Consider the following 72,089-nt stretch of genomic DNA (forward strand, 5'->3'; position numbering starts at 1 on the left):
CGATATCCTCCTTATCTCGATATCTCCATATCTCGATGTATTTCTGTTGATTTTTCGTTCTCAATTTTCTCTCCGTATGTCGATATAACCAATATCGAAGGTTACTAGACCAAAGTTTTGGGATTCAAAACAAATTAGGAGCGCAAACTGACGTTTGTTTGTGTATTACTTTCTTGGCAACGGAGTGTTTTTCAATCTAGTATTCTTTAAAAATTTGTTCTTTGTCTCGATCAATCCCTATCTCGATGGTCCCTTCGATATCGAGATGTGGAGAGGCGACTGTAGTTGTCAAGCGTATGGTAACACAAATTTACTCTGTGTATGGATTTTTAACATTTTATTTTTTTTTCTGATTTTTTTGTAGTCAAAAAAAGGGACTGCTTCAGGAATTCATAAAAAAATACTGCTGGTACTATAAACCAATCATAATTAGCTTTTGTAACATCTAACGAGTTCGCTAGAACTATAAATTTTCAAATAATTCAGCTGTTTCGGTGATACAATTTTGTAATTATCTGTAGACCTTTTATGTCAATAAACTCAATTTCACATTCTTAAAAAGAAACTTCTATAAGAGCTTGTTGAGGATTTTATCCATGGATGTTGGCAGGAAATCTTCCTGAGTTTGTTCTGTGTTTCTTTTGGAGATTCCTTCAGTTTAGTCACCCCTATTGTTGTTTACGTCCGAATGCACTTTCGATCGAAAACCGTTTCGCATTCTCGTTTACGCCAGCAAAATCAAATGGGCAATGGATTCGAACGAATAGGATTCGATCGAAAGTTGGATCCGCCGTAAACAGAATGAGGGTGAGTATTTTTACGCAGATTTTTCTGAGAATGACGTTGGAATTTATTTCAGAATTTCATTTCAGATTTCCTTTTGGTTTTCCGTTAGTGAGTTCTTAGTGATTTTTCGTACAATTTTACTGAAACCCGTATAAAACAGAGGAAGAAACATTGGATGAATGTCAAAAATTATTTTTTTGGGAATTGTTGTGGTAATTCCTCGGAATAAGTTTTGAAAGAAACCGAGAAACGGTGCCTGTTAATCTTGACATAAACTCTTCTGCAAAGTAAAAATGAGGCGTTTTTAAGTTTTTTTTTTCGCGGAGTAAAAATTGAACTTAGAATTTACATCACAAATCCTCAAATGATTTCAAATCCTTAAGGTGAAGATGAATCGAAGCCAAAATTCAAATTTTCAAGAGCACGGATCTGGAGAACAGAACATCCGTTCAAGCTGAAAACTTAATCGATTCGTGACTAGCTGGTGGTGACCAATCGATAATGTTTTCAGCTCAAACGGATATTTGGTTCTTCAGATCCGTGCTCTTGAAAATTTGAACTTTGGCTTCGATTCATCTTCACCTTAAAAGGGAGCCGGATCCTATTCTTGGCACTTTTGATTCACTTCGACAGTGGAGTTTTTCGAAAGCTACTGAGCTCATATTTGGCCATAATATTCGTCGTATTGAAGTGCTTTTGTTTGCAAGGTTAAAGACAATTCGGCCGAGAAAAACCTTCCATGTCAAAGTGAATCACACAAGAGCCCAAGTAGCTTTGCACCTACGAAATTACCCTCTGTTGTGTTTTGGGTCGCATCTTCTTCGTTCGTTTCTGCTTGGTATTTTTTCACTCCCTAACAAAGAAGTTATTCTAGAGCATGTCCACATACTTTGGTGATGTTCAGGAGTATTATCAAGCTTGCTGCCTGGATGAAATGAAAAACCCAAGGTGATTTCGTCATAGCTTTTAGGAATACTTTTTAAAGACACGGACACGTTAATGCTTCCAGTGGACGATTATGTCCTTTGAAGGAAGCACCACACTAGACAACGGAATAGCATGCAACGCCCAGTGGCACAGTCGAAACACATTTTTGACGAAAAATTTTCCGGACTGAAGCGGGAATCGAACCCATACTCCTTGACTCGATGCGGCTTAATGCTTGGTAACACTAACCGCACGGCCACGAAGCCCACAAGAAAGATTCATATTTTTTGTAGGAATTTCTGCAAGAACCTTTCTAAAAAAAATGAGAATCGTTGAAGTGTTTTGATACGATCAAATTCTTGTGGAACCCGTTGAACACTCTTCAAGAATTTAATAGATGAACCTCTGAAGGAATTCTGCAGGGATCTTTTCTTTTTTGAGCAATGATCGAGAACAATTCTTTGATGAACTCTTAAAAGGCTTGGACAACTTTTTTGCACTCTTAGCTCATATATATTTACTCAATTGTCAATTCCCAAAAATTGAGAAATTTAAAATCCAACTGTTTCGTAAAGGCAAAATTATCGGATGCTAAATCTGAGTATTTTGGATTAATTCGATCATTGTGCTGAAACTCAGGTTTAGTAACCAAGTTCCAATAATATATTCGAAACTTTGTTGAATATCCTTGTGAGATTCCCAGAGAGAATCTCACAGAATCCTCATATAATTGTCATCAATATCCACTTAGTATTCTTATTGAATTATTCATGATTCTAATCATAATTCATCAAAATCATCGCAAGATTCTCCTCAAAATTCTTCAGAATTCTCTTGGGATTCTCATCAAAACTCTCATCAGAGATCATCTCTTGGGATGCTTGCTAGAAACCACGTAAAAATCAGAAATCTTCAGAATCCTTTCAAAGTTCTCAGTAGAGTCCTCTCTCGATTCTCATCAGAATGCTTTCAGGATTTCTTCAGCATCGATACCGAATTCTCATCGGAATCGTTCCAGGAATCTTATCAGAATCGTTCTAGGATTCTCATCAGAATCCTTCCAGGATACTCATCAGAATCGTTCCAGAATGAATCCTTTCATGATTCTCATCAAACCCTTCCCATTTTTTTCAGAATATTATCAGGATACTCATCAGAATCCTTCCCGGATAAATCAAGCGTGTGCTAGAATGAGGGCTTAAGTTGCATGATCGATCCTTTCTTTTGTGAATAAAGAAAACCATCCAGCCACCAAAAGACGCCGCACCGAGGACCGTGCTTTGGGGGGCGCATCCATCCTCCGTCAGTATCATATCCTCTTCGAAGGCAGCTAGCCTCAAACGACTCAGGAACACAGCAAAAAGACTAACAACAAAGCACTTTCCTACCTGCTCGGTGTGAGAGTAAAAGGGTAGAAGAGATTGAAAATAGATATAAATATATTAATTAAATATATATAGATTAGTTGGAAATAGATCTGTATCGGTAAAGAAGCTACAGATGAACTATGATTCCGGCACAGTGGTGGCCACGAGCACAGAGTGCCTTTCAAATAAACATAAGGAAAAACAAAACTTGCATCTTGTCACTTTTATTTACAGAAGGAGAGGATCGATGAAGAGAAATCGATCATGCGACTTACACTCTAATTCTAGCACACACTTGAAATATTACCAACAGAATTTGTATTAAATTCATCCAGTATTCTGATTAGATCCTAAATTTTCATCAGAAATCTTTTTTTTTATTTTTTCAGAATTTTTGCTGGATTTTTATTTACGATTCTTTCCAAACTTTCTGAGATTCTCATCGTAAACATTGCTGAAATCTCTTCTGAAATTTAAGGATTCTCATTATAATATTATCAGAATTCCCACCAGAATCCTGCCAGGATTTGCATCAGAATGCTTCCAGTATTGTCACCAGAAACTGCACAAGACTTTTATCCGAAATATTCCAGGGCTCAGGGTTCCAGAGATTTCATCAGAAATCTTCCAGGGAAGTTATCAGCAACCTTCTAGGGATTTCATTAGAAGCCTTCTAGGATTCTTATCAGGACCCATTCAAGATTCTCATCAGCTTTCACCAGGACGCCGATTAGAATCCTTTCAGGATTCTTATTGAAATTGTTAAGGTTTCCTACAAGCACCCTCCCAGTATAACAGGAATTCAAAAAACTAAGCTTTGATCTTCGGACATCAAAAAGTACAACTTTGTTACTAAACTTTTTTACCCAAGCTTTTGCTTATTCAACTTTATTATTTGCTTTTTTTAGTAATAAAATTTGTTGACTGAAAATTGAACAATAAATTGTAATTTAATTTTATCAGTGTTGATGACTATGACCGTGGTCATCATGTATAGAACAAGCGGACAATGCTGTATCGTGTCAGCACCGAGGAGGAAGCTCCTCTAGCACGATGTAATTAGCGCAACCCTGGTTAAGTGGCCTACCGTAGACCAACCAGGACAGACAAAAGTAGAGCAAACGGATTGATTTTACGGCAACAGACCCGCCTACTAATAATGGACAACGATTGGAAAGTCGGATCTTGGAATGTGAGAATTTTGAATGAATTCGCGCGTATAGGGCTATTGGTTCGTAAACTGCGGAATGTTGTCGTGAACGTGGCAGCTATCCAGGAAATAAGCTGGCCGAAAACCGGAGAACGTGAATTACGAGCGGTGGATCCCATCGCCAACACTGCATTCAAGTATCACATCTACTACAGCGGCGGCAACGGAGCCGAACATGGCGTTTGCTTCATAGTGATTGGGAAGCAGATGAAGCGAGTTATTGGATGGAAACCGGTCAGCGACCGAATCTGTGTGTGTTGAGAATGAAAGGCAAATTCTTCAACTACAGCCTGATCAGAATTTATGCGCCAACGAGCGATGAGCCCGATGAAATTAAGGTTCTATGAGAGTTCTATTAGATAAGGCCTACGGAGAGTGCCCAAAACAAGATGTCAAGACAGTCATCGGCGACACGAATGCGGACCGAATACTTCTTCCGACCCGTCATTGGAACGGAAAGCCTCCTTTCCGTTACCAATGATAGTGGTGGCCCGCGACTTGTAACCTTCTAGATGTTCCGGATGCCAGGATCTTCCGAGGCCCTAATATCGACTTTTTGTAGCTAAAATTTGAGCACGGTTATCCAGCGTCACGAGTTCCAGAACTAACAGAACAATGCACTTCAATATCCAACGTTTGTCGACTGATGGTGTAGCTGCACAGTACCGCTAGCAGCTAAACGAGCAGTTGGGTAGAATCTACGTTTCTGGAGATGTCGACAGCCTGTGGGACAATACCCACGAAGCTGTTACAACAACGGTTTCGATGAAGAGTGCCAGAGAGTGACAGACACGAAGAATGCCATCAAAAGTATGCTTGGGGCCGGTACCCGACAGAACAGAGAGCGATACATGGTAGCAAGAGTCGAAAAAAAGCGAATCGCAGAAAAAAATGCAGCACGAAGAAAGTGTGGTAGCTGAAGCTCAATTGATGAAACGAAACGGAGAATTGTGCTCGCTATGTGCAATGATCGGGAAAGGATCACAGCTTCTGTGAGGAATTTGCTGAGAAGTTGAGAAGGGTCTATAAGCTCTCGAAAGGTGTCAACCAAGAAAAGTGCCAGGAATGTATTGCCGATATACGTAAGACTTACTATGGACATCATTGTGCTCTCTCTGTGATCCCTCCAAACGTCAAAAATGTGCTCCTCAGCGTTTCACAGAAGATCACAACAAGTATCTATCAAAGATCTCATTAGGAATTCGATAAGGTTTATTCAACGATTCTGCTAGTAGTTTGGCACGAAGTTCTTAAATGATCTATGATGACAGAAATCAATTTTGCCTAAAATCTCTGAAAATAACACGACGAGTATACCAAAGGTCCGAACAGAATTATGTCATAGATTGAATGTAATACGATAATATTACACAACACAAAATTAAGTAATCTAGGTACCTCTTAAACTTCTGTAAAAAATAATAATGTACCTAATTAGTAAATAACTAATAATCTGTGGAAAAACATGCCAAGAATCTTTTCTCAGGAATCTGTCAAGAGGCTTGCCAGGAGTACGTCTCAGATCTTGCCATGAAGATTTTTGGCATCATACTACAAATCAACAAAGGTTCTTGCCTTGAGTCTAGAAAGGATATTACAGATAACTCTCCCTTACTCGATATTCCGTATCTCGATATCGAGTTAGAGAACCATAGTAAAAATTGGTTTTCATGGCTAACTCGATGGTCCCTTGGATCGCAGTTGCACTGCTTTTGTGTTCTGTAACTCGATACCTCCCTAACTCGATGGTCCCTTCAATATCGAGTAAGGGAGAGATGACTGTAGTATCAAATATCACTTTAGACGAATGGTATCGAAGTCTAGTCTACATCACCCTAATGGGCATGTTGCAGAACTGGCTGTATAGAGAGCTCCCGATCAAATGTGTGAGTTTGGCTGGGTCCCCTCTGCTGCGCGTGCCGAGTATGTGCGCACCCTATTGAGGTTAGACGTAAACAAAATCCCTAGCAATTCGGCGAATGTTGTTAGGGAAAATTGCTCGAGTGTGTTTATGATTGTTGGCGTGCACCAGGCAACCGAAATACCCGGGAATGGTATCGAAAACGCCACGTGACAAGGTAGATAGCGTGCATTCTATCCGCTGGGTGGATCGACCAATCGCGTGGCTGATCAGATGGCAAGGTATGCCGTTGCTCATATGAACGGTGATGAACTATTTGCCAGTATGGAACTTCGAACGGGGGGACCACGTGCAGTGATTCGCGAAGGAACACCGAAACATTTGACTACCAGGAGGGACCCCTCGATCGGATTCATCAATGAAAATTCCGTATCTCAATCGCGAAATGTCGATGGCGCGCTCGATTGTGTGGGTGTTTTTCAATATTTTTCCACCCATTTCTTTTTCAAACTGGGGAAATCACTTTCCGTGTTCGGTTTTTGCTGTCGTTGTCTTCGACGCAGCCATCATCGCTGTTTGTGGTGTGACTTTTACCGACGCCCACATGATGATAGATGGGTCTTTCGTGACTTATTGTGTGGAGGGGCGATTGCAATGCTATACAATGTTGAGTGCAGTATCATTTTACTGTAACTTTTCCAAAGTTTTTTTTTTTTCAATAAAAAAAAAAATCTAACTATAGTTCTTTATAAAACTATTACTTTTCTGTAAAGATCTTCTACAATTTTTGTATATCAGAGGGCTATAGACGTACACCTTCTATATGAGTAAAGCAACACATGATGTTCCAATTGGAACGTAATCACAACGTATGAAGAAGAAAAGAAGAACATGCTAATAGAACGACGAACCCCGTCATATTATCATAAGTGTATATCGCAGCTCAGGAATGCCATTATGCATGGTGTGCTACACCCTTTGTGAAGATAGATGTATGGTTAAATTGTCTGAGAGTTTGTCACGCTCATAAAGGTTATGCTCCAGTCAAGTACAGCGTGTTGGTGGTATGAGGTGTAGTTTTAGGACTTTCAATATAGGGTGTGTTCGACAAAACATAAAATTTCCCAAGTTCAATTCATTCCTAATGTTTGAAGAACATTAAGTTTTTAAGAGCACAAATCTATGAAGCCAAAAAGTGCTTTGCGCTGAAAAATTCTCGCATATTTTATGATCTTGCTCTAAAAGTCATTGGTAACCAAGTGTATAGCTCGCAGTTATCAAGCAAAAACATGGAATAAAGGCCATCAACATTGGAGATAGAGGAGCTTCTCTTCTTCATCGTTGCATTGTTGAATAACGTGTAAATCCATTCGTTTACTCAGTAACAACAAGATACACGGGGACGGACCTGGTGTAGGGGTTAGAACACACGCCTCTCACGCCGAGGACCTGGGATCGAATCCCATCCCCGAGATAGTCACTAAAAATTTCAGTAGTGACGACTTCCTTCGGAAGGGAAGTAAAGCCGTTGGTCCCGAGATGAACTAGCCCAAGGCTAAAAATCTCGTTAATAAAGATAGAAAAAAAAAAAAAAAAAAAACAAGATACTCATTTGGTTGCCAATGGCTTTTAGGGCGAGATCATAAATTAAACGAGAATTGATTAAATTTCATGTCTTCATAATAAATATAATAATTGTACAATAATAATGTATGTCACCTTCTAGAAGTGCACCCTGTAGGTGATTCCTGTTCAACCCACATGCGAGTTCAATAAATTAGCATGTTTATTCTAACGTACTCCTGTGACCTAACAACTACCTACAACAGCCGTCGTAACTCATAAATGATATGAGGACTGCATTGAACTTCACTCGCGGTGTTTCACAAAATGGGTGAACCCCTTCGAATTAGAATTTACCCAGTGGAGTCTTGGTAATCCATACTCTTGACTTGGATAGCACACGAACAACGTTCGTTATGATTGGGAGGCGAATAAAACTTTCAAACAGCTGGGTTGACAAACTTTGCAGACATGTTTCCGGCTTGGGATTGTTTGTTCAAGGGGGAAATTACCTAATAGGACAATTTTGCCTGCTTTCTTGCATGTGGACAACGAGTTTATGTTGATCCTGTTGAAGTGCAATTATATGAAACATGTTGACGAATGCGGTTTATGTTTATAATTGTGTTTACTGCTTTTAATCGCAATTGCTTCATACTATGTCCCGGTACTTCCGTTTCTTGATTTACTTACTGACGGTACTTGGTACCTTGTGACAGCAATTATCTTATGATGTGCTTTGTTATGGGATTGGGGTGATATGTTTTCCATTGGAGTGATGAATATGTTTCTTGTGCATGGAACTATTGTTTTAAGTGTGATAGGCAAAAGAAAGGCTTCATTTTTCATTTTAAAGAAAATTGAATTTCTCAATTGGACATTAGCTTGAAGCCCTTTTGAAAATTATCTAAAATTAAAAAAAAAAACCTCAAAACCTCCCCTCCTGTATTGAAAGAGGAAAACAAATGATTACTAACTAACTGCGAAAAAGTTTAAAAACTTGCTATGCAGTTTGAAAGCGCGCACAATTTTAATTTAGGACTCACTAGTCTGATTGAAAATCAAGTTACTCAGGATTTCGAGAGCATTTTCAATTAAGAGAACGTTTTAAATCTTTTAATCAATTCTTGGTGACTGATTTTAAGGAAGTGAGATCTATTACTAAAAAAAATAATATAAAAGTACCTGGCGTAGATGGATTTTTTTCTTACATTCTCATCAATAAACTTTCAGAGAGTAGCTTACCATTCTTGGTTGATATATTTAGCCAATGTTTTCAGTTGGCCTATTTTCCTGACAAATGGAAAAATGACAAGCTCCTGTCGAAACTTCTAGCTACCGTCCAATCAGCAAGCTCTCCTCCATCAGTAAACGTTTTGAAAAAGTTATTTTGAACAGAATGATGGTCCACGAAAATTATTTTTTTTTGCCAATTAACAGTTTGGATTCCGACTTGGATATCCGACTACTCATCAACTTTTAAGTATTAAATTCATTCCAACAAATCTGAAGGTTATTAAACTGGTTTTGCTCTTCTGCTCATCTTTGTCTTTCTTCTTTTCTTGCATAGAAAATTCATTCGACAGTGTTTGGCATGAAGGTATTGACGTATGAATTACCTCAGGGAAGCCATAAATCTTTGTTTGGGGATGACACTGGCCTCTCCGCGAAACGACGGAACCTGCTTGTCATCTATAGTAGACTGCAAAAAAGTTTTGATATTTTTTCTTCATACTGTGCTGTACCAATATGGACTAGCTTTTGTAATAGCAGGAAGAAAGCTCTGCAGAGGATTCAAACTAAAATTTTGAAAATGATTCTGATGCTCCCTCCCTGGTGTAGTAATGTACTAATGTACTAATGAGTTACATAGAATATCCAATATTGAAACATTGGAACAAATGTTGAATAAAATTATAAAGTATTTTAGAAAAAAAATCGTTGCATCTTTCTATTGCCAAGACTAATGAGTTATATATTTAAGTTAGTTTTTTAGTCTTATAAGTATGTGAAATCAACTCACCTGTAAAAATTCTGAATTGCTACGGAAAATGAAATGTAAAATGTTGTTAACAAAATGTTAATGAAACCTTTATTTAGTTTTACCAAATTAGGATGATAGTGTTTTCTAACACAGAACACTAGATATAAGAAATGAATGTAATGTTTAAAATTATCTAACCCTTTCATTACCAACCCCCCAAAACGTCAGTTGAAAATAAAAACACGATTTGGGCTGTAACTTTTTTGTTTTTCGATATTTTCAAACTAGTGGATATCCTTCTAGTCTGAGGGCTTGGTCAGAATGGTTTTGGAGTTATTCCGGAATCAAAAAGACCAGTTTCAAGAAAGTGGATTTGCATTATGAAATCAGCTGAGTTATTACAGTAATTAGATCTATAACGATGGGTATCGGCGCGGATCGCAATTTCCGGATTTCCAGGGAGTCGGTTTCGGAGACATTTTTTTTTGAAGTGAGTAAATACTATCATACGACATATCAAACTCCATGATATTTCAAATGATTGCATGTTATGACACACAGAAAGAAAAATCCATGTAAATTCCAGCGTAAAATCATGCACATGAAGGGGTCATCCGCAAACAATCAATTGCCGAATCGCTGCTTGATGCAATGTCGAGAAGAGATGTCGGTTTTTGAGCATTTGATGAATCCAATTGGTAATCATTGTAGGTAACCCATGGTTTCGTGCAGCTTCCAATATGGTATCGAAAGACTCGTTATCAAAGGCACTCTCAATATCCAAGAAAACACCCAAGCAGAATTGCTTCTGAGCGAATGCTTTCTCGATATCGTATTCAACTTTGTGTAAAAAAATCACTGTGGACTTTTCAGATTGGTAAGCATGTTGATTCACATGAAGAGACATGTTTGCCAAATAAACACCACGGATGTGTTGATCGATAATGCGTTCTAGACATTTCAGAAGAAAATAGGTAAGACTGATTAGTCTAAAACTTTTCGCTGCCTCATACGATGCACGTCTTTTTTTCGCGGTAAACTTCACAGTAATATCACGCCAGGATCTGGGAATATACCCGGCAGCAAAACAGCTTTCAAGTAGCTTTTTCGAAACATGTTTGATAAACTCAAATCCCTTTTTGAGCAGAACAGGATGAATCCCATCTGCTCCTGGAGATTTGAAAGGAGCAAAACTATTAAGTGCCCATTGAATCGATTCAGTAGTTACGATACTGCGAGCCAAAGCCAAAGACTCGTAACTACATGAAAAGACATTTGGTTCATCCATAGATGCTATGTCCACCCATCCGGAGAAATGTGTAGAATAATGTGGGGCAAAAGTTCGAGTGAGACAAGAGTTTCTTTTTAAGATTTCTAACTCAATTCAAAACAAAACTTATAAATCTCGCATAATTTGTGATCTCGCCCTAAAAGCCATTGGTAATCGAGTGTGTAGCTCCTTGTTGCTAAGCAAATGAATTGACCAGGATGAAAACTATCACTACTTGGAGATAGATAAGGATCTTTTCTTCATCGTAGCATTGTTGAATAACGTGTAAATCCATTCGTTTGCTCAGTAGCAACAAGCTACACACTTGGTCACCAATAGCTTTTAGGGCGAGATCACAAGTTATGCGAGAAATGTTATGGTGGTTCGGATGCTATTCAAGTAAGAGACTTTCACTCCAAATTCTATTAAAATCGGTTGGGATTTGGAATAGTTATGGCTATTTGTTGTTTTTCGCCTTGAATATTGTAATTTTTGGGAGTAGTGTTTGATCCTTTGCTCGCATCACTTGCTTCTGCGGGGGCGGGTGATGTGAGCAGGATTAATCGTGTAGCGCGTCTCTCGCGTGGCATGATAAAATAGTGTCGCGGATCGCGAAGCAGGTTAGTAGTGTTTGGTCCTTTGCTCGCGTCACTTGCTTCTGCGGGGGCGGGTGATGTGAGCAGGATCAATCGTGTTGCGCGTCGCTCGCGTGGCATGATTAATTAGTGGCGCGGATCGCGAAGTAGGTAGTAGTGTTTGATCTTTTGCTCGCGTCAAATTATTTATCATGGTCTAATCGCTTATCAAAGTGAATCCTGTGGCCCAACGATCCTCCCCATTAACAAACATCCCTCCCAGTAACCTTTGTGGAGATGCAGAGGCAAACACGGTCTCCAAATAGCAAAGGTTACACACTAACATTCCTTCCTCCAATCCCACCTGACTGCAAGGACGTGGCCAGCGCCGTTATTGACATTGTACAAATAGAGGCACTGAATTATGCACACTGAAGAAGATTATGGCCAATCCCAGCCAAACTTCTAGTTGATTCTTTGTGCATTTTCACTGATTTCGGTCAATCACGGAATAGCAACCATTGATATGTGTAGTCAGTCTAAGCTAAGCTAAGATAAGCTTGAATATTGTAATTTTTGGTCAAACTTTCGTAGCATTGAACCAAATAAAATAACATATTTTTTAATAAAATATTAGTAAGGTCGATTCTAGGCCTACCATAAGGATGCGTTGAGGTGTATTAGTTTTTGCATAAATGCTTGAACACAATTTTTGGCTCATAGTGGGGCAAAAGTTTGAATCAGCGGGGCAAAAGTTCGACTCATGTAAAAACTCACGGAGAAATTGGCAAATTGCCTAAACCCACATATTATCTTCAAATTTAGCGAAATTTGCCTGATCGTGCAAAAAATGTTACCAAAATTTTACATTTTCACTCAGTTTTGCGAAAAACTGCTATTTTTTGGGTATATTACAATTAATTCTGTTTTGGGAAATTTTTTGATGAAAATTTAGTGTGTATTTTTCGGCAAACATAAGTTTAAGGCTGATATAAAGTATGCCTGTTATGAAAGTATCAATATTTTGTGTTTCTGCTAGGGAACTTTTGCCCCAAACTAGATTCGCACTCTTGCCCCACCTCCCGAGGAGGAAAAAATTACTCGCAATAACTTATGCATAGCATATCTTGGTATCATACCATAATTGGGTATTGTTCAGTAGTCAATACCTCATTTTGGTATTATAATGGTATTAAAAAAAAAATGTTTAAAACAATTAAAAATAAATACTTCATTTTGGTATTCGATAGCTATTGAGGACTGTAATAGTAGTTCAATACCTCCAGAACTACTATTGAAAAATTTCACTTTTATATGAAAATCCATCATGTATTATTTAGGTATTACAATACCTAATCTAATTATAAGCTTGGTATTTCTAGAATATGCAGAAGGTATTATTTGAGATATTTTACCTCTTATGCAGGGTTCAATCATACCTCATTCAGGTTGTAAGTATTTGGAATTATCTGGTATGGAATACCTCAATTTGGTATTCAGTAGTTATTTTCTTCTGCTCAGGCTGTGGGGCCAAATTTCGTTTAAGACAATCAATTTTGAAAATATTATAACTAAAAGTGGGTAAATATTTGATCAGTAGTTTGTTCAGCAAAATTATAGCCAATATGTTGAAGGTTTACTGTATAGTATTTATTTTGTTTCAGTTGGTATTGTTTGTCTGGAAACTTAGATGACACCACTAAGGTCGAACTTTTGCCCCACCTATTGAATAAACATTCTAAAACATCTTCATTAGAAGAAGTGAAATCACCATTAGGTAAGCGAATTTCGTTCACTTGGAAATCCTTAGATTTTGCAAGGATTTTGTTCAGCCGACTAACTTCACTCAATCTGGACATTTGTATGAAGATTTTTCCAGCCGGATCGTTCAGCAGAACGAAGAGCCTTCTTGTAAGCCTTGCGAGCCGACTTGAACTTTTACATTGTTTCCTAAGTGTAGTCAGATCGAAATCGAAATTCCAACATGCGGTCCCACTTGTAGTCTTCACAAACCGCAAAGGACATGCTTCTTCAAAAGCTTCCATAATGTAGGATGTTGTAGTATCAACAACGGCATCATCAAAATCACTTGGATTTCCAATGGATGGAGAATATCCATGAAGTTTGGTCGCAAACAATTCAATATAGATTTCCCATTTTGTTGACCGGGGCTTCCTAAAACGCAAAGTCTGCGAAGTTACATTCGAATGTTCATAGAAGGTGTAGCGATGATTAGATAATGATTCTTCATCTGATACATGCCAATTCGTCAATTCGTGACTGATTCTATTTGAGCAGAGCGTTGTCTAACACTTCTGCTGTAGTATATACCACGAAGGTTGGGTAATTTCCTATAATTAGTAATCCAAGATCTGTACTACGAAAGAGTTCCATCAGACAGGAGCTTTTTAATTTAATATCTGTGCTGCCCTAGATAATGTGATGAGCTTTTGCGGAAGGCCTTTTGCTACACAGTGTACGACAACTCGTTTGAAATCATCCGTTGGGGATGGTTCGTTATGTAGGGTCGATGTACCAACAGCCGCAAAGCTAAGAACAAATATTCATATACAATCGAAAAATAACGCGTGCGTCATTATTTTTACATCATCTGAAAGCTTTTTATCTTGGTTTTGTAAGAAAAATATTAAAAAATTCCGAAAACTCATATGTCTGTATTTATTATCGCTTGTGCCGCTAAAGGAACACATGTGCCTATAGTAGCACTATTTCTAATTTCTGTTCCTATAGTAGCACTAGCATCACGGCGTTGACAAAATACAAATCAAAACCATATGTTTACAAAACTATTATATTTTTCCTTTAAAGTGTGGATCAAAAGCTTTTGTTTGATGTAAAAAAAGTTCTTAATTCATCGATAATTTCGTATATTAAAAAATATTTTCTCTCAGTAGTGCTACTATAGGAAAAATAGGTTTACTATAGGCGCAAGGGAGCTCAAATTTTGAGCAAAACTAATTATTTCGATCAATTTTGATCAAAATCAAGCTGTGTATCAACGGTACTTAGGTAAATAGCTTCTGACCTTCACGTCAAAAAATATTTTGAAACGATTTATTGCGAAACGGCCGTGAAAAGCCACTAGTGCGACTATAGGGGACTGTCTACTAAGGGAACACTGACCCTAGTAAATAAACCGAACAATAGACGTATTTCGTATTTAGGTCACCAACAGAAACATCGATTGTAAAGCACATACATCTCTGGTTATCAAGTCAAAAATGAATGTAGCAACGATTGCTTTATTTACGAGCACGCACGCACGAGGCATGACACGCGAGTTTGCCATTTCATTTTTGCTGAAAGCAGAAAAAACTGGGTTCACAAGGTTACCTGGTAGTTTCCCTTACGAAAGTAAGGTTCTTGAACTAGCGCCACTTGCAAAGATTGATCTTTTATGCTGGAGGTTGATCTGAGCTGAGCAGAAGAAAATAACTACTGAATACTAAATCGAGGTATTCCATACCAGATAATTTCCAATACTCACAACTTGAATGAGGTATGATTTAGCCCTGCATAAGCGGTAAAACACCTCAAATAATACCTTCTGCATATTCTAGAAATAACAAGATTATAATAAGATTAGGTATTGTAATGGATTTTCATATAAAAGTGAAATTTTTCAATAGTAGTTCAATACCTCCAGCAGTCCTCAATAGCTATCGAATACCAAAATGAAGTGTTTATAATTGTTTAAAACATTTTTTTCAAATACCATTATAATAACAAACTGAGGTATTGACAACTGAACAATACCTAATTATGGTATGAAACCAAGATATGGTATGCATAAGTTATTGCGAGTTATTATTTCCTCCTCGGGGAGCTATCCTAACCGTAGCCACTACCCAAACTAGGCAGGATTAAGCTTTTTGCAATCTCAACAAGGAAAAGTTCAGCAACGAAAAAAACCGATCGGTATCTATTGCAAGTCGCTAAAGGCGAAAGAGCCCATAACACACTGTGTAAAACGAATAATGCGAATCCATATAGGTGAAAATTTAAACTAAATGACAACATATTCATAATACCACCCTTATTTAGCCTCAGGCTTCAGACTGAACAAGGGTAGCCGATTATCTCGGAGAAACACAAGGTCATCTGCACCATTGCTCCAGATAGCACAGGAAGCAGTGTTGCTAGACTCACACGACTTGAGATTTTGATTCAAAATCACTGTTGTTTAAGTTAGAAAGGATTACTTTTATTTTACCAGACTAACAAGAAATTATTGCCGTGTGTGAGTTAACTGTGGAAATACGAGACAATGAGTCAAAAAGGTGAGCTACCCAAGTAACCATAAGCACTAATAATAAGCCCTTAATCAGCATCATAGATGCGTACATGCATTATAATAGCACCACAAATGCTTACACACCTTATTACAGCACTTCCACTGCATAGAAACCCTATTACAGCATCATTAACGCTTCTAAGCCTGATGCATACAGGCATTAAATAGGCACTATATTGGCTTTATATTCGAATACAGGGCATGTTTAAATGCCATCCAGTGTTTTGACAGATATACCACGTGCTTTGTGTTTGCATATAGTGGTAAGAGGGAGTCAAACATAAATCTTCTCATTACTACAATTGCAGGTTTTATGACGGGGAAAAGTGATGGTTTAAATTGGTCACTTTTCTTTCCAATACTATTCATCTTATGTGGCCGTAGGAGCAAAGGAGCAGGACAACAACTCAACACCCGTCGCAGGTTCGAGACGCAAAATGAGGAATTTCATCATCATAACGAGGATCAAAATGTGCCAATTGCAAGTCCTCAAAACGATGAAAACTACCAAAACGAATATGTCTGATACGGAGAAGTACTATCCGTATCATTTTATTACATTTTTTGCATACTATTAGAGGTTTCCGTTTTCATTCATTCATTAATTTACCTCGTGTACCAGTTGCTTGGCCGCATACGCGAAAACTCTCTGGCTGCGTACGCGAAAGCACAAAATATTCGCCCTAAAAACCTGGCGAAAACAACTGACGTTTCTCACGTGGTCTTATATCAGCATTAGTGGTGCAGAGAAGCACGGTTATATCTTGGCACTATAATGGCACGCTATTTCGCCTTTTCTGGCATTATAATAGCATTATATGCGTATATAAAACTGACATGCATCAAATGATTACCCTGTATGCGCATATAATGCTGTTACCTTGCCGCATTATCGTGCTTACTGGTTACTTGGGTAACTTATCCATGATTTCTTGAGTGCCGAGTTGCGTGATTGATAACTCACGCATGAAAAATCTCAAGCGTGAGTTATGAGAAATTGAGTTTTTCACAACACTGACAGGAAGGGCACAATACTGTGGGCGCCCTGGTACTCCACAGGCACCGTTATCCATTCATTCCTTAGCCATTCACGGCACGGTAAGCATGAAGCCGCATCACACCATGAATTAGGAATAACCTGTGAGGTGGACTTTTACCGCCAGAACAGGCAGTCCGCAGTGTTAATTCTTAGCCAATTGAAACAACCGCTACCGACACTACGCAGCTATCTAGGCTGATCGAGAGAAGGAGGTTAATATTGATGGTTACCTCCTAACGTGCCCAATCAGCCATATAAACATACTAAATTCAACATTAGTATAATTATTGATGATGTCTTTGTAATCTTGTTCTATGAAGTCCTAAACAAATTAGCGAGATAAGTAAATTAAAACTTTGGAAAACTGGAAAGTACTTTTTGTAAATATTATTGAACGATTTCCTGGAGAAATGTCTGAATATATTCTTACATATATTGGGAAGATTTTCTTAAAAATAAATCAGAATACAGTCAACTCTCACTTACTCGATATTTCGTATTTCAATATCGAGTTAAAGAACCAAAGTTAAAGTTGCTTTTTCTTATGGCTAATTCAATGCTCCCTTGGATCGCAGTTGCTCTGATTTTGTGTTCTGTAACTCGATATCACCATAACTCGATGGTCCCTTCATTATCGTGTTATGTAGAGTTGACTGTATATTCATGCAAGAATCTATGATTACAATGAATCGTTATGGAATCTTTCGAGAAATCTTTGCAGCTATCCTTGGAGGATTTCTAGAGTATCCTTGCAGGCATTCATGGATAAATTCATAAAAATATGTTTGGAGGAATGCAGAAAGAAATCAATAAAGCAATTCCTTGCGAAATCATTTATGTAGATTGTTGGAACTTTTGGAAAATCTTGGATTCAAAAATGGACATCGATTTCTACAAATCGGAGGTCGCTTAAATCGCGTCAGACATCGATTCATGCCACCTACTCATTGAGCCCGTTTTAAAAAACAATAATGAAAATCCAATTATTTTTTTTTTAAGATGAAACTGAACCAAATTTTCAAGTGCACAAATCTGAAGAACCGGACATTTGTTTGAAAACTAGATCGATTGGTAATTTGTTGACTATTGAATAATGATCATCATGACCAATCGATGAAATTTTAAGAGCAAGGCTCTCAAAGCAAATGTGTCCCTGCTTTTGGATATCTTATTTATGTTTTTTCATCGACAGAGTACATATTTGTATCCGCAGGCTAAGCTATCTAGCATGTGCTCTCATGTAGTGCGGATTTTTCAAACAGTCCACCATTCACGTAACAAGCATGTTGTCTTGGGTGTTCCACCAATCACAATGTTCAGTACTATTAAGTATCGAGTAGAAAACATAATGTGAAGTCAGGTGTGAAGGTGTCGCACGTCGCGACGTTAGTCGTGTTTCCCTTTTCATGCTCGATCCAGCACCTGTAGGAATGAAATCTCTACTTGCAATGCATAAAACCCAAACTACGTGGATGTAATTGAAGAAAGAAAACAATCCAATTAGGAACCGGACGTTAATTTATATCTATTTAGGTAAAAATGGTTTTCTATTACAGTTTTGTTCTGTTGCTCATACATGTTTTTGCATATACAATCTTTGGCTAGCATACTCGTTTGCGTATCTCGATAGCGGATTCTGACCGAAGATTAGTCGCACCACCTCGATAATGGTAACTGCTTTCGTTATAAACGCTTATCATAAAACAACTATCTTTCTCCTGATTGAAAAAGCACTGCAACGCTATCTAATAACTCCCACTGCAATGCATCGATTAGGTAGAATCAATTGTCTAACACATGCAGAATTTTACCGATTCGTGGTAATCGGTTTCACGCTTCACGTAACCGGAGTGCCTTCCTCTATCGGTGTATCGAACAGAATTTGATACGGCCACTCACGATGAATAACAGGCCCAATGTCGCCGTTCAGTATCGTTATCAGTTCATCCAAATAGCGGACGTCGTCAAGGTCATCGGAGAGTTTCTTGGTATCCGCCAAAAGGCGATTGGTGGTTGCCTCCAGTGACTGAAAAGAAATCACAATTATTTTTGAAATTTATACTAGCTGTTAAGGTCCCTTACCAAAATATCGTTATGCACCTCAACCGATTTATACATGAGCGAGTGGATGTTGGTGTCCAACTTGCCAATCTCCTCTATTTTATCGGAAATGTCCTCAATCATACTGGACGTCGTAGAACTATAACTAGTTTGCCCGGAAAAACTGCCCGAATCGTAACCACCCGCATTTTTCCGTCGATAATTGTGTAGTTGAAACGAGTTCAAGATGTTGGATTCCAGCAGACCGAAGCTTTGGTATCGCTCGTTCCGTCGATCTAGGCTGGATTTACTGCGATGTCCGCAACGGTTGTCGTTGTTCGGCCGAAGGTGAAAGATATGATGGCTGTGGTTGTGGTCGCTTTCCACTTCGCGACACTCACTATTGTGCTCTGAGGTCTGTGAACAACTGTCGGCGTATACCTCATCGTCGCTGGACACTCCGGAGTCGGCACGTAACCGTTCCCGGGAGTTCGACTTGGACTTCGGCTGGTGAAAGGGAGATGTTCGTAGCAGCCCGCAACAGCAGTCCACGTTCAGGTTCAGAGTGTTGATATCTGTCCGCTCAAGTTCTTCGTACAAGGTGAGAGCGTTTTCTTCGTCCACCGATAGGGTTATCTCTAGTTTTGGGTGTTCCATCTGAGGCGAAAGAAAGTGAAGCAAAGACTAAATTATATATGAGTGGAAAAAATTGATGTGAATTCGTTTTATTCAATTTTGAATCCCTCTTGACGTAATCGCTTATCGTACTTATCGATTTCAATATTTTATTTTTAAAGGGGGTAAAGTGCGCCAGAAAATAACGTTAAAATGTTTTTTTTCTTTTGGGATTTCGTCACATGAATTAACTTACAAATACTGAAAAGAGTAGTCAAATTCATTAAGCCAAATCATTGAATCTGGGTGAAAGCTAAATGTATAAGTCATCGAGTCGGAATGCGTCATTTAAATTATATTCTACAATAAAAAATATGTTTTTGATTCCATGTGTGCAAGAATATACATTGATAGAAAAGACTACATATGGTCAAAATATTAAATAATCGCATTTTACCCCAAAGTCAAAGAGTGGGATAGATAAGAATTGATTTTTTTTTCGACTTACGTAAAGTTGTCGTTTTATTTCTTGGAAATGTATTTCTGGCTCTTCAGTGCATTTCAGTTATTCCCAGAAAAGGTAATACCTTGACAAATCTATAGAGAATTCATAAGAAGAGTAAGTTTGCTGAATTCTCTTACGTCTTTTGCGTACCATTTTTGATACCTTTGAATTTGTATGATTTTTTACCTACCACTGAATAAACATTTCTCTTGGATCAGTAAAAAGTTTTTCGCTACGGGAGCGCTAGAGGCGCCACAGTAGTTAAAAAGAAACGGCCAAATTCTAAGTGGAAAATACTATAGAATAAATTCTTGGAGGTATGCTCAGAAGAATTTCTGAACGTTTTTTTTACGAATTCTTACAATTCCTTACTTTTTGGAATTTAAGAGAAGTTTCTAAAGAAATCCTTGGAAAGATTTTTGCATGGAACAATTCATGGAAGCATTCCAGAACAAATATCAGGAGGTGTTGAACAAAACACATTTTTGTGATAACTGCAAGCATTGTGGCAAAATAGTTAGATGAAAATGATTTTGGGTAGATTTTCTGGAAGCATTCAAGAGGAATTTAATATTACGAAACATCGAAAAATTCTTGGGTCATTGGAGCATTTATAAGACAAATACTTGGAGGAATTCTTAGTGAAATTTTTGGAGTAGTTTCTGAAGGGATCTCATTTACACCAAACTTGACTATGCTTCCAATGTGCACTAATTTTAATTGTAAAAAAATGATGCACTTTCTTGACAAATTTAGGAACTGGATAAGTTTGGGAGGAATTTCCAGAGATATACCTGGAGGGATTTATAGATGAATACCTAGGACATATTCCTTGGCTAAAACTTCGAAGAGTTTTACAATAAATTTATTGTATGATAATTATTTATTTCTCTTCCTAACATCGGCAGCAATTTATAGACATTTATGACGGTTTTCGTGAAATATTCTTCTTCTAATATTTGAAAGTAGTACCGTAAAGCAGTACATTCCAAAAACAATCGAAACTCAGAGAAGTAACGAGTATTCGCCATACAATCTTTCCAAAGATACCTCCAAAAATTATGCAAGGAACTCTTATAGGGATTCCTCTAGTAATAAACAAGCACAATAAAGTGACATAATTAAAGCAATATATGCGTATATGATGACCCATAATAATAAAGCTACAAAAATCCTAAGTCCTAAACTACGCCCTCTAAATTTGTTCATTTGGACTCCCAGAAACTACTATGAAATTCATCATATTTTTGGGGGTCTGAACGAGCTTGACGAATGTATGAAAAGAAAAAAAAAATCGACCGAATAACGATTACTATTACGTTTTTGATTATAGGTGAAGATTGTCCTATAAATAGAGAAGAGACTGAAACAACCCAATCCGGTCGCTCACGGGGAGGAATTTGGGGGGAGGGTGTAACATAAGATTTTAACCATATAAAATAGGGCCACCCTTACGCGCATAGATTAAGGTGGAGAAAAACGTTGAGTGTGGTAAAAGATTCTTATAGAGATTTCTAGTTTTTTTCTGGTTTCAGAAGTGAAAATGACATTTTTTTTGGTGTTCCATTGCATGGAACCTAGCGCTAGCATGGAACATTTTTTATTCGAGTTTTATAATAGGGTGTGATTAGCCATATCGTAAAGATGCTTTTAGGTGTATTGGTTCTTGCATAAATGATTGGAAAGCAGTTTTGACCCATAGCGAGGTTTGATTCAGCGGAGCAAAAGTTCGTGCCACATGTAAATTGTTCAAAATCTAAATATTGTCTTTAAATTTGACGAAATGTGTCTGATTGCATAAACAAAGTCTTCTTCTTTCTGGCGTTACATCCCAACTGGGACAAAGCCTGCTTCTCAGATTAGTGTTCTTATGAGCACTTCCACAGTTATTAACTGAGAGCTTTCTTTGCCAATTGACCATTTTTGCATGTGTATATCGTGTGGCAGGTACGAAGAACGGAGTGAAGTGAGATGGAACGCCGTGGAACGGAACGCAGAATCAAAACAAAACAGTGAAAGGGGTAACCAGAAACACGTTTCTAGGGTGATCAGATGTTCAAATTAAAAATGAACCCCGATGGTTTGCATGAGGTACCGTTCAAATTAGCGGGGGTGCACGGTAATTATTTTTCTGTTGCTATTTTGGGCTATAATTCAATTTACCCCGTTTTGAGCAAATTTAGGATCAATATTAAAAGTGTATTTTTATGTGAACTTAAATCACATAAATCTGGCTGGTACAAGATGTTCCTTTCACAAATTTATCGATGTTTTGTAAAATTATCAATCTTCCCGGGAAACGGAACATAAAATGATCATTTCCAGGATTTCGGAAAATTCTTAAAAACATTACAACGAAGCAAATTTGACAGATTTTAAAAACATGTTCGTATTTCGTGTATATTATATTTTACACCCGTAATTTTGTTAAGTTATTCCACTTTTATGTATGTATAAGATGTCGCAAAAAGGCCTTCTACGTACAAAAGTGGAGGCGATGTACGTGCATATATTCTTTTATTAGATGCGAAATTACCTTACCTCCATTTCACTTTGATCAGATTAGATGAAAACTGTAAACTGTGAGAGATATGTAATAAATTTACTTCGGATAATCAATAAAAAAAAACGAATGAAAAACATTTCAAGAGATTTGTCAGATTTCTCGACATCGAATGATTCTTCTACTCATCCATCAATAGAAATTTATAAATATTACTTAATTCGATGCATTTGATTTTGATTTTTGACCATTTACCATATTTAGATGGGTGGTCAGAAATTGCAACAGTTTCTGTGAAGACAGAGCGTACCATGTGTTGAAAAGCAATAAATCAGAATCCGATAGATGTTTATGGTAGTTCTATAGTGTGTGTATGGAATGTCCTTGAACCCGCTTATTGAATCAGTATATTTTGGTCGGTACTCAAGATTTTCACTTGATTCACTCTGACGCATATTTCAATATATCTGGTCTTCAATGCCATGACCCTGCCAAACCTTAATTTTCAAGCTATCGTAATGCCACTGATTTTGGGCTTGACGATTTGGATTATTGAAGAATTTACGATACTGGTGTCGAAGGGTCTTGATAAACTGTTTATCTTGGAGATATGTACGCATGCAAGCATTGAATGATTGTTATTTTCCTAGAAATTGTTCAGTCAGAGTGAACCAACGATGGTCTTCAGTTCAGTCAGAGTGGACCAAGTACACAAAGTCCATCAAAAAATCGTTCTACCAGAGGTTCGGATTATGATTTTTTAAATAATTATCGCTTCACATTTTATTGCTTGAAAGTAACACAAAGATGTGTATAAATATTGAACCAAAATTTTAACGAGTTAAAAAATTACAAAGCGTTACGCTATGGTCTACTCTGACTTAATGCCGACCATATTATGTGATGAAAAACGGAATACAATGCGAGTGTATAAATTTTCGAACGAACTAATCTGTGATCGTTTGCGACTAAATATATGATAACAAAATCTTGATTTGACAGCTGTACTTTGTACACTGAAAATAATCCACATGTTCGATCCATATTCTTTTCAACGTGAATCTGTCATTTCAAATGGCAAGGTGAAATAACGTGTAAAATTTGTAATTCTGTTGGTTCGATAGCAAAGGCTTTTACATACAATTTCAATGTGTTTTCCAATTGCGGTCACTAGTAAAACTAGTTTTTGGTCACAGCCTTGGCAGCCTCCCGAGGTGAATAATTGAAAAAAATGTTGAATAATTCAATCGCTAGTATTTCGCTTATGTTTTCAATTAATTGAAATCTGTTAGTACTAACAGCAAAAACACAATCATTCTGTTGCGATACATATAAAAAAGTTCAATTTTATGCCGCCTTTACCGAGCAAAAAGTCAAAACCCCATAAACCGGATCGTGTTACCACTGTGCTCGAGTCTTTTCGCATTCGGGTTTGAATAAACGTTGGGAAGAAGAAGGAGAGCCGTGACATTTTTGGTTTTGAACGTTCATAGATTGCTTTGGATTTTGATGGTCGTATAGAAACATGTCAATGTAGAAGTGGTAAATGTTTGCTACAGTACATTTCCCATCCCTGCATATAATCTTTATTGTAAAACATATCATCAGAAAGATATCTAGAGGAATTCGCAATTAGGGCCTATCTGACAAATCAATAACAATGAGAAAATAATTAATGAAATACTCATGTGCAATTTTAAATCCCAATTGGAGAAAATATACTCAAACTTTAAACTTTTCTCTTTGAAACATATTTCATAAACCTAGTTTTAAAATCCTCATCAATACCACACACATTTCCTACAATTCCCCTGGCTATTTTGACTCAAAAAATCTTTAAAGGTTTTGCCTAAAACGTACTCGAGAATGCCAGTATCGCCCAATGTTATGAGCCTGTAATCAATATTATTTTCAGTGTCGCCTCTTACTTTTGCGCCGTGTTTACATTCTGGTTTCAATTAAGCCCGCCATGTACGCCTTGTTTATTTTTTGTTTGCAGTGTCGCCGTTTACTGTCGCCGTGTTTTGATTTCGATTTCAGATGCGCCCATCACTTTGATTAACAAAAACACAGGCGTAATCAATAAGGTGTGTGGTTTTGCATGAGGTGACGTTTCGTCTTCTACAAATTTGCGTTTTTCGAAAAGTTAAATTATCGATAGGGGAAAAGTTCAAGTGCAGTGAATAGACAATCAAGCTACAATTTCAACGCTATAGTTTCTTAAATTGTGTACATTTTGTCAGTTTCGCCTAGTTCGCGAATCTTTCTAGATATGCATTTTATTAATAACGACCGTGCACCCCGTGCACTTCAGTTTGGTGTCCGACCATTTGTCCGAATGCTGTTTGGCCGAATACCATCTGGGCTAACGGTGTGCTGACAAAACTTTCCGTTTAGATTTCCCAAGACTGTGAAGGCTATGAAATCACAGCTAATTATTTGTATATCAATGATGATTTCTTCTTCTTCATGTATAAGCTGTTCTTTGAAATTATTTTTTTAATATCATTACAAATGGATGCTAACTGTAGTTTATTATTAGGAACAATAGAGATTCGCGGCCAAATTCTTAAAATTTCGCGTGTCCTCAAGTGATAAATTCATAATTTTGCGGTTTTGTCGCGGTATTTCGGGTCATATTTTAACCAAAAATACAAATTTTCAGTGAAAATATCCTTTATTTGTACAAATTTTGCGGAATTTTTAATAAATATAGTTTTTAGTTTACAAATTCAGATGATGTTCAGGATCGCAGTAGCCAACGTGCGCGAAAGGATGTGTTGATATCTGATCTGTCACGTTTTTATCGTCTCCGCAAATTATTAGATCCAGCTGGTGAAATGGCTGTTTTTGAAAAAAGTGTTTAGAGTGGAAATAAAACGTTTTATTCTTCACGCGTTCTGCGTTAGTGCTCCAGGCAGGATTTGAGTTTTGGCTTCGTGTCATCTTCACCAGGAAAATCGTTTTTTTTGCGTCGTCGCGTTGCTGCAGTTTTTTCTCGTTCAAGTTTGCACGCGTTCTAAGTGCAATAGAGTTCTGGTTTTCGCGTCGTCGCACAGTGCGTTGCTCCATAGACAAAAATCAAATTTCAAGTTATTTTATCTGGCGATAATAAGTATCCACAAGTGTTTATAAATAGCATCCGTTATTGAAACAAGTATTTCTAAACTATACAAAACATCAAAACTACTACAACAAGCGTCGAACGTGACAGTTGTCTGAGTAGCAGAAAAACTAAATTTGGCGCATGTTTTCAGCAATCCTTTCAACTAGCACGGGGACTGTTGAAACCAATCTATCCAACCAAAATCTAAAAGAGGACATGGCTGAAGGTTGGTAAAGTATGTTTGATGTGATTAGAACACAAATTTTTACTTTGAATATGAGAAATCAGCTCGTTGAGTTGGCTATAAAACCAAAATACTAACATGTAACTTAGATTATCGATTCAAAAAAAGTTCCACCGAGTTCCACTCTAAATCACGTACAGACATGTTTCTTAGAGTGTCCTCTAAGAGGTCTGAAAGATACAGCTGCAACTCCCTGCAATTCTTCGAGATTTTTGAGTATTTTTAGGTATACTCCTTAACCAGCACAAGCTCGAAAATGAGTTGTTTGTGATATAAAATCCGAATATCTTGCCACATTATTTGATTTCGGCTATTCCTGACATGACACCAGAGCAAATCTATATTTTTAATGTGGTTTCCAAAATTTCATTCAAATTTTATATAAAAACGGAAAAATTGAAAAAAAAATCGATTTTTTTGCATGAAGGCGTATAAGCCACTTTTGCAGCTACGAGTGAGAAGATACATGTTTTGTAAATAACATCTTACATCATTACGAAAAATAAAAGTACAAATTTCAAGAGTTTTCTTGGAAAATAATGAATATGGCGCTTGGGACAGTTTTACGATTATGCGTATATTATATGCCATTTATGCAAATTGTAGCTCTTTTGACCAGAAACAACTTTCCCTTCTATACCAGGGTGCTCAAATGGCTTGATCTACCAGTTTTGATTTTTGTCCCGCATATCCATACATTCAACGCACTGTGCGTCGGAGTGATTTTTTTGCTTTTCTGAAAAGAACATGCTGGTCAACGCGGTTATGCAAAGTCTTATACGAAAGTAGCAAGCCAGAAAGACGTCCATGTTAAAACTAAACGGTTGTAAAATATTTGATGGAACTTCGACTTTAAGATGATCATCCCTCGATAAAATTTTTGGTGTCTACCCGACTAAGGGTACATAACAAAATTATATCAGCATATGTTATTATATTATAAGTTTTTTGAACATATGTTGTTACAAACTTGATGCAGGATGTTGTTAAAATAACTAAAATTATAACAAAAAGTGTATGAATAGTAACATAACAAAATGTGTTTTAATTCTATCAAAAACATATCAAACCAAGTTATAATGTTTGATACAAAGTATTAAAATTATAATACTGTTCGATATACGATAATATTGTATATTATTGAAATGAAGTTATAAAGTTGTTAAAAATGAACAAAAAAATATCTTAAAGGGAAATAAAAACATTATGTTATATTTCTGTTTTATTATGTTCTATGGATGACGGAGCCTAACAAAATTATATCATTATATGATATGCATATCATATTCTAATAAAATTTTATTATATTTTTGTCACAAGCCTCTAGTCGGGTACTATGTAGAAATATTACAACTATAAATACTTTAAACAAAAATCATCCAGTCTTAATCAATTTCAATGATATTCATCGCAATTTTTTATTTTACTTCAAATTCGTTTCAAATACCCCATATCTAATCCCATAATCATAATTCCATATAAAATAGTGCCGTCACCACTTTTTTGGCAACCAAATCATGGTCTTCATCACCTCTGTATTGTAGCTCATTGGTGTAAATGAGCGGGGTGCAAATTAAAAAAAAAAAACGTTCAGATTAAATGTGGTCATACCAACGGGGCCACCCGGTATTTGATTGCAAAAAAAAACAACACATAAACATCAAAATATAACTAGTGAGGACATTGATTGGTATGTATGAAAAGCAAATTGTGCGATGGGTTTTATCTGACTCGTTGATTATGATGGTTTTATCTGACTAAAGATGGTATTTTTTTTGTTGAAGAGAAACTTCTCGGGAAATGCGGGTGTCCCGGGAAACAGATAATAATCTTTTTTTCAGAATTTTTTGACTAAAAATGGATACATATTTTGGCACAAGTCTGTTTAGTATAAGTTGTAGGCACAATCTTGAAGGTCCACTGTGTGGTATTTATTTCTTTTCAACTTGTCTGCATTTGGAGCGCTATTATAATGCCTATATGCTTTTATGATGCTGATTTGGCACCAATTATTCTCGCTCATTGTTAGTTGGGACCATATGCTCATGCCACGTTATCGTGCTTACTGGTTAGATGGGTATTGGTGTCGTACGTCAATTCGGCGTTATTTAGAAGCATTGCACTTTGACAAGTATATTTAGAATATCAAGGTTACATTGAAATAACTCCTCCAATTTTCTGCTAAACAAATAATGGGTTAAAGATGTAACAATCATTGATAAAAACTTCAGTGCGCATCGTACCTTCGTGCTGTGCGTACACGAATTCTCTCTGCTCTTGGAAGTTTTCTTAAAAACTACCTAAAGCAATAAATCAGTACTTTTCAGTGCTACATAAACAGTACTTTTCAGTGCTAAAATTAAAAACGGTACTTTTCAGTGCTACTAAAACAGTACTTTTCAGTACTATTTTTCTACTATTGATCCCTTTACGATCCTTGTTTGGACCCGTGCCTTCGATTTTTCGTTGGACCCGTTGGCGAAAGCTAGCGGTGGTAATCCTTCTTGGACACCGTCTTGGGAAAAAACCTTTCGAAGGTCACGTCTTCTTTCGTTTATTAACTAAACATGGTATCAACAACTAACAAAAGGAAGGGTGAATCTCTGAATTCACTACTTCCTTCCAAAAAAGTGGGTTTTAAAACTGTCACTACACGTGGCAAAAATGGAAGAAAGGACGCTTCCCCGGAATGCGAAGTTTCTTCCAAGGGTGAAATGAATAATTGTATCGAAATGAGCAATCAGTTCGATGCTCTAGACAAATTTTCCGAACACCAAATCGAAGCAGCCTCTAGCCCAGGCTCTTTGATTCAAGTGAAGAAGCAAAGAGTGCCGCCTATCGTGGTCAGTTGTTCCGAATTTGCGGGATTTAGGCGGGAGATCTTGAACTCCATTAGGGGAATCAAGGTTTCCTTCCAAATCGCAAAGAAAGGAGACTGTCGCGTTTTGCCAGAAACTCTTAAAGATCGTGAACTTCTTCTCAGACATCTTGAAGAGAAGAAGCACAAATTTTTTACTTATGACGACAAAACTGAACGTTTGTTCAAAGTCGTCTTGAAAGGTCTCTCAAGTGACTATAAGTCACCTGAAGAGATCAAAAATGAAATAAATGATTTACTTGGATTTTCCCCAGTCCAAGTAATCATTATGAAAAAGAGAACCCAATCTGGCATTGTTCGGAAAGGGCTTTCACAAGAATATTATTTAGTTCACTTTAACAAAAAAGAACTAAATAATATCAAAGCTTTAGAAAAAGCTAAACTTATGTTCGATGTCCGTGTGACATGGGAACATTTCCAGAAACCTGGAGGAAATTACCAGAACCCCACTCAGTGCCGTCGGTGCCAAAAGTGGGGTCATGGTACAAAAAATTGTCGCATGGATGCTAAATGCATGATTTGCGGAGGTTCTTCTCACGCTAAGGACGTCTGTCCAGTGAAGGAAGATACCTCCAAATTCATATGCTGTAATTGCGGGGCTAACCATAAGTCCAATTTTTGGAATTGTCCTTCACGCAAAAGGGTCATTGAGGCTCGTGCCAGGCAGATGAAAGATAATATCCGTTACGATAACGGTCGTTTCCGGAATTTGCCTGGTAGAGTATCGAACAATGCTCATTTTTCAGTTAACGATCGCTTGATCATGAATCATACCCATCAGGAAGATCATAATCATGCTCATTCACAAACTAATTTTAATCCATCGGGTAGCCGTTCGAATCTTTCAATTTCGAATGTATCTACCCACGGTAAATCCTTTGCCGATATCGTAGCAGGAAATTTGAACTCCTCCCCTGTTCGATCCATGGGTACCCAATCTACTTGTTTCAAATCAAATGGAAAAAACCCTACCGTCACAGGTAATTCCGCTTCTTCGTCTACCGGAAATTCTAATGGGAAATCACATGACATGTCAGCCTCTGATTTTAATTTTCTAACTGAACAATTGAATCTAATGATTGATGCAATGTTCAAAGCCACCACTATGACTGAAGCAGTCCAAGTAGGTGTAAAATTTACAAATCAAATTGTTATTGGATTACGTTTTTCTAATGCATCCAAATAATAATTTAAATATTTTAAATTGGAATGCTCGTTCTCTGAATGGTAAAGAGGACGAGCTGTTTAATTTTCTTACGGTTAATAACGTGCATATAGCAGTTATTACCGAAACGTATTTAAAACCTGGATCTAAACTCAAAAAAGATCCTAACTTTTTTTGTTTATCGTAATGATCGACTTGATGGGGCATGCGGGGGAGTTGCAATCATCATTCATAGGCGTATAAAACATCAACTGTTTTCATCATTTGAAACTAAAGTTTTTGAAACTTTAGGTGTTTCTGTTGAAACACAGTTTGGTAAATATACTTTCATAGCTGCCTATTTGCCTTTTCAATGCTCTGGACAGCAAGTTAATTTGCTCCAAACTGACTTGCGTAAATTGACTCGCAATAAGTCAAAATTTTTTGTCATTGGTGACTTTAATGCCAAACATCGGTCATGGAATAATTCTCAAAGTAATTCCAACGGCAGAATTTTATTTGATGAGTGCTCTTCAGGATATTTCTCAATTCAATACCCTGATAGCCCTACATGTTTTTCCTCTTCTAGAAATCCGTCTACGATTGATTTGGTCTTAACCGACTCTAGTCATCTTTGTAGCCAATTAGTTACTCATGCTGATTTTGATTCTGATCATGTCCCTGTTACATTTCAAATATCCCAAGAAGCGATTCTCAATCCTATCAGCTCCACTTTCAATTATTTACGAGCCGACTGGAATATATATGAAACGTATGTTGACTCTAATCTTGATGTTAACATTTCTTTAGAAACTAAACTTGATATTGACAATGTTCTTGAAACTTTAACAAATTCCATTGTTGAAGCCAGAAGCATTGCAATTCCAAAATGTGAAGTAAAATTTGAATCCGTGATTATAGACGATGATCTTAAACTCTTGATCCGTCTTAAAAACGTGAGGAGAAGGCAATTTCAACGCACTCGCGATCCTGCTATGAAAATTATATGGCAGAATTTGCAGAAAGAAATCAAAAAGCGTTTTGCTCAATTAAGAAACAAAAATTTTGAAAATAAAATTTCTCAATTGGACCCTGGCTCTAAGCCCTTTTGGAAATTATCTAAAATCTTGAAAAAACCTCAGAAGCCCATACCGGCATTGAAAGAGGAAAACAAATTATTACTAACTAATTGCGAAAAAGCTCAAAAACTTGCTATGCAGTTTGAAAGTGCGCATAATTTTAATTTAGGGCTTACTAGTCCAATTGAAAATGAAGTTACTCAGGAGTTCGAAAATATTCTCAATCAAGAGAACGTTTTCGAAAATGCCTGGGAGACTGATTTGGATGAAGTGAGAACTATTATTAAAAAATTCAAAAATATGAAAGCTCCTGGCGATGATGGAATTTTCTACATCCTCATCAAGAAACTTCCAGAAAGTAGCTTATCATTTCTAGTTGATATATTTAACAAATGTTTTCAATTAGCATATTTTCCTGACAAATGGAAAAATGCTAAGGTTGTTCCAATTTTAAAACCAGACAAAAATCCTGCAGAAGCTTCTAGCTATCGTCCAATCAGTTTGCTTTCCTCCATCAGTAAACTTTTTGAAAAGGTTATTTTGAACAGAATGATGGCCCACATCAACGAAAATTCAATTTTTGCCAATGAACAGTTCGGATTCCGCCATGGACATTCGACCACTCATCAACTTTTACGTGTAACAAATTTGATCCGTTCCAACAAATCTGAAGGCTACTCTACTGGTCTTGCTCTTCTAGACATAGAAAAAGCATTCGACAGTGTTTGGCATGAAGGTTTGATTGTAAAATTGAAAAACTTTAATTTTCCACCATACATTGTTAGAATAATTCAAAGTTATCTGTCAAATCGTACACTTCAGGTTAATTATCAGAACTCCAGATCTGAAAGACTTCCTGTGAGAGCTGGTGTTCCCCAAGGCAGCATTTTGGGACCAATATTATACAATATTTTCACATCTGACTTACCTGAGTTACCTCAGGGATGTCAAAAATCTTTGTTTGCGGATGACACAGGCCTCTCCGCCAAAGGTCGAAGCCTGCGTGTCATCTGTAGTCGATTGCAAAAAAGTTTGGATATTTTTTCTTCATACTTGCAAAAATGGAAGATTTCTCCTAATGCTTCCAAAACTCAACTAATAATATTCCCACATAAACCAAAAGCTCTTTATTTGAAACCTTCAAGTAGGCATGTTGTCACGATGAGAGGGGTTCCAATAAATTGGTCAGATGAAGTTAAGTATCTAGGGCTCATGCTTGATAAGAATTTAACTTTCAAAAATCACATTGAGGGCATTCAAGCCAAATGTAATAAATATGTAAAATGTCTTTATCCCCTTATTAATAGAAAATCAAAACTTTGTCTTAAGAACAAGCTTTTGATATTCAAACAAATTTTCAGGCCAGCCATGTTGTATGCTGTACCAATATGGACTAGCTGTTGTAATACCAGAAAGAAAGCTCTGCAGAGAATTCAAAATAAAATTTTGAAAATGATTCTGAGGCTTCCTCCCTGGTATAGTACCAATGAGTTACATAGAATATCCAATGTTGAAACATTGGAACAAATGTCAAATAAAATAATAAATAATTTCAGGCAAAAATCGTTACAATCTTCTATTGCCACGATTAATGCGTTATATGTTTAGGTTAAGTTAGGTTAAGTATATTTAAAGCGTTTTTTTTTCTCTTATAAGCAGGTGAAATCAACTCACCTGTAACAAATCTGAACTGCTACGGCAAATGAAATGTTATATGTTGTTAACAAAATGTTAATAAAATCTTAAATTTGTTTTACCAAATTAGGATGATAGTGTTGTCTAATAACACAGAACACCTAGATATAAGAAATGAATGTAATGTTTGGAATGATACTAATAAAGAAATTAAAAAAAAAAAAAAAAAAAAATTGATAAAAACTTAGTCATGTAAACTAGTTTTATCATAGTGCAATCATACATCAGATTGTACCTTCAATGCGGTTCAAATTTCTTAAAAATTTTCAAATCCGGTCTCTCATATCGTCTTTACTACCCTTATGATAAAAATAGTGTTATGTTAAATTTTTAGATTTTTTTTGTGGTAATTTCTTTTTCTCCTTGGCATAACCGTCCTCACTGGGACAGAGCCTGCTTCTCAGCTTAGTGTTCTTACAAGCACTTCCACAGTTATGAATCTAAGAGCTTTTTTTGCCAAGTTGCCATTTTCCGCATTCGTACATCATGTGGCAGGTACGATGATACTCTATGCCCAAGGAAGTCAAGGACATTTGCATTACGAAAAGATCCTGGACCGACCGGGAATTGAACCCAGATATTTTCAGCATGGCTTTGCTTTGTAGCCGCGGAATCAAACCGCTCGGATAGGGAAGGTTGTGATTTCAAGGGGCCCAAACACAATATAGGTTATATGCAAACTAATATGTTAAAATTATGAAAATTGTTCCAAACACGTTGATGCTGCAATGTAAGTATAAAGCTCAAAAGGGATTTCTCGATTACTTTTTCAAATCGACGTAAGTAACTTCCAGACGGTTTTGAGAAAATTAATTCAGAAGAATCACAACCTGTCTTCTAAAACTGTTTTAAAATGAATCATCTTTTTGACATTTTTTCACCGTATACATTGCTTAAATTTTGCATACAAACAGCTCGCGATCAAAAACTAGGGAGTTCCTATGATTTCTCACAAAAATTTTATGACAAAATGATAAGCCGTTTTATTGAGTTACTTGCGACGTTTTTCTATCAGTGTAAAATCGACTGAAGTAATGTTTTGTTTTGATTCGTGGTTAAGTCACTTTGTCTCTCCATACAGCGGGGCGGCGAAAGTAGTGGTTAGGTTGCGAAAGGTGAAAATCTTACTTTAGTCGTTTTGTAAATCCGGAAATTAAACGTTCTAAAAGCTAAAAAACGAGCTGGTTCAGAACAAAACGTGTAGAATTTCGTCTGTGAAACACATAGAATCGATAAAGTAAGTTTGTATACTTTTTTCACTTGAGTCTATATGAATAAGTTTTCGAGATTTGATTCTTCAGCAAATTCCTCCATGAACTTTTGAAGAATGCGTTTTCGCTACGAGGTGATACGTAGCGAAAACGCATTCTTCAAAAGTTCGTGGAGGAAGTTGCTGAAGAATCCAATCCCCTTTGAGCTGATTTTGTTTGCGATTATTGCAAAAGTTTTCTGGAATAGAAGGAGCCCTATGGAGCTAAATAAATCAAATGTACTTACATTATAGTATAAGGTGTACGGAATATTTTTTTTAAATTTTCTCCATCGTTATTTCCATATGAACCTATATTGTCATTGGGTCACATTCAAATCACCACCGAAAAAGCTAAAAATTTCACAGAACACTATTTTTATCATCAGGATGGTATAAAAATAAGGATGATTGAATTTTCAAACTTTTTATTGCAACCACTTTATTGTCCCATGTATGGTAATACATGTAATTATGAGTATTTAAATTACCTCAATATATCATCCACGTTGCCGCTGGGTATCAAATACTGCAGTTCCAGCCCAGGAAATTTATTTCTTCCTCTTATTTTTATTTTGCACTTCCATAATTTGTTCCTTTAATTATCAACAATTGCTATCGCACCATCCTGCTTGTGTCCGCGGTTGTTTTCGATTTGCTCATATTGTAGCAGGTATGGCAAATTTGTTCAATGTCCATAATTTTCACAACATATTTTATTTTCATTGGACACTGAGCGTTAATTTTCGCTGAATTGTTTTATTATTCACATGGATGTTGCTGCATATGTTTCTTGCTCATGGGCAATTACTTCGATGTAAACTTTCCGCTTTTGTGTGGGAGGTTTGCTACGTAAATGCTCGAAACAACTGAGAAGCAAAATTAGTAAATAAGTGTAGTCACCTAACTTGCCAGCTAAGACATAACACAGTGGTCTCACAAACATTCATGCCACAATGTTGGACAGTACTTGGGTTTACTTTCGCTATTTTGTGTTCACATCCAAGCGTAAGAATTCGCCGAAGTTTTATTCAGATCCACCGTATCACAGACTAGCTCTTTCACTATATCGCGTTTAGATGTTCTTCACGTGCAATATCTGTCTACTATTTTCCCCGTTCGGTGAGATGCAGTAGCAGCCGGGATTATATGATTTGTCGCTGATTAAGTTTCACAAGTCAGCATTGCAATCAGTAGCACTTGTTCTTCCCACAGTTCGCCACTTATCCACCCAATCGCCCCTGTAGTGCACAGCGTACAGTTCTGTTCCACTTGTTCAACGCTTCGGTGACCGTGAAATCGCTCGCGTCATCCCAATCAGTTCGCCTCCGTAAAGCGATTCCGCATCGTTTAACACAACGTAATTCACACCTGATTCATCATCACTTCGATATTGGCACTTGACTATCCGGGTCGATGATTGCGTCGGAAATGCTTATGCTAAAAACCTAATCGAACCAACATCACAACCAAATAGATCCAATACTTCGCAGTTTTTGTCGTTCACGATAGCGACGCCAAACACACACTGTGCGAACGATTCTCTACTGTGCAATTTGGAGAATATTTACGTCAATGTGAGAGCTGTCTCGAATTGGGACTGGGGCTTGGCTGACGCTGTCAGCTGTCCGCGAAAAAACACCCAAGCAATTTTCGTTCCACGGTACTGAAATGAACATCAGACCGTATGGATATTGGATATATCACGCGAAAGTTGAACGCATTTTAGCTTCTGCCTGCCGGTATGTTTCGGTAACATCCACTTGAGGGCTGGGCTGCCATGCCGCGTGAGATCATCGACTCGACTTATGTATAGATAAAGAAATGGTAATTTGGAGGGTACCCGCATGTGCTAGCTGTGAGCTGCCAATACGGTCTACGGTTGCAAGATACATATATGAGCGCGGGTGGATAGGTGATCCGTAGAGAGTCGAGAAATAACTCTGCCTTCGTTGAAATTCCCATGAACACACAAATATCTTTCAACAATCATGATAGACAATACCTTTGCTCAATGAATTCTTTTGGAAATTCCTTTAAATTCTCCTAGAATTCCTCCTGGTATATCTCTAACCTTTTTTTTTCAGAGATTTCTACAGAAATGTCTTTAGTATATTTCCAGGGGTTTCACCTTAAATTCCTACAATGATGCTTGCTGAATTATTCAAGAAATTTTTCTTGCGATATTTTAGCGAATCCTCCAGAGATACTTTCAGGAAATTTTCCGCTATTCCTCTAAAAATTCCTTTAGTGATTTCTCCAGGTGTTTCTCAAGGGATTTTTACACTTGCACCTCTTGAAATTTCTTCGTCAGGATATTTCTCCTATAATCCTCCAAAATATCCTCATTGAATTTTTATTGGCATTCTTTCAACTTTTTTTCGAAAACTCCTTCAGGGATTCCTGGAAAGAATTTCAAATGCTTCTTTATAAGTTCATTTTTTTTTATTTCCAGGCATTCATCTAAGTTTTATCTAGTTATTATAACAGGGATTCTTCCAGGAATCACTACTGATTTTTTTTTTTCAGGAGGGCCTAAAGATGTCAGAGATAACCCTCCAGGGATTCGTACATAGATTCCTTTAAAAGTTCCTCCAGGGTTTCTGTTAGGAATTCTTTTCGAGAACAACTCTTTCCAATATTCTTTTAGGAATTGTAGCAGAAGTTTCTCCTTATAAGATATCTCTTGTTATTTTTTCTGCGATTTTTTCTAGGAATTTCTAGGAATTTCACATGTTTTTTTCATTATAGTTAATTTTTAACTCTTGGTTGAAATGTTTGCATTACGATGCACCTCACGAATGTAAACTAATGCAAAACAAACATTACATACTAGCGAATAGGCTCGGTGCGAGTAAGTTCGCACCCGCTTACTCGGGAGAACATATCAAAAGAATCAGCAAAAAGTTCACAAACATTTACTCGCGAGCAGCCGGACAGTGTGTGATTTATTGTGGTTTTGACAGACAAATCAATTATATATCCACCAAATCGACAGTAAACTACCTGTTTGTAGTCAAAAGCCCTTGAAAACCAGAAAACTTGATGGGGGAACTTTGATTTCAAAAGCGCAGTTGACTCTGAATAGCTCTGAACACGCTCACGAAGCTTCGTTCACTCGCGAGCACAACAAATGCGAGTAAATCAGCACTTTGATGCTCGCGAGCATTTGGTTCTGTTTTTGTTCCGGTTCAGTAGACAGGTTCACTACCTTATATCACTGCTCTTGACGAGGTCGTCACACATTTTTTTCAGTTCTTCCTCTTGAAAAATCTATAAGAATTTCTTCAGAGATTTCAAAAAAACTTAGCAAAAGGTTTCGGAGGAATCCTTGATATAAGAAATCCTAGAATCGCTGAAGGTATTCTCAAATTCTTGCAGGAATTCTTTGAGGGATTCCTTAAAAGCTCCTAGAAAATTTACAGAAGTTCCTGGAGAATTCCTAATTGAATTCCTTGTTTGCTTTCTGTAGGAGTTCTTGAAAAAAAAAGCAATTCGGATAAGAATTTACTGAAGTCAATGTCTGTAGGATAGGAGTTTTTCTGTAGGATTTTTTAAACAAATCCCTGGAGATAATTTTATCAAATTGCTTGGAATGAGTTTTAGACCAATCGATAGAAATTGGAAAAATCCTAGAAATCATTTGAAGAAAATCCTGGAATGAAATGATGATAAATATTAAAGAAAAATATAAATCTTAAAACGTTCTAAAGAGGAATCGCCCTCACTGTAATTTTTGAAAGATAAATTTTTATCTAGCATGAGCCATATATACTTAACTTCAAAATATACATCAACGTATATTTTTTAATTTCGACAACGTGTACCGTAAAATGGGGTGTTAAGGACACGTGGGGTTTTAAGGCATTGAACTTCTCAATCAAGTTCGACAAATCACAGAAACGTTTAAAGTCCATATATAAGTCATCTGAAATGCTCGATTTGTTCGGAGGATTGAGAACTGCATTATGTAATAGGAACGGTCTATTAATATGAAGTATTGTGGTTTCTAGAAATTGAAATCGCTTCAAAATTTTTTTGTTCGAATTTTATGGGCTAAATACATTTATCTACAAAACCATGAAATATATTTGAGAAAAATTCTCGAGTAACGTTGAAGATAAGGAAATTTAATTGAGATCATAGCACAGACAAAACAATCTTAAAATTATAACTGGGTTTCGATTTTTAGGAACTTTTATTGAAAAACTCTCGTTTTAAAAATAAGTGGGGTGTTAAGGAATTATCCATTCTAACTTTTCTAAGTTACTAAACTCATCAGATTTATACCGTAATCTAAATTTCAATATAGTTTTGGGTTGTTCCGTGAAGTTGCCCTGCAATGTAAAGTTAAGGGATCTATTTCGTTAGCTACTAAATATCACCAAAAATGACTTATCTCAAAATTTGGTAAACTTGGTAGGGAAATGTAGATAAAAACTGATTAATGTGAAAATGGGGTTTTCATGATAATATTTTCAAAAGTTGTTCCATCACATTGGTGAAAAGTTCGCGAATAGGAATGGTGATCTTATGTGAGATGGTTTAGAAGCTATTGATTCTTTTAACCTTTCGGTCGTCGCGCGAATTTTTGTAACGCGAGTAGTCGCGCGTTGTACTTTGTACAACATCCTTGGTTTTGCGAATATCCCAGGAGTCTGACCACTTAGAAAGATGACGTCTTTGGCAAAATTGTTCAGTAGCCTCAGGGCTATTATTATTACAGCCAAGAAATTCGGAATTTTGCCACTAGGCGGCGTTAGTGAGCATGAAACTTTTGTTTCTTAGATCTCATGATCTTGACCACTTAGAAAGATGACGTCTTCGGCAAAGTTGTTCGGTAAGTCAATGACTATCATTCTTTGAGCCAGTTGATTCAAAATGTTGCCACTAGGCGGCATAGTGAGCATAAAACATTTGTTTCGCAAATATCTCAGGAGACTGATCACTTAGAAAGATTTTTTTTTCGGCAGAGTTGTTCAGTACCGTAAAATGGGGTGTTAAGGACTCGTGGGGTTTTAAGGGATTGAACTTCTCCATCAGGTTTGGCAAGGCACAAAAATGTCAAAAATCGATATATCAGTCATCTAAAATGCTTGATTTGTTCGGAGGATTGTGAGCTGCATTATGTGATAGGGAAGGTCTGTTAAAATTAAGCATTGTGGAGTCTAGATATTGAAAACGATTAAAAAGATTTTGTTCGAATTTTATAGGCAAAATACATTTAACTGCAAAGCTATGAAACACTATTAAGAAAAATATGTGAGTAACTTAGAACATAAGTATATTTCATTGAGATCACAAGACAGGCAAAAACTTTTGAAAATTTTATCCAGATTTCGACTTTTAATAAGGTACAGTGGGGGAAGTGTATCAGTGGGGTAAGTGGATCATACGTCAATATTAAGCATAAATACTTGAATGTGTTGAATGTTTTCGCACCATTGCTTTGTTTTAGGTTATATTCTTACGTCCACACTAATACTATTGCAAAAATGGTACTACACGTACACTAACACAAGCAAACTTGTTAGCTGCAAAAATGAATTAATTTCAAAATTGTTTTCCGTCAATCAAAAATCCATTGTATCTCTGTCTAAAATCGAATTCTATTAGTTTTTTCGACACATGGTGAGCATTTCAGTTCTAATTGAATGAATCACAATGAAAAATATGTGATTTTTATAAATAAATACAGATATATTGTACATGGTACACTTACCCCTACTTTTTAATAGGGTGGGGTAAGTGGATCAAGTATTATTATCATTTATTGGCAGACTGCTTACGAGAATTTTAATAAGTTTCAATATTCGCAAATGTTATTTTCCTTTATTTTTTTCATTCCCTGCTTAAATTTGTCAAATTGACCATAGAGAATTTGAATTAATCCACCTAAACGTTTTTTTAACCTTTCTGGTGTAAAAAATAAATAAAATAAAATAATGATAATTTCAAAACTCACACGAAACTTTTCGTGGTTTATCTAAGCTGAGTTGCAAAAGAGCAAAATATACTAATTCTCCAATTGAAAATATATTATCGTACCTTATTTGACCATATAAATTATTCTAGACAGATGATACAAACATATTCATAAATAGAATAAAAGATTTCAGTTTGTTATTCAAAAATAAATGTAAATAATATTTTCAAACTACAAGTGTTCATCGAAAACATTGTTAGGAATAACCCTACAATGCTTCTGTATAACTTATGTGTATAAATGGATGAATTTTCTCCAGATTATTCTAGTTACAATATTTTTTGTTATGCGAATTAGTGTAAACTAATGTAAATAATCTTTTTTTTAATATATTTAGATATAATAAAAATACTTTTTAATTTTAAAGTATTAAAATGTACCATTACTAGCACTAATAATAAGAACGAGAGTAATATCATCCTTAATATACATAATTACATCACATTTGCATTGAGAACAGATGTTTTTCTATTGGTGATCCACTTACCCCACCATGATGGAGCAAGTGGATCATTTGGCGCAAATTTTTAAGTCTTTCATACTCAATACATAACAATCAGAAAAATTGAAATAATCGATGATTTGAAGTATATTAGTCCCTAATTTGTTATCCACAGAAAACAGTTTGAATTACAAAACTGAGCTAAAATCATTTTGTCGCTTTGAAAATCACGTTGGTTAATACAGGCCAACGGAACCAGTTTCGGCCAGAGATTTAACTTCGGTTCCTAAATTGGCCAATCGCATTAATTTCTCATTAGAGTGGCCAAATTAGGAGTGCCCTGGTCAAATTAGGTGTATGGGAGTTAACATTATAAGGAGAATGAATTTTTTTTCTTATGTTTTGAATCATTTTGGACGTATAAATGAATGTAGCTCCATCATGGGAATGTGATCTACTCAATGCGAAAGGTTTCATCCTGATTGGCTATGTAAAACGGTGTATAATCCACTATGGCTAAAATTGGAATATGACCAAAACCGGTGCTTCTACCCTATAGAGTTATTTTTCTTCTTCAGTATTTTTTCGACCATGCCACTGGGTGTTGCATGCAAATACTTGTATGTTTAGTGAAGTGTTTTATTTACAGGGCAAATTTGCCATTTCCCCTTTTAAAACTAAAAGCTTGTTGAAATTATTCGTATATTATAGATTATTTATGCAGATGCTCTGCATAGCTTATAGTATTGGTAATCTGCAAATATATATAGGCTATGATCCTGTTGCATTTAAGTATAAAAATCATTTCAAGAAAATTTTACGATGTACTGATAGTTTCCAAATAAGATCAATAACTATGAAAGATTTAGCAGTTAAAATAAAACGGTTTATCTTTGCAGGAGTTCCAAGTTCAATAATATTGATGTTCTAACTGATTATGGTTGAACATAACTTATGAAATTGAATTAAAGCATCAAAGTTATTGAACTAAAATGTTTTGTTGTTGGAAAAATTTAGTTTTATTTACCAAACTCAAATTCTATAACACCCCATTTTGAATTTCCATCAAAAATAACACATTTTCATGATTATCTCAGAAATCTGTCATAGAATCCTCATAATTGTATTTGGCTTTTGATATACACGTCGAAAGAATGGTAGGGATGTCCTTTGTTCAATTATTGACATACTAGAAGTTGCTTGAAATTCGTGTCGAATTTTTTTTCATCCCTTAACACCCCATATTACGGTACATTTAGGCGTATTATGCAGATTTGCAAAGTTTAATTTTGCAATAAAATTATGATATACACGAGTTGTAAGAATTTTGACATCATTTTCAGATTCATGAGACCCAAATTTAGTAGATAGGGAAATTTTACTTTCTAAAATATGCTTTATTATATAGTAATGAATTTCGCCCCAATGTGTCATTTTCAATTTTTTATTTTAAAACTAATTTTATGAAATGTTAAACTTTATTTCATGAAAAATCGATTACATAAACTAATAGAGATCAATGAAGTACTGATTTTACCGAAATAAATTTTACAAGTTTTGAATTCCAAAGATAATCATGACAAAAAGTTGTGAAAAAGTGATCAATTTGCCCCCGGATTACGGTACCCTGAACGAATATAAAGTTGAATCATTGTTGAGAAGAAGCAAATTTGATATATCCCAGCAAATTGTGTATTTTTCTGAAATGCACGAACACATTTCGTTCAATGCACTAAAGCTCTAGCTCTTTCTACGAATTATTCGTACGTTGCGTATAAATTTTCGTTCTCAATACGAAACAAACGAATTTCGATTACGAAATGTTTAGTACATTATAACAATCAATGTTTGTTTTGATTTGGAGCTTGAATTTTATTACGAAGCATAAATTTTACGAAACTGATTCGTTGCAGAAAACAACGAATAATTTCGTAGTTCAAGCGAACGATTTCGTAATTTAAAACAGTATATATTTTCAGTGTAATGGAGTTCAAGATCTCCTGCCTCCTCCAAATTCTGAACAACTGACTATGATTGGTGGTACTCTTTGTTTTCTCACTTGAGCCTTGGCTGCTTCGGTTTGATGTTCGGAAAATTTGTCTAAAGCATCGAGCTGATTGCTCATTCGATGCAAACCATTTCATCCTTTGAAGAAAGCGTGCATTTCGCAGAAACGTCCTTTCTTCTTAGTGAAAGTTTTATAACCCACTGTTTTGGAGGAAAGTTGTGAGTTCAGTAATTCACCCTAACTTTTGTTCGTGGTTGCAACCATGTTCAGTGAATAAACGAAAGAAGAAGAGACCTTCTAAGAGGTTTTTTTCTCAAGGCGGTATCCAAGAAGGATTACCTTTACTAGCTTTTGCTAGCGGCAGCAAATAAAAATTGAAGACATGCGTCTAAACAAGGTTCGAAAAGGTTTCAAAAGTTAAAAAAAAAAAATAGCACTGAAAAGTACAGTGGTTTTTTCGTTTTTTCGTTTCGTAGGCGAAGACAGTACTTTACAATTTTTGATTCGACAAAACATCATATTTTGACAACTACCGAAAAGCTAAACATTACATATAATTTGCAATTGGATTAGATGGACAAATTGATGTGAAGATTTGCGAAAAAGTTACAAATCGAATTCAGGTTAACTTCTGCGTTCATGAGTCCTCTCATGGCGTAGTGGTTAACGCGCCCCAACTAGAGATCGGGGAGTCGTGAGTTCGATTCTCACTGAGAAGACGTGTAACTTTTTCGCAAATCTTCACATCAATTTGTCCATCTAATCCAATTGCAAATTATATGTAATGTTTAGCTTTTCGGTAGTTGTTAAACTTCCACTCGGCTGGTTGGCCGTAAACCACGATTCATAATTAAAACAAGTATCATATTTTGGCCTAAATCAAATTAATCACGTAAACAACCAGCAAAATTTTTACTTAGACCTCTTATTTACAAATTGCACTGAAGATTTCTGTGTGTATACATCATTATCACCAAAAATGAAGTATTTCACACAGCAATTGAATACTCAATATTCATAAATAAAACTTCTCTCCCCAGCGACTGTGAGTACGAGGAAGTGCCGGAATACAATAAAGCAAATTACAAAGAAGCCAAACGTAGACTATGTACAATAAATTGGCAACATATTATAAGTATTGAAGGGAATGTCGACACCGAAGTAGTCAAATTCCATTCAATTATTCAACAAATAATTAATGAAACTGTGTTAACAAGAAGAAAAAAAAGTATACAAAATAACAAATTACCGGTGTGGTTTAGCCCACAACTGAAAAACCTAGAGAACAAGAAACAGAAAGCGCATAAATTATACAAAAAAGAGAATACTGCCACGAACTTACAAAATTATCATGACATATTTAACTCAGACATCAACTCCGCACATGAAGAATATAATCGTAAGGTCGAATCCGAAGTCAAATCATGCCCTAAAAACTTTTTTAATTATGTAAACACAAAATTAAAAAGTAGCAATTTCCCTTCGCGAATGCATTTTGATGGAAACGTAGGTGAAAACTCTTCCGACATATGCAACCGTTTTGCAGATTTCTTCCAAGAAGTGTATACCACCTACTCTAAAGAAGACCGCGACCGCAATTTCTTTTCTTTTTTCTCATAAATTTCTAATAGTATATCTAATGAAAAACTATCACAACAAGAAATCTTATCGGCACTAAAAAACCTGGACGCATCAAAGGGAGCAGGACCAGATGGCATTGCACCCGTGTTCTTCAAAAATCTCTCAGAAGAACTTACCCTTCCCTTAGAACGCCTTTTCAACATGTCTATAAATAATGGAAATTCCCAGAAGCTTGGAAATCCTCATATTTGGTGCCTGTTTTCAAGTCATATCTATCAGATCGGAAACAAATAGTGCGCTTTCAAAATAAATTCTCAGCACCCATTTCTGTAACCTCTGTAGTTCCCCAAGGTTCTCATTTAGGCCCACTTCTTTTTATTTTGTATGTAAACGACATTTCCTTTTACTTAGAAAAATAAAATTTCTTATATATGCAGACGACATGAAGCTCTTCATGAAAGTAAGTAATTCTAGCGAAGCAAAAGAATTCCAGAATGACCTTAACTTATTCTTCACTTGGTGCAAAAAAGTCTACTCCAACTCAATATCAAAAAATGTAATTCGATAGCATTTAGTCGAAAATATGTAACACCTCCAAATGCAGTATTTTTAGGAAATCAAGTAGTTCAGAAGTGTAAAATTGTAAGGGATTTGGACGTAATCCTAGACTCTAATTCACTTTTGTAGAACATATAATTTCATAACAAACAAAGCAAACAGCATGCTTGGCTTCATTAAGAGGTTAAGTAACAATTTTCAAGACCCATATACTATTAAACTATTGTATATTACATATGTAAGACCAATTCTGGAATTTTGTCACCTAGTATGGAACCAGTATCATGTCGTACACGAAGAACGCATAGAATCAGTACAGAAGCAATTCCTTTTATGCGCCTTTCGGAAATTGAATTGGACTGTACTGCCACTTCCGTCGTATGAAGCACGCTGCATGCTCATCAACTTGGAAACACTTAAGTAACGCCGGGAATTCGCAATGATTCTCTTTATAAACAACATTATTTCGAACCGTGTAGACTCTGCTGCACTTCTTTCTCAACTAAACTTCTACACACCCTCTCGGCATTTAAGAACAAGAAAATTATTTTCACAAAAATCATGCAGGTTTATTGCTTCAGCTAGTTTTAAAAACTTCCGAGAGCAGAAAGATTTTGTGTACGCACAGCACGAGGGTATGATGCGCGATGCTTCCTTTCCGTTTTCTTCATAGCCAATGAGTTACAACAATAGTCTGTCCTGAAAGGCATAAGTCGATCATTTTTAGATTCTGGGTTGAATTGCCTTAAAATGCATTGAGAAACATCAGATTTAGACATTTCTCAAATGTTCTTCCTGAATATTCGAAGATGCAATTGACATTTGTCCGTGCACTAAATTTATAAGTTTTATGTGCTATTTATATTTCACCTAATCCACCCGAAGCTGAACTGTCTATACTACTTCACCAATCATTGAGCGCATTTCGTATGTATCCGTTTCGATACTTCCTTTGCGTCGTGGTCAAGCATTGTGGGTGGTAGGGCTGTTCAAAACCCACCAACAAAACACAATCAACCAAATTTATGTATCGAAATGTATTCATTTCAGCAAACCAACCATCAAGCCGCTTAGGTGATTAATTTCATCCAAATGCAAAGTTCTTTCACGCACCGGCACCCCCAATCACCGAACGCTTCATTTTCCCATGCATTCCACACTTCGTTTTCCCATCACTACATGCGCACAGAGTTTTCCCTCCACACTAAGGTGGCCCATTTTTATAAGGTAAAATAAACTTGTAAAAATCGTAAGTTACACTTTGGTCAATTTTCTTCATACAAACTTAAAACTTGTGTAGCCCCCCTTAGAGTTGATGGAATCCGCCTCAATTTCGCAGTGGCTTTTTGTGGTCCAAATGACCAATTTTTGTAGATGTAACTTAGTATTATTGTAGTTTGATCATTATGGGTCCCCTATTCCACACGTTTGGCTTGCACGCACGTCTGATTTGATCATTATCGTAGTTATTCAAAGTGGCACTCTAGCTTCCATCGATCGATCGTCATGTTTGATTGCACTTTTCTCTTCAGGTTTGATCCACACTGAACCATCATGAATGCATAATGCATCGACGTGGTATCCAATAACTGACGGAGGAGATCTTCGGTTTCGATTAGGCTACCGTACGGGTTTCTGATGGGTGGAATTTCTCCACTTTTGAGCTGCGCTACGTTAGTGCAACCGAATCAATCCCGATCGAGTAATGATGGTATGCTGATGACGATAAATACGACGATGACGACGGCGACGGAGAACGACGCACCTGCTTACATTACGCGACAGGTGTTTGGGAGTGACTGTTGTAGGTGGGCAATGCTGTTTACGCTCGACCAGAGAGCGGGCGGGAGTTACTGAGGCTTTCTCGCTTAGACAGTTTTGCCGAGTAGTAGAACAGAAGGTAGAGGCCATGTTACGAGTTTGACTAATTTGCTTCATATGTACTATTCATTGAATGAACTTATTGAACAGTTTGTCAAAAAGAATTTTAATTCTAAAATTTCAAAAAATATCGATATTTCGTTCAGTACTTTTGGATAAAAATTATACTTACTTATTTTCAGTTAGAGAGAATAAACGCTGGTATCAGTTTGAGTATCCTATTTTTTCTCTTTTGCTTTTTACAGCCAATGTCTTACTTGTTATGATTTACCGTTGATTTCCATAGTGACAGCTGAAAACAGGAGAGCATTAAAATGAAAGGCTTGTAATATTGCAAAGTTGGGGTATTACACAAGGGTATAATTGTTTGTTGATGATCTCATTGGATTTAAAAAAAAAGTTGATTTATATGAGCTGATAGATATTATTAAGTATCGTGATCACAGTCAGTGACAAAACTTAGTAGCCAAATGATGATCCAAAATGCCCAAGTTTGGGAATCTGTATTTTAGCTTCTGGTAGCCCGAATTGGCTGAAATTATCATGACGAACTACAAATAACCTGAAGTTTTGTCCTTGGTTTTGTCTGTAGTAGAATCTTTACATGTCAGTAATATTGCACAGAGCTCAAGAGTGTTGTTCGAAGACAAAAGTTAGAGATTTTCAAATTTAATTCAAACTGGTAAGTTGTAAAAATGTGGTGTGTTCGACAAATTTGCGGTTTCTGAACGACATTGCCAAACAATTAAATTTTGTATGAAAAAAACAGCATTTGGTTACAAACTTTTGTCGCTGACTGTAGGCTTCTTGACACTTGGTTGAATGACGTTTAATGGAATGATATTTGGTTTAATGGGAATTTGGTCCAATGGAGTACTTTAAAACGTTTGTTCGAATGACGTTTGGTTGGACTCTTTGACAGTTTAGACTGGCAGAAGACAGAAGTCGTGCCACTCAGAGGAGTAGAAGAAGAAGAGAAGAAAAAGAAAAATCATGTTTTGAGATGGTTCACTGGGACATATAGTCATATTAAAAATTGTTAAATAGAACATTTGAATAAAAGATTAACCAAAACAAACGACTTGAGGTAAAAAATCTCGGAATCCAAAAATTGCCGCCACAATGGCCGACTTGTGCCCCTACTCACGTTTTCAAAGGCACTAAATTGGAGAAAAAGTTGTCAAACGTTTATGAACTTCTAATTTAAGCTTTCTGCTAGTGCATACCCGATCAGTTAATTACAACAGAGATGTAACAGATTTTGTTATATATTTAGCGCGTGTTTTCTAACAAAATATGTTATAATTTTGGCTGGTTAATAGTTAAAATAACAAAAAATTATAACAAAATTTCTTCTCTACTAAACAAAATTGAAGTAATATATGTTATAATTTGAACAACAATGGTACTCATTATGTTACAAATCAAACAAAAATATAACTCATTTTGTTATTTTCCATAACTGAATTGTAATAAAATTCGTTGTAATCTTTTTTTTTATTTTTTCTATAACACATTGTGTTATAGTTATGTTATAAATTGAAACAAATTTGAAACAGCCTTTGTTATTAAAACTGATTTTGTTTACATCCCAACTGAAAACTGATGGCGTTACATCCCAACTGGGACAGAGTTCGCTTCTCAGTGTTATATGTGTTCTTATGAGCACATCCACAGCTATTAACAGTTATCGGCTTGGTCATGTCATGTCTCTCTTTGTACGATTATTTTTTTATTTAAAACGCAACACTGTGTAGGATATCCTTCTCCTTTCTTTGCTACTGGAGTCCAAACACGGTTAAGTGGCAATTCTGACTAGATTACCATTGGCAGAAGATTCTTCACTACTAACTAGTAAGAGAGTTAGGCTCAAACTAATTTCATAAAGTATATGACTATAGATTATATAAAGGTATGATACAATTCATTCTAAATTCTCTGTGGAACATCCTGAAATTCACCTGAAAATCTTTTAGCATTGTTGTTGTTGTTTGAAGAAATACCAAATATTTAAATCCTTTAATCTGGATGATTTTTTTCCGCAGAAAGCTTAAAGAATATCCCCAGAAAAATTCCAGAGTCTTAAATCTCGAAGACATTTCTTAATAATTTCTTCCAGGTAAGTATTTCTCTTCTAGAAATGTCCCATTTTTTCTATGTTTTTGCTACAAATCACAAAGATCTACGTGTCATGTGGATTGTCTCGGCAGTCTTATTTAAAAATTAAGCGAATTAAATTTTACTCGCTCCGACGTTTGGGTCCTGGATTGGGACCTTCATCAAGGATAAGGAAATGATAGCTCTTGCCCTAAAACTCCTAGCCTGTCGTTTTGTCGGTATAATAAAAGATTCCACAAATGTTAGAACAATACCGACAACACGACAGGCTACAAGTATTAAGACAAGAGCGATCATTTCTTTATCCCTGAGGAAGGTCCCAATGCAGGACCGAAACGTCAGAGCGAGTAAAATTTAGTTCGCTTGATTTTTTGAATAAGACAGCTGAGCCAATCTACCTGACACAGAAAAAAAGGATTCAGTCATCAATTCTCTTCAGAACTACGTTTCGAATTTTGCTTTTTCATTACAAATATTTCTTCAATAATTATTCCATTGATTTACCATGAATTTAGTTTAATTTATGATTTTTCCTATTGATTTTTCTAGAAATTTGTAGACATCTTAACTTTTTTCAGAGGTCATGCGAAGATTCCTTTTTTTATTCAAATAGGGCGTCTGTAGATAGTAGTGATAGTGGCAATAGTAACGGGTTGAAGAATAAAAAATGCCAGAAAATAACGAAAGGTCGTTTTTCATATCTGAATACGTCATACGAAAGCTTCTCTATCCTATTTTACGTAAAAAATAACCTTAGAATGATAGAATCATTGTATCTTTCAAAAAAGCACTTCCTCCATTACTGGAACTTGTTCCAGTAATAGTGGTATTTGCTAACGTCTGTTCCTATAATAGTGGTTTACATTCACACTCCGAAAAAATCATGCGATTTTACGTCTTTTGGATGCACATAAAAGAAGCGAACCAAATGACGTGAATTTGTGTCTCATTTTAAATACGATGGTGTCTGATTCGGCAAATGTCAATCATAGCGGCATCGTTTTCATGATCTTCATCATGTAAAATTACAATTTTCTTTCAATACATCTTTCAGAACCCAGTTTTACGTCATTTCATCACTTACATCATGTGTCATTCAGTCATAATGTGAATTACGTCCAGAGTGATTTTCATTATTTTTAAGAGTATTGATTTCCCATTGAAACCCACTATTACAGGTACGTCCCACTGATTTTCTGGTGCAAAGCAGCAAAAAAGTTAAGGTTTTTAATTGTTTTCTACTATTTCCTTACTAATTTCTAAACAAATTTTATACAATTCATATCAATTTAACAAGGGCCATGTTAGAAAAATATACATAAAAAAAAATTGCCAATAACACGCTTGAAATCGTACTACCGCTATTATTGGTACACACACTACCACTGGATCAGCCACTACTGCGATATTTTTTTTCAATTAAGCAGCGGAACAAATTTTTGTCTCAAGCACCAAAATGCCTCCAATAACTCAATGTAAGGTTGCTGAAATTATAGCCATTTTATTCAAATGTCTGGATGTTTGAGATAATGATTGATTGTTAAGTTAATATTGATTTCAGTCAACTTGAATGCAAGTTTACCAACTTGTATGCTGATTTATGTACTTTATTTGCTATAGAATTTAGTTTTTAGGTGCTAAAGAAAACGAGTCTACGAATTTTGAAAAACTTTCGTTTTTAAAAAAAGGTACATTTTGATGATTTGGAAACTTCTTGTATCTCGCCAGATAAAAAAAACTGCATGCGATCATGGTCAAAAATTTGATACAATCAATATCGAATCGTGAAATTTGAATCAAAATATGTCTTATACAGAAACTTAGGTCCTAGTTTTCACGCTCGGTGCATTGAATTACCAAAAAGTTCAAAAAACCATAATTTAAATTCAATTTAAACATCACAACCAGTAATTTATAGTACCGTAAAACGGGGTAACTTTGATAATGCGGGTAACTTTGATAGTGCGTAACCCACCGCACACTAAATGAAATATCATAATTTCTGTTAATCAGTTAAGCAAAACGAATGCAAAATCAAAGAATATTAGTATGACACTTCATGTAAGAGCGGTTTTCATTTAAATCAAGAACATTTTAGGCTTTTTATACGAATTTAAAAAATTTACACAATTTTAGCATTTTCAAAACGCTTACAAACAATCTGTTCTACGATCACTATTTGATGTAGTTTTGGATAGTTGGCCACTTATTTTTGATAGCCTAGTTATCATAGAACTTGAATACGGTCTCAAATCTCTTAGCAAAAAGCATATTCACAAACTGGGACCATTTTTGTAATCTAAGTCAGAAATTTCCATATAACGTTTAACGCCTAGAGGTATGCAATGCCCTACAAATGTTCGTTATTCATTCAATTTTGTTCGAATCATACCCCATTATCAAAGTTACCCCAAAACAGAAAACCAACTTTCGATTATATGAAAAATTATATATCCATTCAAAATGAATCTTTTGCCAATTTATCGACTGTAATCGATAGCTAGGATGCCAGTACTTGTTTTAAAAATATAAATTGTAAATCTTTGAAACAGCATGCAAAAATCTTCAAGTTTTCTTCGAAAAAACTATCAAAGTTACCCCGTTTTACGGTACTTTGAAGACCTGTAGCACTAAATTGTGATGTGCTAGATCATTTCAAAAAGCGAAAATGCATTCCCGAATTTACTGAAGTATGATCGTTGAGATACGCAAAAAGCTGATCCGCTGTGTTCTACATTCCAGAATGTAGAGGGATATCCCCTGGTACCGGACACCACCCAATACTGAATGAAGATGGTGTGTTATAAGAAAAGAAAGCTATTATGGAGAATAATGTTTGTGTAGAACAACACATCCTTGAGATATGCATGCCTTTTTATAAAAGTATAGATGTTTGAAAATCGTTAAAAAGTAGACACATCGTCTTAAATTTGAGCCTAATTAGTAATTATTTTGAATATGGCGAAATAGTTTGGATCATGCAAGCATTTTGCATACATTCTATATATTTCGGAACCCTGGGTGATCTTCAAAAAAATCTTCCTTTAGCAATCGAGACACCATTTTTTCCATTAGTCATTTGGCGTAATAAGACCGTTTCGTTCCATTATGTTTTTTTTTTAAATTAATAGAATTCTTGCATTCTACATGTAAAAATCTATGGTTAAAACGGGGCTGACGAATTTCGCATAAAGACGTTTGGCATAAAGCAGTTCCATATCAGAACCGGTAGCATTTTGCAGAAGGCATATAATTTTCTTTATGCCAGACATCCTTTATGCGAAATGTCCACCCATAAAATTATGCGAACTATCCTTATACGAAACGTCCTGCCCCCGGTTGGAACTCGGAAATGATTCGTTAAGGTATGCTCGAAAGAATTCTTTATGAGATTACTACAGATTTTTAGATGGATTCCTGCAGATATTCGCAATGAATTCGGTTGATTTAATTAGACAAATTCTAACTTCATAGCAGAAAAACATTTGGTGTAAGGCAGATCACATTATCACATTATTATTAAAATAATTTATAGCAGTGTTCTTAGAGTAATTGCTACTCGTGTTCTTGTGATGATCCTAAAAATTATAGGAGAAATCCTTAAAAAGTATCTTGATGAATTTTTGAAGAAACCCCTGTAAATTCTTGAAAAACAAAAATTATGAAGTAATTTATGGTGAAATTCCAGGAGGCCTAGAGATAGAGATAGAGATAGAATGATTGTCCTTAGTAAAATTGTTCGTTCTAACATTTCAAATTTTGTAAAATCAGGATCCATTTGAATTTCGAATTTCGGGTTCAACGAATTGAAGAGTTATCCATATAAGAACTCTTGGAAGAAAATGTATAGCTTTATAAAAGTTTTTTCAATAACATAACCAGAAAAATTCCATGCATAAATCTTGTAAAAATCCTGCTGGAATTGCTTTAAAACTTTGGATAGATTGTTTAGGAACCACTAGAAGAATTTCTGCATTATGTACTGGTGTGAATTCTGAGTTGAGTTTGGTGTTGGTGTGAGGTTGTTTCGAATTCATCAAAAATAATAATTCACTTTGGCATGGGGGGTTTTTCTCGGCCGAATTGTCTGAAACTTTGTAATAAGAGCAATGGGTTAACGCATATTGTGGCCAAATATGAGCTTTGTAGCTTTCAAAAAACCCCGCTGCCGAAGTGAATCAAAAGTGTCAAGAATTGGGTCTGGCTCCCTATCTGATTAATAAAAAACTTGCCATGATTTCTGAGATGGTACTTCGAATAAAATCTAATAATAATTAATTGAAAAGGTGATTCTGGAAGGAAGTTTTTATAGACACTTGTAGTAGAGTGTCATAAGTGAAATTCATGAAATAAGCAATTATTTAAGTAATTTGGGCGAATCTCTAAATAGCTTCTCGTAGAAATTAAAAAAATAGCGAAGGAAATTATGATTTTTTTAAATACATTTCTGATTTTTTTAAGAATCACAATTGAGATACATCCAGAAATCATCGAAATTTTTCCCTCAACAATTTTTGATGAGAATTAAATTAGTGAAACTCATGAAACAGTTTTAGAACAAAGTTTTGGCGGCAAGATTCTTGGACGAAATTCGAGGAGATTTATGACAGATTTTCAAAGGGTTATTTGAAAGATGTATGATGGCCACACAACGACTAAGTTGTTGTAGATCTCTAGCAGAAGCCAGAATTTCGATAGACTCAAAGCAATCCAAAGAAAAATAAAAAAAAAAATGTAAGAATAGCTTCCAACACAATACTCCTTAGGAATTCCACAGAACCAAAAGCTCTCTCGTTGACTTCGTTCTCAATCTATACTCATTTCCAAACAGCACAATGGTGTTATTGGAAAATTAGCAATCACTCTATGGCTTCGTTGGCCTAGTGGAGGTATCTTCTGGTACCGTAATCCGGGGTCAAATTGATCACCATATACAAATTCCTTAAAATGACACTGAATGTCTCGTTGGTGTCACAGAGTTTCCATGTTTTCTATTTTATATGTTATGATAATTTTAAATTATTTCAATTTTATCAAAATTAGTTTTGCATATTAATATTCACAGTTTTTGAAGGTGCTGGAAAAGTCAGCGCTAAACAATCCGCTGGTGCTAAGCCTACATGTAAACTTTGAGTGTTTCAAATGTTACATAAGCATAAGTGTGAACTTGTTCACTTATCTTTGAAATCATATAGTATTTCCCACTCACAAAATCGTTCTTTCTAGAAAACGTGTTTGTTTGAAGGGTCTATATTAAGGCGTATGATGCTGGTTTCCAATGTTTGACATTGCAATAAAATTATGAAATTTACCTGAACTATTGGCGTTAATTCCCGAAAGGATCAATTTGCCCCCGGTCTACGGTACCTACTCACTTGTTCGCTTTCGCGTGGTTGGTATTGCAGCGCAGTGGGTGAATCAGCGCATTTCCTTGAAGTGGTGTTACGGCGTGGCAGAAGCGACACCAATTAGTACTTAACTGCCGAGTTTTGATGCGACCTGGTTAGGTGTTTTAATGCCCGTTCTAGTTATTTATAGAGACGACAAAAGTAGAACTTTCTACTGATTTTTTTTTGAATAAATGTGTTGGTAATTTACTAGGTTTTTACCATATTCTTTGAAAAGTTATGGGAATGTGCTGGAACTGGCTTTTATTTAAGCATTGTCAGTATACATACATGCAACAGTTTCCGGCTTAAAACGGATTACTAAATGCGAAACACCCGAAGATTGTACAATGTAAAAACCAAAGCTAATTGAATTGATGACCAGGATACTCAGCTACACTACAATTGATTCCGCAGTTCTACATGCTGTCGACAGTCTTTTTATATTCTTAAACATAGCACAACATGCTCGATATCAATGGGGGTCAATCATGTTTTAGAGAAATTAGTGTTATTGTATGGAAAATCTAAATTGTATTACAAGGTGTGCTGTTTAGAAAAACAAAAGGTAATTTTAACAATCTGCTTTCTGATTAGAGTTAAAACAAAATGGTTTATATATAAAACTATGATTGAAATCGAAATGTTTTTTTCCTTTACAGCTGTGATTCCGCTGGAAATTGGATTAATTTTCACACTGCCGAGCTTAGATTCGCACTGAGTAGCTACCCTTTGCTGATTCGTCCCTGTATGGTTCCGTATAGTTTACTCGAGCAATTTAAGCATTGTGCCATATCTATAGGTATCAATCGAATAAATATAGTGTGAACGTTCAAGTGATACTTTTTGCACTACGATTTCGCATTGCCGGTTCCTAGAGAATCAATCCGGTGAGTTTGTTCCAGTATGATACTTTTTCTTTTGTGAGCCTTCCGGATCGTTTTTGTCCGCGTCGTGGAACTTCAGATCGTTTCTTGAACGGAAAATGTTATTTTCGGAGTTTGATAATTATGTTCAGATTGCGCATTCTGTCCCGCCCACGCAAGTAACAATCGGTCGTGGATGCTTTTTAACCGTTCGATGACCCTGGAGGGATCGATTCTGCTTTTCGTATAATTTTGAGCAGAAAAACCGACTGTGTTATCCTAGGGTGTTTAGTTCGAACGCGCTTCCTTTCGTTTTTCGATTATCTAAAAATACAGTACCACCCAGTACAGTTTTTCAATGAGCACAGTATGTACAGTTTTTCAATAGGCGTGATTTTTTTTTTTACGCGTATCGTTATTTTATACAATCCGATGACCCTGGAGGGATCGGTTTTGCTTTTTACTGGTTATTGAGCAAAAATATTACTGCACAATCGACAAGCATTTCGCGAAATACTATTTATACTATAAATAAGCTATTGTTTTCTCTTTTGATTGCCGGCATTCAAAAGATTAATTTGAAAACGCTTAAACAACAAATATTTATGGTCTATCGCCAGCTTTCTAGGCGAATCCTGACAATATACCTTCCCCAATCTCCAACTCCGTAGCACTTATGAGGGTGTCGCTGAGTCGGTGGCCTCTCATTAAGTAAGTGCTACATCAACATTTCCTTCTCCTATCCCAAGTTACGGTAAAGATGGGCGTGGCCGGGAATAGCGATATTCATGCTTTTAGTATTCTTGTTTATGATTTGAACAAGGTATACTCCCCTGCCTTGTTCTTGAAAGTAGTCAGGATGAGATTATTAAAAAGAAACATGAATGTTGCTAGTATCCAATCTACGAAGTATACCGTAACTACGCTAACGCTAACGCTACGATTTCGCATTGCCGGTTCCGAACGTGTTTGGGTGACACAAATTAGGGATTAGCGCTGCCAAGCATGACCCTGGTCATAGATACCGGCGGTGACTTGCAGTAGTTCATAGTATCAACACAAAATCAGTTTTGAATACCTACTTATTACCAAGTTTTATTTGGAGTCTTCATTCAAACTATAATAGCTAATAGGCCTCTCTCAGCCGAGTGGTTAGAGTCCGCGGCTACAAAGCAAAGCCATGCTGAAGGTGTCTGGGGTCGATTCCCGGCCGGTGGAAATTTCCTTGATTCCTCTGGGCATAGATTATCATCGTATCTGCCACACGATATACGAATGCAAAAATGGCAACTTTGGCAAAGAAAGCTCTCAGTTATCAATTGTGAAAGTACTCGTAAGAACACTGAGCTGAGAAGCAGGCTCTATCTCAATGAGGAAGTAATGCTAAAAAGAAGAAGATCATTTTTAAATTTCACCATGATACCTTGCCATTTCATCGTACCCCAGCCGTTTTGACTCGCCCTGGTGTACCTTATTTATTTTTACATAGATTCAATAAACGTACTATAGACAATGACTGGTAAAGTTCTCTTTATTCAAATTAAAAACTAAAAAATCAATATATACCATTTGCTAAGCATGAATTTATGTTGTAGTTCTTTAGCAAAAAAAAGGTTTTCTCACAGAAAACTCCATGAGATATGGATATTGTTACTGACATAAACTGGTTGTAACCGTAGTCTCCAACTCAACGGGAGTTTCCCAGCAGACGTCATCCTTGTGATGTTCATCTTGCTCCAGTTGACGCATAGTCGGTGATTTCAGGACTAGACCTGTGAAAAACGCAGATTGTAAGCATAAGTAACATAATGGCAATTTCAAATGCACTCAATTACCTGTGCAAAGTCCTCCCATGATGGCGATAACGACCGTGAGCAAGATGGCCAACAGTTGGTAAGCACCTTGCATAGCAGCACTTCGACCGTAACCCTACAAATAACAGAACGGTTTTTATCATAATGATACATTATACCTATTTCGAATATCTTACTCCAATAACCATCTCATGCATATCCTCTTCGGTCAATGTGGTGTTCGGTTTCATCGCAGGGAATATGCTGGTCAGTGAGTTCCCGTAGGCTTCCGAAGTTGCCACGGATGCATAGATGCCAGAGAATACGGCCGACAATAGAGCTGGCATACCGTGCAGGTTGTTGACGCCGCATGTATCCGAAATGCGTAGTTTTGACAACATTGCAGGCTGAAAGACGATTACTTTGTGATAACATCGATAAATCTAGTTTATGTTTATACCATACCGTTAGGAATCGATATCCAAGAACGGAGATCACTCCAGCGATAACTCCTACCAGAATGGCCCCAAATGGATGGATCAACAAATTACAAATTGATCCAACGGCAACGCCTCCAGCTAGGGTTGAGTTTTGCACGTGAACCATATCGAACTTCTTCTCGTGGGATACCATAACCGACATAATGTAAGTTGTAACGGTTGCACCCGCCAATGAGAGGTACGTGTTAATGATAGCACGTTCCTGTTCGGCCCCATCGACCAGCGCCGAATTGAAGCTCGGCCAAAAGATCCACAGGAAAACCGTTCCAATCATGGCCGTGATGTCCGAACTGTACGACGAACATTCCATGGGTCCAGTTTTGCAATTTTCCTTGTTGGGTCGCAAAACGAAGCTCACAGCCAGACCAAAGTAAGCCCCAAAGGCATGCACTGTAATTGATCCTCCGACATCAGCGATTCTCATCAGATCGACCTGCAGGAATTCGTTCGCTGCGAAGATCGCAATTTCGAAAATGGTCATAACCAACAGCTGCATTGGTGTTGTTCTTCCCAGCAGAGCACCCATACTGATCAGCACAGCAGCGGCAGCAATATCCGCACCGATTAGGTTATCCAGCGACAATGGAATCTTGCCTCCTTCCATGACGTAACAGCCGCGCATGACGATGGCCCATTGGATAGCAAGAGCTGCGACCAGCAGGTTAAGTCCCGTGGCACTGAATCCGTAACGCTTAAGGAACGTCATCAGGAATCCGAAACCGATAAATATCATCACATGGATGTCTTGGAAGTCTGAATAAAAAAAGAATAAAACGATGAATTACTGAAAGTTTCTAGAAATACCTGGATTTAAAACTGAGGGATCCTTTGTGAAAATTCTTGGATGGAAAGTAATGGGAACTCCAAGGAAAAGATGAATATCTGGAGTAATTTTATGAAGATTACTGTAGGAATGGTGAGTTCGCGAAGGAAGAAATCCTGCTATTGCCTGAAGAGATTTATGGAGGATTTGCAAGAAAAACGTCTGAATAGCTGCTTCTGATGCTGATGTAGGGGAAATCCCTATAATAACTCCCATGTGTTCTCAGAAGGATCCCTGAATGAATTTTGACGAAATCTTCTATAAAAAAAAAATCATTATTAGTCCTTAGAAGACAACTGAAGGATTTTTTCATACATCATTGAACGAACTCTTATCCCCTATACATGCACAAATATACATTGCCGCAGTAGTCTCCTCTTATGTTAGGCTCGGCAGCAAAACAGAACAGAAATTTAACAAGATTCCCGCAAAATTCGTTCAGGGTTCTCAAAAAATATCCACCGAATTCCCACAGAATTTCCATTGAAATTCCCACATGATGCTCATAAAATTGGCATAGGATTCTCACAAGATTCTCGAAGTATTTCTACAATTTTCCCACAGAATTTTGCAAGGATACACAGGAAATCTCACAGAATTTATACCGGATCCCATACGAATTTCCAGGAAATTTTCACTGGACATTCACAAAAATTGCACAGAATTTCCACATAGTTTTCACAGGATTGCCAGGATTCACACTTGAATCTTAGGATTCCCATTTAACCATTCCCACTGGAATTCTACGATCCACATTGGACTACCTGGATCTACAATAGTGGAATCTCAGATTCGTCACCGAAATTCCAGGATCCATACTGAAATCTCACGATTAATTTTGAAATATCAGGATCCAGAATAGAATCAAAGTCCACACTGTTATTCAAGGATCCACATTGGAAACTCACTATCAACACTAGAATCTCTGTACCACAATGAGATCCCAGGATTCATATTGGGAATCTAGGATTCACATTGTTGTTCAATGATCCTCCCTAAAACCCACACCACAGTCCCAGAATCCATACTGGAATGACACGATCCACACTGAAATTTCAAGATGCACACTGAAATTTTAGGATTCACACTGGAATCCCTTGACGGACACTGAAATCCCTCAATCTACATCATAGCCTCAGGATTCAGACTGGTATCCAAGGATCCACGTTGAAATACCATAATCTTCACTATAATCCCAATATCAAAACTGATATACCAGATCCACATTGGAATCCAACGATCCACACTGGAAGCCCTGGATCCATACTGCAATATCGGAATCCACACTGGAATCGCAGGACCAATACTTGAATTCCATAATCTACAATTAACTTCCAAGATCCACACTGGAATCACAGGATCCTTACTGGAATCCCAGGAACTGAATTTGAATACCAGAATCCACACTGAAAACCTAAGATCCACAATGAAATCTCAGTATCTTTCCTGAATCTCAGGCCCCCCACAGGAATCTTAGGATCTGCACTTGAGTACGAAAATCCATACTGTATTTCCAAGATCCACATTGGCATCCAAGAATTCACACTCGAATCCCAGGATCTATAATGAAATCTCAGGATCCACAAGAAAATCACAGGATCCACGCTTGAATCCACACTGGTTTTTCAGTATCTATACTGTAATCACAAGATTCACACCGAAATCCCAAAATTCACACTGGAATCCCAAGATTGACACTGGAATCCCAAAACTCACATTGTAATCCCAGGATCAAATCGAATCATAGGATCCACCCAGGAACCTCAGAATCTTCACTGGAATCCCAAGATCCACATTGGAACCCAAAGATCCATGTTGGAACTCCAGGATCGCGAGTTACTCGACATATGAACATTGCTGTGCTGGTGGTACTACTGTAGAACAACACCGGGAAAACAACCGGCAAAACATTCATACAGTCGTCATCATCGTAGAGTCACTGCTGCAGGTCCACTCCTACGGACAAGAGACTACCAGACCGGCGGAGCAGTGAATCCGGAGCAGCATTATGTTTATTGCAGTGTGATTGTTTAATACGGCGATGGTAGTTGGTGCTCAGTGCCGTTCGTTGCCGGACTTCTATGCTTTTAAAGGCTGGTTGCCCTTCCCAGTTCTGCTCTCGATTCGGTTGGAATTTACTTTATTGTTCTGGGCCGCAAGCGGAGGCGCAAATGAGGAAGGATGATTCCTCGAAACGGCAACGTGATTAACTGGAGCCATCCGAATTTTAATTAAAATTTTACGGTTATAAAATCGGAATTTGGATGGGGAGCCGAAGGCGAAGGCGGAGGGACCGCGTGTCGAATACGGCGAACTGTCACTGGAAGGAGTATTCGTACTTGACGAGGGGTATCTTACCGTGTTGCACTTTTTTGGCTTGAGTGAAGTGGAAGGTATGTTTCTCTGAACTATCAACCGGTAAATTGTGAACACGTAATACACGGGGAGGCCATTCGGGAGAAAGCCAGGTCACCTTTCAGTTGAATTGGAGTTTATTAGGTTGAAAGGCTCGTTTCGTTTTTCGGATAATGGATTTGATTACCGATTTGGGCCGAGGCTGGTCCCATCTCCTGTGGGAGCTGATGGGGTGATGTTTATCAGACCTTGGGGACCGACGGATCGAGGTTGAGTGCTTTTTAATGTTGTACCTTTGTGGGTTGATCCATGGGTAGGCGAAGGTAACATTTTCATACATTCTGGACTGTTCATCGGTATCGGTGACCTGGATGGAAATAAGTAATTGATTTGTTTGATGGACCTAAAAATTAGCCGAGCAACCAAAAACTTCCACATTAATGAGCTGTGAGCTTTATTTGCAAATTGAATTAAGCATTTGTATCCAATTGTTTCCAAACTTCTACACAAAATTATATGCTGTTTACTTGAACTACAACTACAATAAATATTGAATTTTAAAGTGTTGTTCAGATTTATTACATTTACCCCATCATTCCCATTTCAAAATACCCCAGATACCCCACAAATGTGAAACTTAAACCGGAAGCATAACCGAAGTCCATTTTTTTATGCATACATCAAATACCTACTCAAAGTTTCAATATAAAAGATCGGCGACTGCTAATTGCAGTCTTGCATGTTAAAAAACTATAATTTATCAAAAAAGATGCGTGCAATTCTAACCAATTTATATCGTATATGCAAAGCATTGTATAGCAGGACAATACATGTCTTCTTCTTCTTCTTGACATTACGTCATATCTGGGACAGAGCCTGCTTCTCAGCGTTGTGTTCGATGAGCACTTCCACAGTTATTAACTGAGAACTTTTTTTGTCAAAGTTGCCATCTTCCCATCCGTATATCGTGTGGCAGGTACAATGATACTCTATGTCAAGAGAAGTCAAGGAAATTTCCATTACGAAAAGATCCTGGACTGACTGGGAATCGAACCCAGACTTCTCCATCAAGGATTTGCTTTGTAGCCGCGGACTCTAATCACTCGGCTAAGGAAGGCCCCCAATTTTTCGTACTCCGTGATTGATCGGTGCTAGTAAGAATTGTACTTCGACGCAAATGAATAAAGAATGGAACCCTCCACGTACACTCAAAGTACATTTTTAGTAAATCTAATATTATTGACTATTAACTTTGCCGCCAAAGTCCTTACAGCAAGTTGAAATAGGGAAGATATGTTAGGGTGCAATGATTGTTGCTTCTAGAGACCGAGAATACCTCTGCATCTCCACAATCACCACGGGAAGGGCGTTGATTAGTGATGGAGGAAAAAGATCTGGGAGTCACCGTTGGTCGGTGATGCAATCCATGGATAAGGAAGAGAATTACAACACTTATTAAAAACTAGTTTTGCATTTTTTTTTTCGCGGTAAAAACATACTGGTTGATATTTGGAATATCATACTGGAATCTCGGAATTCACACTGGAATACCAGGATCCACTCTGGAATTCCAGGCTTCAAACTGAATCCTAGGATCCACACTGGAATCCTAGGACTCACATTGAAATCATAACATCCTTATTGGAATCCCAGGATCCACAAGGAAATTACAGGTTCAACCCTGCCTGGGATTCCAGTGTGGAACCTGTGATTTCCTTGTGGATTCACATAGGAGTCTCAATAATCAAACTGCAATTCAACGATCCACACTGAAACACCAAGATCCACACTTTTATCACAGAATTCATAAGAGAATCGCAGAATCCATGCTGGAATTCCACGATCTATACATGAATCCCAGGATTCACAATGGAATAATCTTCGGCTCCGCTCTTGATTCCCAAAATCCACTCTGTAATCCCAGGATCCTTAATAGAATCCCAACATCCATACAGATATTCCAGGATCCATAGTGGAATCCAAGGTTTTACACTGAAATCCTGAAATCCATTCTGGAAGCCCTGGATCCACACTAGAATCTCAGATCCTACACTAGAATCCCAGGTTCTACACTGCAATAATCAAAAGATCCACACTGGAATATGAAGATCCTCACTGTAATCACAGGATCCATATTGGAATTCCAGGATCCACACTGGAATATACCCGATTCTGTTTTTGCACGGATTTTTTTTACACGGCCGTGCAAAAAAAGTTTCCATACATTTTTTTCCACCAAAACCTTATTCTTGCATGAAACGTCGAGAAATGATGTTACTTTTTTTGCACGGTTTTTGAAATTTTGAACTGAAAACTTTTTTTGCACGGTACCCATCCCCCGTGCAAAAACAGAATCGGGTGTACCAGGATTTACACTGGCGTTCCAGAACCCATTCTGGAATTCCAAATTGAAGAAATTGAGAATTCCAACATGATTTAATAAATTGACCTTTCACAATACCCTTCATAAATACGGACTCATTAAAATTAGTATTGAAAAACACATTTGAATATTGAATCACCCCCCAAAATGTTTAGCATCACTTTAAATTAGGTAGATTTAAATTGCTATATCTCTAGATTCTTATGATTTGCAAATAACCGATCTTCAGCGAAGTTTTTCAGCGAATCAAGGACATTCGGGAGGCTTACAGTTTGGTTCGCAATTTTTCCGCTAGGTTGCGCTAGTGAGCATGTAAATTTGAGCTTTTTATGTATGTTCTATCTTGTGATCCCATGAGGTAGAAAGTTCGAGTCTTCCTCAAAGTTGTTCAGACAGACAACGACATTCGGAAGACATACAGTTTACTTCACTATTTTGCCGCTTGGTGGCACAAGTGAACATGTAAAATTGAGCTCTTTAACCTTCGGGCTGTCGCGCTGTCGTACTTTGTACAACAGTTGTACATGCTATCATTTTGCAACAAAGATATCTATCTACATCAAACTAAAAAGTATTCTTCAAGAATCTTCTTAAGAACAATACTCGACAGTTTTCATTTACAGCATGGCTCTTTATAGTGCGGTAAAATCAATAAATAAACATGGAAGTCGCATAATAATGAACGCACTATATACGGGTCGAGAAAACCAGAGTTTGAAATCGGTTTATCTCAAAATCCAAATAATATAAAAACTTGGAGTCTTCAGTAAAGTTGTTCTGGAGGCGAAACGCTATCTGATGGTACCTCATTCAATTCGGAATTTGACTGCTAGGTGGCACTAGTAGGCAAGTAAGTCTTACTTTTGTTTTGCAGATATTTCAGGAGCCTGACCACTTAGAAAGATAGCGTCTTCGGCAAAGGGTATCATTATTTGAGGCGGCGCTTGTGAGCATGGAACTTTTGTTTTGCGGATACTGCAGGATCTTGACTTTTTAGACAAGCATCTTCGGCAAAGTTGTTAAGAAACTCAGGGACTATCATTATTTCTTCAATTTCTTCAATACAACTTCAAGGATTTAATAAAGAAAGCATTTGAGCTACTGAACAACTCTGCCGAAGACGCCATTTTTCTAAGTGATCAGGCTCCTAAAATATTTGTAAATGTTTGATGCTCACTAGCGCCGCCTGGTGGTAAAATTTCCAATCAACTAGCTCAAATAATGATAGTCCTTGAGTTACCGAACAACTTTGCCGAAGACGCCATCTTTCTAAGTGTTCAGGATGCTGAGATTTGCAAACACAAAAGTCTCATGCTCCCTAGCGCCGCCTAGTGGCAAAATTCCGAATTTCTTGGCTAACATAATGAAAGCCCTTGACCTACTGGATAATTTTGCCGAAGACGTCATCTTTCTAAGTGGTCAGATTCCTGAGACATTCGCAAAACCAAGGGTTTGTTGTTGTACAATGTACAACGCGCGACTACTACAACGAAATTCACGCGACAACCGAAAGGTTAAGCAAGTTCTATCTTGTGATTCACATGGATCAGACCTGAATTATTTGAATATGATATGATTCTGATCCTCATCACTTCCCCTTCCATATACCAAAGGCTAATAACAGTCAATCCTCCATTACTTGATGCTCCATATCTCGACAAAGAGTTGAAGAACCAGAGAAAAGTTGGTAAAGTTGGTTTTCGTTGCTACCTCGGACCTCATTTACACTGATTATGTGTTTTATAACGGGATCATCCCTTCAATTACAAGTTCAAGGTGCTCAATTTTGCATGCTTTGACTGTCTTAACAACTTTGTCGAAGACTCTAATTTGCTATTTCATCAGGATCGCAATACAGAACTTGCTTAAAATTCTCAGTTCAACATGTTCACTACCGCCACCTAGTGACAAAATTAAGAACTTAATTGTTTGCCTTCCGCATTCCCTTGACCTTCTGAACAACTTTGCCAAAAACTTGAACATTCTTTTTTATCAAAATTATGAGATGAAACTTGCGTGAAGTTAAAAATATATAAATTAATCTGTTTTCCGGATGCCCTTACTATCAAAATAACTTTGCTGAAGACTCGAGCGTTCAATCTCATCTGGTTCCAAGATAGAATTTGATTGATTAGCTATGCTTACTTGTGCTACCTAATGGCAAAATTAAGAACTAAACGGTTTGCTCTACGGATGTCCTTGACTGTCTGAACAACTTTTCCGAAGACTCGATCCTTCTATCTTATTTGGATCAAAAGATAAAACTAGTTAAGAATATTCAACTTACATGCTCACTAACGCCACCTAGCGGCAAAATTTAGAACGAAACTGTTTGCATTTTCGATGTCCTTTACCCCATAATCAACTTTGTCGAAGACTCGAACTTTCTATCTTATCTGGATGATATGATAAATGCTCATTTTAATCTGCTTACAATCGTTACCTAGTGGCAAAATTTTGAACCAAATTACCTATATTCCGGATGTCTTTGACATTCTGAATATCTTTGCCGAAGACATGATCATTCTATCTCATATGGATCACGAGATTGAACTTGCTTAAAATGCTCAATTTTACATGCTCCCTAGCGCCACCTAGCGGTAAAATTGCGAACCAAGCTATGCTATGCTTTCCGAAGGTCCTTGATCTGCTGAACAACTATTGCTGAAGACCGCACCACTATAGATCATCAGCATCTCAAGATATAGCATCACGAATGATCCTGTCTTGAGGTGATGCTAAACTTTTCAGGGTGATTCAATATTCAGCTGAGTGTGCCAATACTTTTTCAAGCGCGTCCGTATTTATGACCGGTAGTGTATATGCTGAAGCAGTAAGTTTGACAAGTTTCTGATTTCCAATACCTATTTGTAATATCAATCTAATTGTGTTATGCAGTTCAATCCAACACCGTTCTTCGAGCTTCATGACGGAGAAGAAGTTTTCTTCAAACTTTCCGGATTTAAACTATATAGTTTTCTATTTCCAATTTATCTTGAGGCCAAGAACCTCAAGATGGTCACAAATATTGAAAGGGGATTTAGATTCATTTTTTTTTAATTTAGGGAGAAAATATCCATAGAATGGCTATCGACTCACATGCATAATGTCCCCGAAAAATTTGTTGTGCTTTTGTCAGTATGTAACAATCATTTTGAAATTATTAAAAAAGATATTTGTTGACGTTTAGACTACATGGGCATTGATTTTCCATTGTTTTTATCGAGATCCCTAGGTATTGCTGCTCGGATAACATACGTAAAAAATGTAAGTATACAAGCGATGTCTGATGATTCTTTCAATTTCTCATTGGAATTTCATAAGAATTCATGTAAAATGTGTATCGTTAGTAATCTTGATATAAACATTTCTTTGCAAACAAAATATGATATTGACAAAAAAATTAAAAAATCATAGTTAAGGCAAGGGTCATTGTATTTCTAAATCGTGAAGTGAAGTGAAACAGACGGTTATATTCAATTTTTGATCCTTTTTACAAATGAAAGAAGAAAACATTTTCATCGTACTCAGGAGTTGTCCAGAAACCAGGCGGTCATCTAGGTGGTCCTTCGGGTCATAGTGGTTTGCATAAAGGTTTGGATATGTTTTTCTATACATGAATACTTGGAAGAATTCTCCTAATGCTTTCAAAGCTCAAATTGTAGACCAATCAAATATCAATTTAGGATTATCAGTTCTGAAGTCAAAAGCTTCCGAAGCAGCCACGTGCCAAACACTTTCATCTCGCCTGCCTTTTGAGGTTGTTCCGACTGCGTTCGGGAATGTTTATCTTATCCTCTGTGAGCGTCACTTGCTAATAGACTCATCGCTTTTTTATGTTCACGTAACTTTCGTCATGAGTTTGACATCTTTGTTAGGGAAGTTGCACTTTTCGGGAGATGTATCGGCTGCAAACGTGTTATGTTTGGTTTGATCATTTGCTAATATAGGTGCTATTTGTGGACTGATCATTATTTGTTCGAATGCTTTGAACATGTTCATGAAAGGCACTATTGCCGCCGATGCCGCCGTACCAATTAGTCGTTTTTGATTAGACTCATTTTGATAGGATTTGTGTGACGGCAATAGTTTTCACACGCTTTAGTTTTAGTTTCTTTCCACGCCGATTAGGTGTGAATTTTCAAACGACAAATTAACACTGGGATTTGGTAATTTAATAAACCATCGCTTCCTATGACAATATGCACCTGGAAACAGTGGCAATTAGTCACCATATTCGGAATGTGTGAAAAATATTCTCCATTTGTTTTCTTATGAGTATTTGGTGATCATTTGCGAAGCTCGTGATCTTCATCAAAATGCGATAATTTTCATTATCATTTATAAAGTTTAATTGGTGATTTTATTTAAATTCACTTTAGCACTTTCAAGCTTGGATAAACAAATATTGATAAATTTCATAGTAATTTGATTTTTTACGTATCTTCGTTGAACAATCAAGTTTTATTTGCTGAAATCCATCGTCTACCAAATGTCATACATTAGCTGGTATGTTACCATAATTATTACAATAATCAAAATTGGTGCTATAAGTTGATGGCGATGAGATAATGTTTTTACTTATATAATGTACAAACTATCAAAAATGATCTGTCTAGAGCATTTTACACACTTGAATATTTCTCATGACTTATTTTAAAAAAAGTTCATAAGAGATAACGTTTTGGAGCAACACTGATGAAATGTATAGATGATTGTTTAGAAAAAAAATTCTTCATTATTATGATTTATTAAGTGTGGAAATACAGAACTGATGGAAATACATATAAAAAAAGGTTGGAATTTGCAAGTGAGGTGTAAAAAAGATTGATAGAAATACTCAAGAAATGTGGATAATAATAATATTATGAATACTCACGTGGATATTTTGCCAAAGGCTTTTCATCCTCCATTTCCTCCACGGTGGTGCCATTGATTGAATTTTGCGGTAAAAGTTCCTTGGAGTAGTTAGTGAAAAATCCGAAAACAATTATAAGCACAATTTGCACTAGTAACAGCAACACGTATCCGCACACAGATGATCCTAATGAGGACATTTTGATCGTGAAACTCGATTCTGACCGGCACGGGATTTGGTTTTTGATACGATTTGAATTTTTCCACTGTTAAACTATGCTTATCGTCTGTCGGTAGCAGACTGATGCAGATGAATGCTTTTCCCCAAAAATACTGATCAAATCGATTCATTAGACCATGTGCGGTTTGCTGTTATGATTTTAGCATTGGTTAGATGTGCGACAACTAATCCATCTTGTGAGTTATGGGACCTTTTTGAATGCCTGTTTTTGTTTCATTATATTATGTGCGCTTTCAAACAGCATAGCAAGTATTTGAGCTTTTTCGTAATTTGTTAGTAATAGTTTGTTTTCCTTTTTCAGTATTTCAGATAATTTCCAGAAGGGCTTAGAGCCAGGGTCAATTAAGAAGTTCAATTTATATATTTTTTTAAATTATATTTTTGCAGATCCTGCCATATAATTTTCATAGCAGGATCACGAGTGCGTTGAAATTGCCTTCTCCTTACGTTTTAAAGACGGGTCAAGAGGTTAGGATAATTGTCGTTAACATAAAGATTATTATCGATATATGTTTCATATGTATTCCAGTCGGCTCAAAAATAATTGAATGTAGATCTGATAGGATTGAGAATCGCTTCACGGGATATTTGAAATGTAACAGAATCAAAATCTGCGTGAGTAACCAGTTGGCTACAAAGGTGGCTAGAGCTGATTAAGACCAAATCAATCGTAGAAGGGTTTCTAGAAGAGGGAAATAAGTAGGGGTATTGAATTGAGAAATATCCTGAAGAGCCCTCGTCAAATAAAATTCTGCCGTTGAAATTGCTTTGCGAATTATTCCATGAGCGATGTTTTGCATTGAAGTAATCAATTACAAAAAAATGACTTATAGCGAATCAATTTCCGCAAATCAGCTTGAAGCAAATTAACTTGCTGCCCAGTGCATTGAAAAGGCAAAAAAGCAGCTATGAAAGTATATTTACCAAGTAGTGCTCCAATAGAAATACCCAAAGTTTTAAAAACCTTAATTTCAAATGACAAAAAAAGTTGATTTACGCCTATAAATATGATAGCAACTCCGCTACATGGATTATTACGTTAAACAAAAAAGTTTGGATTCCTTTTGAATTTGGGTCCAGGTTTCAAATAAGTTCCTGTAGTAAGTGCTATATGTATGTTATCGACTGTTAGAAAATTGAACAGCTTATCCTCTTCACCGTTCAAACAATTCAAAATAGTTTAAAATATTTTTGGATTTATTGGTGGAACGTAACCCCGTAACAATTTAACTAGTAAATTTTACACCAACTTGGACTGCTTATGCTATGTGGTGGTTTTGAACATTATGCCAATTATTTGATTCAATTGGTCAGTTAAAATATCAAAATCAGAAAGAGGCATGTTGCTAGAAGTAGATACATTTTTTGTTGGAATTATCCGTTGATGAAGAGATGGAATAGAAATTACCTGCAGCAACTTAAGCATTGGTATTTTCATTTGAGTTGAAACATCTAGAACGGTTACCCGTAATAAGAAAATTTGAAGGCGATGAACTGAAATTGTGATAGGAATTTCCTTGGGTATTTCCATTCGTATTTGAAAGATGGTAATTGATTGTGATTGACCATAATTATATTTTTCTTGATTGGTATGATTATTAAACAAACCATCGTTAACTGAAAAATGAGAATTTTTGGAGATTCTGCCTAGGGAATTCCGGCTACAAAAAAGGGCAATCCCAAAAGTTAGACTTATGATTGCCCTGGCAATTTGCGCATACAAACTTGTTGGTATCTTCCTTATCTTCCCCATTAGAGTGAGACGAATCTTTGTTAATCATGCATTTAGAATCCATCCTTTTGGCACTGACGGCAATGAGTGGGGTTCTGAAAATTTCCTCCAGGTTTCTGGAAATGTTCTCATGTCACACGTACATCGAACATAAGTCTTGCTTACTTTAAAGCTTCATTATTGTTTAGATCACTTTTGTTAATGTGAACTAAATAATATTCTTGAAAGCCCTTTATGTTGAGACAGAGTAACGAATGCCAAATTTTTTTTTTAAAGTGTGCATTGGGAAAAATCCAAGTGTGACTCGTAGTGGGTGAGTATAAAATGTCCTTTTTTTCCATCAAAATGTTTGAGAAGAAGTTCGCGTTCTTCACGAGTTTCTTCCAAAATGCGACAGTCTCCTTTCTTTGATATTCCCCTAATGGAGGTCAAGGTCTGCTGCATGAACCCTCCTAATTCGGAACAACTGATCATGATTGGTGGCACTCTTTGTTTCTTCACTTGCATCAAAGAACATGCGGTAGAGGTTGCTTTGATTTGCTGCACGGCAGATTTGTCTAAAGCATCGAAGTGATTGCTAATTACGAAGCATTTAACAATTAACATTAACAATTTCACCATGGGCGTAGCCAGAGGAGGGCAAAGAAGGGTCGTTGTACCCCCCCTGGAGGACCTTAAAAAAATATAATCAATTGGTTTGCTACAAAGGTGCATATTTTATTTGATTTTCTTATTCAGTATTCGCGTTTAAGGTTGAATTGCCCTAGGAAAAACTTTTGAATAATGATTGTTGTCCAACTAAAAGCATTTTGTTAAAATCCTACCACAAACCATTCGCAAGTTTTATCAACAGTTCAGGAAGGGATTTTGCGATAAATCTGACAAAAATCTGTTTTGATACTCTAAAGGTTTTTGCCAAGCATCTAAAAATGTCCTGAATGAATGAATTCATTTAGGAATACTTCGAAGAGTTTTTCAAGGGATCCGGTAAGCTATAACTCCACATATTCGCTAGCAATGCATCCTTGTATTCCGTTTTATTTTCCACTATACATTTTCCTTTAGCTTTTTCGAAGGATTTCTTCGATAACCATTCCAATAGCTTTTTCCCGAAATCATTCCTAGTAGAAGCACGAATTGCTTAAGTAGTTTTTAACATCTCAATTTTGTCCAGATGTTTATCTTTGATTCATCCAAGAATTTATATGGAAGCTCTACAAAAATTTCACAAAATATTTATGTTAAGACTCCTTTTAGAGTTCATCTAAGGAATCCGAAGAAAACTTTCTTTTCAAAATGCAAGAGATGTACCGTTTTGATTCATATTACGGACAGCTTCAAATTCCGGACACTCTACTTTGTATGGGAAACATTTCACACGAAATGTTTCAATTTTCGCCATTCAAAAGTTCTCAATTTCGAGGCTCTTTTTAATAAGCTTTTTCCATAAATATCTTCGAAAATTTATAATGTCCAACTACCTTGGATGTCTATTTAGTGGATTGACGATTTCAATTGATGATTTGAATGTTCCAATTCTGATTATCATGAGCTGTCCGGAATTCGATTCAAAGTGTCCGGAATATGAGGCAAAAGTGAGGAAGCGTCCGGAATAAGAATCATGCAAAGGCCACACATTTTGATTTATTTGAAATTATTCCAGTTTCTGAAGCGTATTTTTTACCCACCATTCGAAAGATGGAAGCCCGCTCGATAACGCTAAGGTATCATACATAATGATTTATTTTGTATGCTCTATGCTGGGTTATACTTCACTGAGTCCTTAAGTGTCCGTAGTATGAATCAAAACGGTATTAATTTAGTGCTCTTAGCAATGAAGATACTAGGAATGTTGTAGGGATTCCTCCACCTTCGGGAATCCTTCAATATATTTTTAAGAAAAATCCTTCATGCATTATCTCTCGAACATGATCGGTACCGTAATTTCGGGTGAAATTGATCATTTCTGACGGTTTTTCTTGTCTGTTTTAAACAATGTTGAAAATGCAAAACAACTGAAAGCAAGAAAATAAGTACGACGTCTAGCCTCTTTGGTTTGTGTGCCAAAAATTTCAAACAAATATGATTTTAGAGCCAAAAATGATCCCTCAAATAATAAATCGCAGGATCCCATTTCGGGGTTACATTGATCACTTGTCATTGCGATTATTGATGATTTTCAAAACGACTATACATAATAAATTTGAGCTCCCTGAATTCGAATATGCATGCTAAATTCTTATCAATACAATATCTATAGAAATCACGGTCATCATTGATATTAGTGCTCCATTAGGAAGAAATAATATCGAGTGAGACGGTGATCAATTTCATCTGAATTTACGGTAATCACATTTATAATTACCCTCTAGGAAAATATTTATTTATTTATTTTAACTAAAAATGTATTTTGCTTGTAAAATCGTCCAGTTTTTTTTCTATGGCTAGCTTTAGTAATCCCTCAAGATATACCTTTAGAACCATGATAGCTCTCTTGGGATTTCGCTTTCAATGACTCCATAAAGTTCTTCAAAATCCAATTTCTACTTTCTTTATGGAAATCCTTGATTTATTGGTTATTTGTTTTATTTTTTTTTCCTAGGCAGAATTCCCTAAAAAATTA

The 72,089-nt window shown here is 36.5% G+C and overlaps 2 protein-coding genes across 10 annotated transcripts; both read right to left on the reverse strand.

Annotated features, from left to right (window-relative positions):
* Positions 1-18,397: 18,397 nt before the first annotated feature.
* LOC5568792 lies at positions 18,398-46,289 on the reverse strand. Of its 9 annotated transcripts, none has more exons than XM_021849181.1 (4): positions 46,160-46,289; positions 34,447-34,824; positions 18,980-19,594; positions 18,398-18,923 (listed from the first exon to the last, which is right to left on the reverse strand). In XM_021849181.1, exons 3-4 carry the CDS (start codon positions 19,592-19,594, stop codon positions 18,735-18,737), a joined length of 804 nt encoding a protein of 267 aa, XP_021704873.1. In that variant the 5' UTR covers positions 34,447-34,824; positions 46,160-46,289; the 3' UTR covers positions 18,398-18,734. The 9 variants fall into 9 exon arrangements, with proteins under 9 accessions (XP_021704873.1, XP_021704874.1, XP_021704877.1 ...); XM_021849182.1 differs by having other exon boundaries at positions 46,155-46,289; XM_021849185.1 differs by lacking the exons at positions 34,447-34,824; positions 46,160-46,289 and adding an exon at positions 45,974-46,140 and having other exon boundaries at positions 18,980-19,138; positions 19,310-19,594.
* Positions 46,290-56,295: 10,006 nt separating this feature from the next.
* Positions 56,296-67,952, reverse strand: LOC110679141 (ammonium transporter Rh type A-like). The gene is made up of 5 exons (XM_021853194.1): positions 67,516-67,952; positions 57,041-57,828; positions 56,773-56,982; positions 56,618-56,711; positions 56,296-56,554 (listed from the first exon to the last, which is right to left on the reverse strand). The coding sequence occupies exons 1-5, from the start codon at positions 67,691-67,693 to the stop codon at positions 56,433-56,435; spliced, it is 1,392 nt and encodes a 463-aa protein (XP_021708886.1). The 5' UTR covers positions 67,694-67,952; the 3' UTR covers positions 56,296-56,432.
* Between the last annotated feature and the right edge of the window lie 4,137 nt (positions 67,953-72,089).

Source organism: Aedes aegypti, chromosome 3, assembly GCF_002204515.2.
Source record: "Aedes aegypti strain LVP_AGWG chromosome 3, AaegL5.0 Primary Assembly, whole genome shotgun sequence".
In the NCBI taxonomy this organism is placed as follows: domain Eukaryota; kingdom Metazoa; phylum Arthropoda; class Insecta; order Diptera; family Culicidae; genus Aedes; species Aedes aegypti.

Bases quoted from the DNA above. Each gene is read 5' to 3' on its own strand.
- LOC110679141 (XM_021853194.1), bottom strand. From the start codon at position 67,693: ATGTCCTCATTAGGATCATCTGTGTGCGGATACGTGTTGCTGTTACTA. The intron at 56,712-56,772 runs GTAAGATATTCG...TGTTATTTGTAG, and splicing joins TGCATGAGATGGTTATTGGA to GGTTACGGTCGAAGTGCTGC. The intron at 56,555-56,617 runs GTAATTGAGTGC...CGTTTTTCACAG, and splicing joins CATGGGAGGACTTTGCACAG to GTCTAGTCCTGAAATCACCG.
- LOC5568792 (XM_001658107.2), bottom strand. The intron at 18,924-18,979 runs GTAAGGGACCTT...ATTTCTTTTCAG, and splicing joins AGGTGCATAACGATATTTTG to TCACTGGAGGCAACCACCAA.